Source organism: Hyperolius riggenbachi, chromosome 7, assembly GCF_040937935.1.
Source record: "Hyperolius riggenbachi isolate aHypRig1 chromosome 7, aHypRig1.pri, whole genome shotgun sequence".
Lineage (NCBI taxonomy): Eukaryota > Metazoa > Chordata > Amphibia > Anura > Hyperoliidae > Hyperolius > Hyperolius riggenbachi.
This window is the reverse complement of record NC_090652.1, coordinates 116,257,572-116,329,660: the sequence shown is the minus strand read 5'-3', so window position 1 is coordinate 116,329,660 and position 72,089 is coordinate 116,257,572. Positions and strand designations below refer to the sequence as shown.

Genomic DNA, 72,089 nt, shown 5'->3' with positions numbered 1-72,089 from the left:
GCCATGAGAGGAGGGTGATTCCCTCACAGTGCATCTGTTAACCCTGTGTGTGTGAGAGAGAAAGCTCTGCCTGTCTCTGACTGAGCTCTCTGCAGAGAGCAGAGGAATTGTATCTTTTGTGCAACATAAACATTTGTAATTGTGTATGTGAAACCTGACACCTGACATGCTTTTAATATAACTCTGCTTCAATATTACACTGTTCTTAGCATGTCAGATTGCGGAGTTTCATACCTCTGCAAATTAGACATTCCAAACATAGCTGAAATCTACACACAATTAATTAAAGCTTTTGCCTCTGATATTTAACATGAAAAGTAGGAAAATGTTTACACAGCTACTTAGACGTTATTTGTACATTGTTATTTTAGAACAATTGTTTTGATAGCGTTCCTTTAAAGGAATACTGTGGGGGGGGGGGGGGGGGAGGGGGGAAGGTCATGGGAAAATGAGTTGAACTTACCCGCAGCTTCTAATGGTCCCGCAGACATCCTGTGCCCGCGCAGCCACTCACCGATGCTCCGGTCCCGCCTCCGGTTCACTTCTGGAATTTCAGACTTTAAAGTCTGAAAACCACTGCGCCTGCATTGCCGTGTCCTTGCTCCCGCTGATGTCACCAGGAGCGTATTGCGCAGGCACAGACCATACTGGTCGCAGACATCCTGTGCCCGCACAGCCTATCACTTCTGGCCCTGCCTCCGTTCACTTCTGGAATTTCAGACTTTAAAGTCTGAAAACCACTGCGCCTGCAATGCCGTGTCCTCGCTCCCGCTGATGTCACCAAGGCATACTGCGCAGGCCCAGTATGGTCTGTGCCTGCGCAGTATGCCTTGGTGACATCAGCGGGAGCGAGGACACGGCATTGCAGGCGCAGTGGTTTTCAGACTTTAAAGTCTGAAATTCCAGAAGTGAACGGAGGCAGGGCCAGAGGTGATAGGCTGTGCGGGCACAGGATGTCTGCGGAGGACCATTAGAAGCCCCGGGTAAATTCTACTTATTTTCCCCCGACCGCACCCCCCACCCCCTACAGTATTCCTTTACGTTTATCTCATGAGTCACAAAATTTAAAGACCATCTAAAACTTTGCCTTATTATTCACTCAAATTGCCATTATGAATATGCACAAAATTGTTCACAAATAATATCACTGAGTATTAATTCATGATTCAGCTGTGTCTTTTGCTATAAAAAATAAATATTTGTTAGGCTCTGATTAATTAGATGTTTAAATTAAGATTAGATTAATTGGATGATCAATGAAATGTATACTAATGAAAATGCACAATAGATTTTTGTTGGTGATCATTTCAGGATTGCATACAGGTATCCACTGATGTCTGTGATCTCCCTTTCAGTGGCTTGCCAAGATAGGTAGTACTTGGCCAACCATTAGTTCCCGCTGCCAGCTGCAGCAGGATTGGTACCCATCCCTACCCCTTCTACATAACACAGAATAGACTTCTGTTCAGAGCGCAGAGCAGCTGATCTGTACACTCATCACAGGTAAACTGTCACCTGTAGAGATCACGATCATTTCAGGTAACATTTATCCACCATTTCTGTGTAATTTATGACACTGCTGCAGCTCAATATGGCATCCAACACAGCTGCTGCTAACGTTCTCAAACCTTTTCAACAAACAGCGCCAAATATTTGAGCTTGGGCCTTTTTTGGCTTTGAAACCTCAGCCTTAATTGCCTTGCACTTAAGAGTCCCTGTTAGTGAGAGGCAACATATGTTCATTTCATATTGTTCGGGGCTAAGCTCCGAGTTGTACAATAAATATTGTCCTATAATATAGATCTAGTGTATTGAAACTCAATTAATGAGGGACCTCTGGGAGTCAGCTGCTAGTATGTTGGCCAGCTAGGCAGCTTTCATTACATTGCAAGTAATTATTCTACAAACAATTAGAGACATACTTAGAAATTGATTCGTCCAGACAGCCTGCTGGAAATTGTTTGCTGTTCCATACAAAAGCTGCTAAAAGTCTCCATCTGCACCTTATGCTAAAGAAGGCTACCTAGGAGGAAGGTATTATAACTGCCACTTCTTCCTGCCGAGTATTGCTGCATCACAGTATGTTCTGTGCATGATGAAGCAGATGTTGTTTTTCAGTCACACTTTCCTATTATATATTGTGAGAACCTCTATTAAAGGAGACCTGAAGTGAGAGGGATATGGAGGCTGCCATATTTATTTCCTTTTAAATAATGCCAGTTGCCTGTCTGTCCTGCTGATTATCTGCCTCTAATACTTTTAGCCATATCCCCTGAACAAGCATGCAGATCAGATGTGTCTGACTAAAGTCTGACTGAATAAGTCGCATGTTTGTTTCAGGGGTGTGATCGAGATACTACTGCAGCCAAAGAGACCCGCAGGATGCCAGGCACTGGCGTAGGGATCACCATAGCAGCTGCTATGGGTCCCATAACAAATTGGAGCCCAGGCCCAGGCTGCTCTTGTGTTTTTTTTTGCATTTCTACAAATCCTCTCTCTGGGCCTCTTCCCATTCAAGTCCCCACTCTCCAACAACTAATGCCGCCACAGCCCACACCAAAAACACTGTCTGCAGACTCCCCGCTGCTGCTTAACCCAACTACTGCTGACTTCTGTGTGCCATCTCTCTCCAGCCGGGGTGCCTCACATGTGACTTGCCGGTAACATGCCTGTGCGTCACATGTGACGAATGCTAGCTGCAGGGAGAGAAGCTCAGAGTGGCTGATGGAGGGGCAATGAAAATTCACACTGGAAGCTTGGAGAGGTGTTGAGTCTGCTGCTGCTGCTCCACAGTATGGAGGAGGGGGGGATGGGAAAGGGCACATAAGGCTACCTATACTAAAAGGTGAAGGTGTGGTGCAATGGGGCACACATAGTTACATAGTTACATAGTTATTTTGGTTGAAAAAAGACATACGTCCATCGAGTTCAACCAGTATAAAGTACAACACCAGCCTGCTCCCTATGGCTACCTATATTAAAGGGGGAGTGGGTGGGGGGGGGGGGGGGGAATGGCATAAAAGCTACCGATACTAAAGGGGGGAGGGGGAAACGGCAACTAACAATCTATACTAAAGGGGAAAATCATGTATTTTGTGGGCAAAGGCTGTGCCACCGCATGCGCAGTAATATGTGACATCAGGAAGTGAAAAAACAGAATCGCTCTTCAAAAAGCGATTAGAAAAGTGCTTTATAAAAAATTGCAATGCGCAGGTGAGCAGCGGGAGTGGCTAAAATATTTTTGCGCAATAAATTGCAAAGGCTGGCGTCAGCTATTACGATTTATGATGCGAACAAGGCCTTAAACACAGAACTTTGTTCTTCGGTGGAAGTTCCTTGCTTCACTGGAAAAATTCTGGCTGCATCCGAAGAGGTGATAACATTATCTTTTGCTTACAATCCTTTGTCAAATACATTTAGTAAACGTTAGCAAAACTGCACAAAGTGAGCTGTACTGAGCTGAGAAGCAGAAATAGCAGAAAAGTGATCACTAGATAGATTTTAATATATAAATACAGCAGTTCCTTCAACATCTTCAAGAAGGCCCTCAAAACGCACCTGTTCACTCTGGCCTATCTACCCGTGCTGGTGCTCTAAACCTGCAGCTGAACTCCCCTACCTTTCATGTCCCTACATCTCCCTCTAGATTGTAAGCCTTCGGCAGGGTCCTCCTACTTGTTTCTCCTACTTGTCCACACACCTCCATTACTGTGCACCCATGCTCTGGATTTCAGTGAACTCGACTTACCTAATCTCCATGCTCCCATCCAGTGACTAAGCATTACCTTGTACTCATACTGTGCTGTGTGATCTGGTTTGCATGTATTCCTGTATTGTCTTATTGCTGTATGTCACCCCTAAATATTGTCTGTAACCCTAACAAATGTCCAACACTGCGTTAATATATTTATAAATACTATAAATAAATAAGCTGTGCAATAAACTGTAATGACGGAATTCAGAGCAGATAAACTGTACTTTGGAAATCTGTAAACAGACAATATTTCTTGTGCACAAAAGCAAATATGATAACTGTATGTGTAATAAAACGTAAGAAAACACATTTTTATTGAAGGTTATGTCAGAGTTTTATCCCACTTTAACCAAGTGATAGAGGTGATTCATACTGTTCCCAAAAGTAAAATGTAATCAGCATGGACAGGCTACATCTGTACACACATAAATGTTTCATACTCTATAAATAGTTGAAAGTCTTTTCTAGCTAATAGGAACATGATGAGGAGGCTTCTACTAGCACAGTGGGGAGTGTGACACAAATCCTTGTATCAGTAGAGGTAGAACAAGAAGCAGCTGGTGACAGTGCAACACCTGTTTCTACAACACTTGTAAACCATCAGCTAGTGGCCTTCTTTTCTCATACAACAGGATCGGATCCTTTATTCTGCACCTACAAAAAATGAGAGAAACATCAATATTGCTTCACGCACAGCAATAATATTAAACAACAAAGTTCTGATTCTTCAAAAAATTAATAAAATAAGTACCTTTGCTGGTGGATTTGGCGTTAAGTGTACCCAAGGCAAATCTCAGGTTTAAAGCCACATACTTACCTAAGAAGAGGGAAGCTTCTGGATTCTATAGAACAGGGGTTTCCAAACTTTTTAGACCAAGGGCCATATCACCATTCTTGAGAGTGCTAGGAGGCCAAACTAGCGAAACACAGTTTTTGCTGATTGCCGTTAGGTACTCTATGCCTGTGACATTTTGTCAAATAAAACATTTTCGCAGGAAATTACCCATATACCCAGGGCCGGTTTAAGCAGCAATGGGGCCCCAGGGCAAAATAAACAAAAATCGGCATTAGGGGACCTTTTTTGCAGCTGGTATAGTCAGGGTGTGAAGTCCCAATCGGTCGGAGCTCCACATTCTGGCTATCCCAGCCTGCATGGGGGACAAGGGGTTAAAAAGTTTCAGGAAGGGGGAACCAACATATTTTTTTTTTTTAATTCCCACACTCTAAACATAAAAAAAAATTGGAAGCATATTATGGCTGTATAGCGATCCCTGGCCAAAGCGCTGCGGCTGCGTATAGACCCCCTGGAAACCCCGTCAGGAAATTTATTGCGCTTTCGTTTGATGCATGTAAAATGACACTACCGTTAGGTTTGCTACTAAAAGTGACATTTACCGCATTTAAAAGTATACTTTTTTCCTTCTAAACTTTAAAATCGATTTTCTCAAAAACTATAAGGTCTTTTTGAATAATTGTTTTTTCCTCTTATTCCTAATGATCTCCTTAACATATCCTGCAAATTTAGGGTTTCTAGCATTTAAGGTGGATTTGCTATTAACCATTAAAGTCGGCAGGTTTTTAAATGTATTTTTTTTCCTTTGAAACTTTAAAATCGATTTTCTCAAAAACTATAAGGCCGATTTGCAAAAAAAATTTTTCTTCTTGTAGCCACTGGGGGCCCCTACAAGCTCTGGGGCCCTGGGGCAGCTGCCTCCTTTGCCTTAATGGTAGCGCCGGCCCTGCATATACCATGTGCAGTTAGTATGTTCCTTTCATTATGCAGGTATAGTGCTACTGGCACAGTGGCAGCTGCTAAGGGCTCTTTCACACTAGAGCCCTTTTCCTGCGTTTAACCAAGGTAAAATGAAAGTCCATAGACTTTCATTTTACCTTTCACACTCAACGCTGCGTTTCGGTGCATTGCGGTTCAACGCACTCGGGAGCGTTGCACTGCCGGGAGCCTACGTTTTCCCGACAGGTGAATAATAGCTACCACCGCTGATTGTGTTGCACCGCAGCATCCCGACGACACACCGCAGGCCATTCAACTCGTGCAGGAGAACAGCTCTTGCACACATTGTCTAATGTAAGAGCCCTAATCAATGGATGTTACTGCTGCTGGCATAGTGGTGGCTGATAATCAGTGGCTGATGCTGCTTCAGTGGTGGATGATAACCTACTGACTAAAGGAGGAGGCAGAGCAACAACATAAGGGGGCCCCTGCATGCGGTACAACAGCTTTGGCCTGTGGGCCGCATAGAATTAACAACTGTAGAGAGCTTCGGGGGCCACCAGAACATGCTCGGTGGGCCGCATTTGGCTCCCAGGCTGGACTTTGGACATGCCTACTATAGAGGCTTCCTATGTCATCCTTGTCCAATGAAGATCAGGGCTGTGCTCCTCTTCAGGAATGATGCAGCCCTACTGCGCCTGTGCGAGTATTGCTGGTTGCGCCTGCGCAGTGTGCCGGAGCCACTCATGCACAAGCATCTTCATGCTACTGCGCAGGTTCAGCCATGCTTGCATGGGTGCAACACAGCCATGCTCATACATAAAGAGGAGCGCGGCCTGGATCTGGAGGGTGGTAGTGGTGAGGAGGACACAGCAAGCCTCTACAGAATCCAGAAGCTTTCCTCTTCTTTGGTAAGTATGTGTTTTACAACCTGAGGTTCGCCACAGGTTCTCTTTGACCTCAAGGTCCATGTAGCATGTGTACCAGAGATGTCGGCATTAAAATATTTGATTCTTACTTGGGGCTTCCTCCAGCCCCATTAGCACTAATGCATTCCACGCCATCCTCCCAAGTATCAAATCTTTTAATGCCGGTATCTCTGGTTTCCTTTAGGCCTCTTGCACACTGCATGCATTTCAGATTCCGATTCCGCTTTTTAATCTGTTTTTACATCCGATTCCGATTCAGATTTTTAATCTTAACTGCATGCTGCGTTTTTTGATCCGTTTTTCTGTTGAATGTATTCAAGGAAAATCGGAATCGGAATCGGAAAACGGATTTGCAGTGTGCAGGGAGCCTTAAAGTGACACTGAAGCGGAAAAAAAACGTATGATACAATGAATTGTATGTGTAGTATGGTTAATTAATAGAACAATAGTAGCAAAGAAAAGAGTCTCATATTTTATTTTCCGTTATATAGCTTTTTTTTTATAACATTGCATCATTCTCTAATATTTGCATTTTACACACTACACTCAGCATTTTAAATTATTTCACAGAGCAGAGCTAATGACCCTTTCAGCTTTCCTCTGCAGTAAATCCTTAAACAAACAAGATACAGTGAGAGACAGTTGAGATACAAGCTTCAGAAGACAGAGTTCTCTGTGGCTCAGAGAAGCTCTTTTGCATAGATAACAACTGAAGTTTCTTAACTCTTCCTGTACTGAAAGCAATATGAGACTCACACCTGTGCTACTAATGTATTTCTTAGCTGTACTATACATACAAATCATTGCATCATAAGTTTATTTTCACTTCAGATTCCCTTTTAAGTTCTTCCAAGGTCAAGAATGAAAAAAGTTAAATAACTGCCCACATTATTTATCCATGAATTACGCCATCTGCGCCCTCCATTTCATTCTGCCGCCTTGTCCCCCGCTCTGTTACCGGCCCCCGGTCGCGTCTTGACCCTACCCCATGGATCTGGTTATCCTTCCCCGCGCAATATGGCCGCCAAAGCTTGCCATGGCAGTCCGCATAGACGTGAGTGCGGCTGCACAGCTCTAGGGCCTCCTTCCGATGCGTCCGATGTACTCACAGGAGACAGCCGGGAGTGATGACGTGGTGGGAGGAGGCCCTTTGGTGGCCATATTGTGCAGGGAAGGATAACCTGACCCGTGGGGTAGGGTCGGGACCCCGACCGAGGGCCAGTAACAGAGCGGGAGACCAGGCGGAATGAAACGGAGAACACGGATGGCGTCCGTGTATAAAAAATGAGGGCAGATGTTTAACTTCTTTTCATTTTTGACCTCGGAAGTCATTTAAAGCGGACCTGAACTCTTGCACAGGACACAAGGAAAGCATAACAGAAATGCACATTGTATATATTTAAAGAGTTTAGCCTGTGTAATTACCCCTCATTTGTCACTAGTTTTTGATTTACCCTTGTGTCACATGATTGCCTATGGAAGATAAGCAGATAAGCCCATTTGAAAGCACAGGCTGTAAACAATATGTCTGCTTCCATGAATCAGTAAGTAGAAACTGTGCAGATTTATTTTAGGATTTGTATCAGCTCTAACAAATAAATGTTTTTGTTTAAGGCTAGTTACACACCAGGACGTTGCGTTTAGGGGACGTTATAGGGCACATAACGTGCCCCTAATGCAACGCCTGGTGCTCTCTGATGTGGACGTCAGAGTGAGCCGCGTTGTGCAGCTCACTCTGGCGTCCGTGATGCCGTGATGCGTACTCTTGGACGCATGCGGCATCACGTGGTCCCGCCCGGCCAATCGCCGCACAGAGCGGCCGCTCCAGGAAGTAAACACTGCACGTCACTGAGTGCAGTGAATATTAATTAGCCATGTGCCTGGCCGCTCCCCACTCCTCCCCAACATGACTGAGCATGTGCGCACAGTCTAACGCGGCTTAGCCGCGCATAACGCACAGCATGCAGCACTCTCAACGGATGTGCTGCGTTACAATGTAACGCAACGTGGTGCAGTGTGAATGGGCTGATTGATTTTTCATTACTATGCGGTGGGGCTGCGTTACAGGCTGCACTGACGTGCGCCTGTAACGTCTTAGTGTGTAAGCAGCCTAAGGGCCCTTTTCCACCAACGGTTTGCTTTTTAACATAGGAATCGCGGTAGGTCATTTCCACTACCGCGATTCGTTTTTGACGGGAACGCGAACGCGCGGCGGAGCGATATTTGCCGCGATTTTGCTATGCAGTGCATAGCATAGCAAAATCGCGGCCGCAAACGTCGGGGAATCGCCGGTAATTGCGATTCAGCAATCGCTAACGTTCAGCGTGAACGCTAGCGACTGCTAGTGAAAAAGGGCCCTAAAGGTTATTATGCTGTTGTGTATCTTTTAGAGCAGAGATGAGTTCTGAGTTCAGGTCCACTTTAAGACTGAACTGCATAATGGAAACAGTACAAAACTGTCTTGCATTATGTAGTAACACCATCTAGTGTTATCTAATGAGTACTGCAATCAAAACTGTATATAAACACCAATCCGTGTAATGGACAATATTAATCAGGAAATAAAGTGAGCCTAATGTCATGCTCATGAATGCTACAAAAGAAACAAAAAAACCCCCAGAAAAACAACAAAAACAATCTTTCCATTCATGTTTCCCAAAATCATCAGTCTCTTCCGCTTCAACATAGAAAACCTATATTTGTTATTCAAAGTAACTGTCATGCTGCATAAGCATTTCTTTTAATTGTACAATTTATAGATCTGATTGTGCTATGCAGGGCCGGCCCGCTCATGAGGCGGGGTGAAACTTTTGCCTCAGGCAGCAATTTCCAGGGGCGGCACCCGCCCGTCCGTGGGTGCGGGGAGCCGGCCGCCGAGCTGGAGGGGTAGCTGGCAGGACGGGGGTATTGGGCCAGCGGCAGGGAGGGGGGTCGGACCCCCCCTCCCTCGCCTGGGTCCCCCGTCCTCCGCTCCTCTCCAGCCTTAAATAGAAGCAGCCGCTATGTGTAAGAGGCACGGGCGGGGAGGACTCACCTCTTCCTCGTTCCAAGCGTGCGCTCCACTGACGTCACTTCCTGCAACGCTGCAGGAAGTGACGTCAGTGGAGCGCACGCTGGGAAGAGGTGAGTGTCCTCCCCGCCCGTGCCTCTTACACACATACGGCTGCTTCTATTTAAGGCTGGAGGGGAGCGGAGGACGGGGGGACCCAGGCGAGGGAGGGGGGGGGGATCCGACCCCCCTCCCTGCCGCTGGCCCAATACCCCCGTCCTGCCAGCTACCCCTCCAGCTCGGCGGCCCCCAGAAGGGGGGGGGGGGGGGCGGCGGTGGCAATTTTTAAAAAATTTGCCTCAGGCGGCAAAAAGTCTAGGGCCGGCCCTGGTGCTATGCTGACATGGTTGAGTTGTGCGAAGATTTATTGTTGTGTTAATAATTTTTTTTACTGGATTACGAAATGTTTATGTGGCAGATCTCTGCACAGAAATATGTTAACTGAAATAATTGTGCATAGTTTTATTCGTTATTCTCTTGTAATAATAACAATAATAATCATACCAACATTACAGCAGACTCACAGCGAGAGCTGCAGCTACTAGGGGCACACTCAGTAGGCCACCCTGCAGTGTTAGGGGGTCTTGCCCACGCACTCCTTACCGAATAAGTACTGACTTACTGAATAGGAAGAGCAGGGATTTGCACACTGGCCTTCCTGGTAAAAAAAAAAAAAAAGGTAAAAATGTAATACCTTAGCAATGTAGAGTTTTATGACTGGTTTTGTCATGCAATTATCTCTATCCAGGGGTTCGGGCACGAGGAAGGAGGGAAGATTGGGGCTTTTCTGGTGGCCGCACTTTTCTTTTGTCCTTTTCTTTTTCTCCTTCTTGTTTCTTCTTTTTTTTTTTATACACTCTTGTCTACTTCTCTTCTCTTTTTCTTGCTTTTCCTATTGGGCCCTATGAGCTTCAGGCGATGTAACGATTGTGGAATCGTCTCCGTGGTCAGCGCACCAGACGTGCGCTGACGCGGCGGATTTCCTCCACAAGCGTATAATTGAGGACACCCAGGCTAGGTACTATGCACCCGCAGAGGGCAATTCCCACCGGCAGATGGCGCTGTGGAGTGCAGGCGAACACAGCCGCTGCACAGCCACAGATGCCAAATGGGAATTGTACAAATCCAGGACAAGGTACAATCAGGCAAGGCTGGATAGCCCACAGGGAACAGAGCAAAGGGACAGAACCAATGTGTGCCCACCAAACTAGTCGCCACCCAGCAACGGCGAACACACAACGGCGGAAACGAAGTAGGAAACGCAATCGCAAGAATGGCGATTGCCAATAGCGACACAAGACTGAGCAGGACAGAGCACCAGGGTAGCAAAGGCACAGCAAATCATACAAAGAGAAAGATAAGGAAAATAACAAACTCTAGCTGAACGCGAACACCGCAATCATTCGCAACAGTGCACGCGTTCGTGCGCGTTCTCCGTGTGTTACGCACAACAGGGACAAGCACGCCTAACTAACCAAAGACAGACAAACATGAAACAGAGGACGCGAACACTTGCTTAACGGTTACCTCACCGAGCCTCCAGCAAGCGGTCGTAGCAGACAAGACAGACACACGAAAACAGGGACAAGCGAGAGATAGGATCCACAGCACTAGCGAAAGTGGCTAGCGCGATCTAGGAAGACAGAACAGAAGGATCCACAGCACTAGCGCGAAGCGAGTGCGATCCAGGTACAGAGTAGCAGGACAGAAGGATCCACAGTACTAGCGAAAAGAGGCTAGCACGATCCAGGGAAACAGATCAGAAGGATCCACAGTACTAGCGAAAAGAGGCTAGCACGATCCAGGGAAACAGATCAGAAGGGGCTACCAGCAACAACCGCTGTTCCGGTTAGCACCCAGACACACAGAACGACTTCTTATCGACCACCGCTGGGACAGGACAGTCACAACAGACGAACAAACAGATAAGCAATCCTGACGGCACTAAAGAAACTGCCTAGTGCAGTCCTCAGAATTACTCCAAGATAACTTCAACAAAAAGTAGCATGGCTGACACTCTCTAGGAGTGTTACTACAAACCCTGAAGGAATGACCAGCCAAGGACTGTGGGTAATCCCAACCTTTATACTGCCAGTCATCACAGGAGGCAGGTAGGGGATTTGCATAACGAATGTATGCAAATTCCTCAGCAGCAAGCTGCAGAACTGACAAAAGGTCTCTCTTAAAGAGACCTGCAGAATGCAGACGTGAACAGTGGTGTCTGCACAGGCAGCTGAGCAGATTCTCACAGGCGATAAGCGATTTCAGAAAAGCTAGAAACACTGCATGAATACTTTGCTTTCTGATGTAATGTTCATAAAACATAATGGAGGCTTTGGCTTAACCTGTGAATATTGTTTTCCTATAAAACATAAACTTCTAGGGACCAAATGTGTAATGTCTTTCTGATGTCTTATATTATTATTATGATTTAAAAAAAACAAAAATAAAAAACAGTACCATTCATCTTCTCTTCTGTCCATGTGCTTGTGGAAATCTATTAACTCCCCCTTTATCAGCTTCTGGCTCCTAAAGTGATCCTAAATCAGAGGCGGGGGTTGGGGTTTAGAGTGAAACTACTCTCCCTGCTAAGACACCTCCCTAGTGACTGACAGCCTATCATGTCATGACAAATGAAAAACTGATATAAGAGGATGGTGTTGCCATGGTTGCAAAGTGCAATTTGAACAGAATTGCAATTGAAACTGAATTCTGGAGTGAAGATAATTTAATAAAATTAACTTACAAAAATACTTGTGCAGTGCCAATCTATGATTATAGCAATTTTTAAATAAGTGGGGTATTTCCCTTTAAGGCTGCTTCCACACAGGGACGTTACAGGCGCACGTTAGTGCAGCCTGTAACGCTCCCCAACGCACAGCAATGTAACACAAGTGGGCTGTTCACACTGCTCACATTGCGTTACATGTAACACTGCACGTTGTAGTGAAAGTGCAGCATGCTGTGCATTCTAGCGACTTTAGCCGCGTTAGACTGTTTGCACATGCTCAGTGGGGGGCGGAGAGGAGGCGGGGAGATGCCGCTACAGTAGCCGCGCACATGGCTACTTAACCTCCTTGGAGGTATGGACGAGTATACACGTCCATTACCGCCGGAGGTCGCCGCTCAGGCCCTGCTGGGCCGATTTGCGCCAAATAAAAAGCAGCACACGCAGCCGGCACTTTGCCAGCCGCGTGTGCTGCCTGATCGCCGCCGCTCTGCGGCGATCCGCCACGAGCATAGGCGAAAGAGGGTCCCCCCAGCCGCCCGAGCCCTGCGCAGCCGGAACAAATAGTTCCGGCCAGCGCTAAGGGCTGGATCGGAGGCGGCGGACGTCGGCTGACGTCCATGACGTCACTCCGCTCGTCGCTATGGCGACGAGGGAAGCAAAACAAGGAAGGCCGCTCATTGCGGCCTTCCTTGTTTATTCTGGGCGCCGGAGGCGATCGGAAGAACGCCTCCGGAGCGCAATCTAGTGGGCTTTCATGTTTCAGTTGGCTGCACTTTCAGTTGGCTGCATGAAATAGTTTATTTTTTATCCCGCAGCCTCCCTGGCGATTTTAATAGAACGCCAGGGAGGTTAATATGCACTGCAATGGCGGCTGCTGATTGGCCGGCGGGACCACGTGATGCGGAGTGTCTCGCTCCGCATCACGTGGTCCCGCCGGCCAATCAGCGCCACCCTGGGAGACCTTATGCGGATAGAGCTGCCTAACGCGGCTCACTCTACTGTCCTCTCCCGCACCACCATGCGTTGCGTTAGTGGCACGTTATGCGACCATAACGTCCCCTAAAACGCAACGTCTTGGTGCGTAAGTAGCCTAAAAGGACAACTGAACTGAGAGGGAATGAGGGATATGGTGGGTGCCATATTTTTTTTCTAGTTCTAGGATATGGTGCCTTCCATATTTGTAATACTAGTTGCCTGGCTGTCCTGCTGATCTCTTTAGCTGTAGTAGTGTCTGAGTCAAACCTTAAAGGGGCACTACAGCGAAAAATTTTAAAATTTTAAATATGTGCAAACATACACAAATAAGAAGCATGTTTCTTCCAGAGTAAAATGAGCCATAAATTACTTTTCTCCTATAATGCTGTCACTTACAGTAGGCAGTAGAAATCTGACAGAAGTGACAGGTTTTGGACTAGTCCATCTCTTCACAGGGGATTCTCAGCAAGGCTTTTATTCTTTATAAAGATATTCCCTAAAAAGGATTTAAACAATGATGCTGGCCAGCTTCCCTGCTCGCTACACAGTTTTTTGACAGTTGGGCAGAGCAACTGCCATTCACTAAGTGCTTTTGATAATAAATATATCACAGAGAATCCCCTATAAAGAGATGGACTAGTCCAAAACCTGTCACTTCTGTCAGATTTCTACAACCTACTGTAAGTGACAGCAACATAGGAGAAAAGTAATTTATGGCTCATTTTACTCTGGAAAAAATGTACTTCGTATTTGTATATGTTTGCACATATTTTAAATTTTTACAGTTTTTTTGCTGTAGTGCCCCTTTAAATATGCAGCTAATCCAGTCAGACTTCAGTTGGAATGATCTGATTGCTTGCTCAGAGTCTATGACTAAATGTATTAGAGGCAGAGGATCAGCAGAACATCCAGGCAATGTGCATTGTTTGAAAGGAAATAAATATGGCAGCCTCCATATCCCTCTTGCTTGAAGTGTCCTTTAAGGGTGGTTTTATGCACCTCTTCCTTCTCAGAAGTCAATTTTCAGCATAAAAACTTAAGCCCCCTTTACTGACATATCATATGGTATGTTCTATGCACATTTTTGGAACTACAGGTAGTCCTCGGTTAACAAACGAGATAAGGACTGTAGGTTTGTTCTTAACCCGAATCTGTTCTTAAAGGGAAGGTTCAGGGAGGGTGGGTAAAAAATAAAAATCAATTTCCACTTACTTGGGGCTTCCTCCAGCCCGTGGCAGGCAGGAGGTGCCCTCGCCGCCGCTCCGCAGGCTCCCGGTGGCCGACCCGACCTGGCCAGGCCGGCTGCCAGGTCGGGCTCTTCTGCGCTCCAAGGCCCGGAACTTCTGCGTCCCACGCCGGCGCGCTGACGTCATCGGACGTCCTCCGGGCTGTACTGCGCAGGCGCAGAAAGAGAGAGGTATATGGAGGCTGCCATGTTTATTTCTTTTTAAGCAGTACCAGTTGCCGGGCAGCCCTGCTGATCCTCTGCCTCTAATACTATTAGCCATAGCCCCTGAACAAGCATGCAGCAGATCAGGTGTTTCAGACTTTCAACTCAGATCTGACAAGACTAGCTGCATGCTTGTTTCTGGTGTTATTCAGATACTACTGCAGAGAAATAGACTAGCAGGGCTGCCAGGCAACTGGCATTGATTAAAAGGAAATAAATATGGCAGCCTCCGTATACCTCTTACTTCAGTTCCCCTTTATGTCAGAACACTGTGCCACCTTTGTGCCCTGTACCTCCTCTGTGCCCCCCTGTGCCTCCAGTGTCCCCCCTGTGTCACCTCTGCCCTTTGTACCTATTTATGCAAGTTTAAAAGCCATTTTCTCTTCAAATTTTTAAAATCAATATTCTCAAAAACTACAAGTCTAATTTGGATTTTTTTTTGTCTTGTTCCCATGGAAACAGAGAATCCATGTCATTTGTATCGGCGGGTTGTTCGTAAATCGGGCGTTCGTAAGTCAGGGACTACCTGTAATTCTTGAAGACTATAGCAGAAAATCCTTGGTTACACAACGTTCAGAGTTTTGTCCACTCCCGGTGCCCAGTCTTGCCATGAATACTTTGAAAGGACAATAGCTGCGACCTGAAACCTAGTCATCAACAAAGCTTAGAACTTTAAGCCCATTGAACCTCACTGGAAGTTTTAAACAATCTCCCATTAGGTCACTCTACAATTTTCACTCAGAGCCCTTATTTGAGTGTCTCATGTGCATTCTCCCAGTTTTAAACAGACTTCAGTTCAATGGCCTTCCCCTTCGTCTTAGGTCATTCCAAGGGCGTTCTGAGGCATAATGTGTGACAGTTTCAGTATGCAACTTAATTTCTTCTTCTCAACTGATTTATTTGACTCTTCATCTTAACCAGTTCTTCTAAATGTTTCAAAGAATTTTTAATCTTCAATTCCATCTTGGTAGTAGCCAGTTAAGCATCCGTCGGTGTACTTTTTTGAGTAGGTATGGACAAATTAAGCTGAACTAAGATCAACTGTCCTGTCTCTTCCTCTTGGCTAAGCTTGATGGCTAAACTCAGGATTCTTTGGAAGTTCATGTCAGCCAGAGTTGTTGCTTGTCTTTTGTATTAATTGCTGTATTGGCATACAAAGTTACACCTTATTTTTTATCTTTTAGCCAGACAGGTAACCACTTCAGTTAGTATACTGAGGTATATTTTCTACCTAAGGATTTTTTTTTGGAATGTCCAAATCAGATGGATATCTGTACATTTATTTCAGAACATTGATTATTTTGTCTAAAACTACAGGTGTTCACCATGGTTCTACGGCAACTCCTTCAAGTGCAATGGTGGCAAGGCAACGTTTATGTGCATTCCTACAGAGACCTTATGTTCCTGATGCTTGCAACTGCACAGATAGCACACGGCAATATCACCCTTACGTCTGCCAGCAAGTACAGTGAGTTACGCAATTAGCGTGACCTGCAGTTCTCGAGTAGCGCAATAGCTGCTATGGTAACACGTGTTATGAATGAGTGGCTGGATAGTGTAATGGTTAAGGGTTCTGCCTCTGACACAGGAGACCTGGGTTCGAATCTTGGCTCTGCCTGTTCAGTAAGCCAGCACCTATTCAGTAGGAAACCTTGGGCAAGTCTCCCTAACACTGCCACTGCCTATAGAGCGCGCCTTAGTGGCTGCAGCTCTGGCGCTTTGAGTCCGCCAGGAGAAACATATAACATATATAAACATATAACATATAATAACATATAAATGTTATTTGTCTTGTCTTGGTAACAATTGTTACTATAGCAATGGTCATGATACTCGAGTACCGTGGGTCGCGCTAATAGTGTAACTAACGGTACTTTCCGGCAGAAGTAAGGGTAATATTGCTGTGCGCTGTCTATGCACAGCAAAATTACGGCAGCTATGTGTATCATGCCTTATATGACCTAAGTGGACTCCATCTTTCAGTCCATGTCCATTCCCACACTAGTATATTTGTGACTTTGAATTTCATGAGGTAGGCCACCAACATTCTCATTGGTATCATGGATAAGGTGGTAGAAATCCAGTTGACATTTTTTTCTGCTGCAGGAGAAATGGAGGCAGACGTTGTAAAAAGTAAAACAGATGCACTGATTGTCATCTCTCTGGCTTCCAGCACAGGCTGCACATCCTCCTCACTTGTATCCTGTACTGCGCATGCGTTCCTGCACACAACATATTTCCCTTGACTCCTCCAGCACAGTTGGGCCCATCACTTCTCATGTGAAGAAGGCAATAAGAAGAAAACAAAGAATGTAGTGGATGCACACTTGCTCACATACTTTCAACATGCATTGCTTCAAAAAGGCACCATATTATGAAGCACAGTGTGTGGGTACAATAAGGTGTGACATAAGGAGCAGGGATACTTGCAGCCCAGTATTATGAGGCACGGTGTGTGGGTACAATAAGGTGTGACATAAGGAGCAGGGACACTTGCAGCCCAGTATTATGAGGCACAGTGTATGGGTACAGTAATGTGACATAAGGAGCAGGGACACTTGCGGTGATATGAGGCACAGTGTATGGGAAGAGAGTTTAGCCCGTCTTTGCCCTTATCTGTGTGTAATCACGTTATCATTTTATCCCTTAGCTGTGTCAGCTGACTGCCATGGCAGATAAGCCCATTTGAAAGCAAAGGATGTTAACCTATTTTGGTTCCTGGACGTAGAATCTACGTCCAGGAATCATGCGCGCTACCGCACGCTCCCGCGGCCGATCGCGCGCATGCACGCGCGCTCCCGGCCCGCGGTTCGTTAGCCAGGCAATCAGTGAATCGGGCTATGGTGCCTGATCACTGATTGCTCTCCCCCGCTGAAAAAGCGACAGCTTCTTTCGGAAGCTGTGCTTTTTCTGGCTGTCACCTCCCCCATGCGTCGCTCTAAACGTGTGTTATGCTTAGAGTGACGTCATGTAAACAAACTCATGGACGCCATCTTGTGGCCAAAAAGTAATACTACAACTGAAAGTAAAAAAAAATAAAAATTAACACACATTTACATTATAAATCTATTGTTTACCTCCCACCCTCCCAAACTACCCAAATAAAATGTTTACTATTAAAAAAAACATGTAAATATTTACCTAAGGGTCTAAACTTTTTAAATATCAATGTAAAGATGAAATGTTTCTATATTTTTTTTATTTTAAACTTGTAAATAGTGATAGATGCAAAATGGAAAAAATGCACCTTTATTTCCAAATAAAATATTGTCGCCATACATTGTGATAGGGACATAATTTTAACGGTGTAATAACCGGGACATATGGGCAAATACAATACGTGAGTTTTAATTGTGGAGGCATGTATTATTTTAAAACTATAATGGCTGAAAACTGAGAAATAATGAATTTTTCCATTTTTTTCTTATTCTTCCTGTTAAAATGCATTTACAGTAAAGTGGCTCTTAGCAAAATGTACCCCCCAAAGAAAGCCTAATTGGTGGCGGAAAAAACAAGATATAGATCAGTGCATTGTGATAAGTAGTGATAAAGTTATAGGCTAATGAATGGGAGGTGAACATTTCTCACATGAAAACGACGGAACGCGAATGGGTTAATATGTCTGCTTCTATGAAAGCAGGAAGTAACAAACTGCAGATTTATTGCAGGATCAGTTGTAATAAAGAAATGTTTTTCTTTAAAGGTTATTATGCTGTTGCTAACCTTTTATAGCAGTGGGGATAAGTACAGTGGAATCCTATTGCAGTAAAGCGAACTAAGCAGTTTTGACTTCAGGTTGCTTTAACTACAATAGGATTGTACTTATCCCCACTATTCTCCTTTTAAAGGGGCAGTGCTTCTCAGCTCCTCATGGCCGCAATGTAATGTATGAAGTCAAGTGCATGTATGATACTCCGGAAGTAGTCAGTAAAATGGCCTCCTGTTTGCAGACATGAATACTCGTCTAGCCACGCCTCTAGTGAACGCACCCAGTATAGTTTTACTACGCCCACTATAGACAAACCCACCAAGTCTCCGAGCTAGGCCAACCAATAGGAAAACGTAGGGGCGAGGTCTCCGTTGTGGCGCCTATTCTACTTTGGCGGGAAAGTGTTCTTTTCGCGGGCTTTCGGAGCAAGTGGAGTTGATCACCTTCTGTGTGTGTTTCGTATCAGCCGGTTATCGTCATGTCTGGGTTCGATGAAGGCGGCATCTTCTACAGTGACAGCTTTGGCGGCGAACAGGCGGTTGGAGATGAAGGACAAGCCAAGAAATCTCAGCTGAAGAAGAGGTTTAAAGAGTTCCTTCGGCAGTACCGCTATGGCACCGACCGCACCGGCTTCACGTACAAGTACAGGTGAGTGGCCCAGATCCCAAGCCTGCGCTTTGTTGTGGAGGTCTCTGTTCCACCATCGCTAGCTCTCAGGCATGAGGTCTGTGAGACGGTCCATAGGGACAGATTAACTCACAGCATCATGTTGTGCGAGCCCATGGTTCTGTGTATTCTATAGTCCGATGACAGTAGCAACGCGCACTGCATAAATAACAGCTATATCAACAATCGCTGCGGTTGTTGATATGGCTGTTATTTCTGCAGTGCATGTTCCGTATGGCATATATTATAATATTATTAGACTAGACACAGCAAGCTGGTATCCTTGTTGACAAAGCATTTATGCGGCTGCCCTCCATTGTTTAGCTTTGCAAGCTGGTAGATGCACTAGTCTTAAAGTGGCCATATAAAAGGCGACTTTGTGCCCGCTTTGACCATATGATTCAATTATTATAATTGGATGAGAATCAATGTTGCTAAGTGCATGCTCTACCAACAATGTGACCAATTTTGGGTTGAAAATTGGTTGCGTTGTTTGCGCATGGTGCAAAAGTTGGGCTGACTTGTGCTGCAGAACGGTGTGCAATTTTGATAGGAGTGATGAACGTGGCAAAGCCCCTGGTGTTGTACCCCCTAATCAAAACAATTATGCCCCTCCCCTGGTGCCCAGTGTAAAATGTACCTTACCCTACAGTGGCCTGCGCTTGTCCCTCCACTTCTGCTGTCCATGGACGTGCCCCATGTGGTTTTCAAGTAAGGGCCTATGTGTGGTGTGTATGCAGAGGAGGAATCTCGGAAGCCAGTGGGGGGACATGCGTAGACTGCTGACAGGTTATGTATACTCTTTACACTGGGCAATGAGGGGACAGCTGCAGATGATGGGCACCAGACTGATTCTGGGTCGTTTTCAGCATGACCTTGATCAGGAAACAGCCTGTGGTGTATGGGAAGCTGACAGATCTCTTATCAGATTTGATTAGAGAGAGATTTGTCTCTTGGTTGAATCTGCCCATCATTGCTACATGTATGGCTGCTGTACGCACGCTGGATTATTGGCTGAAGCAGTTATTAGCTGCCTACTTTAAAGGAAAACTTAAGTCAAATAAAAAAAATGACATTTACTCACCTGGGGCATCCCTCAGCACCCCGAAGCTGGATGGTGCCCTCGCAGCCCCACTCCGATCGTCCTGTCCCCGCCGGCGGCTACTTCCGGTTCGGCGACAGCCGCCGACAGGCTGGGAACGCGGCTGATTTTCCGCGTTCCCAGCCGCTGCTATCACCCTCTATGCTGCTATAGCGTATATATATGGGGCTTTTCTCCTCTTCAGAGTTTTGCACCAATGTCGAGGGTAAGGCCTCGTTCTCACTAGTCGCTTTGCCGTCCGGATTTCAGCAACGCGTGCGGGAAGCAGAAACGCACGACATCAGAAGTGCATAGACTGCACTGTCTGATGTTCACTCTGCATGCGTTGCGGACCAGTGCGGTCTGGGAACACATGCTGCGTGCATTTTTTGCTTAAATGCAAATTCACTACAGTGAATGGGATTCAGCAACGCATGCAAACGCATGCAAACGCAGATGGCGTGCGTTCGTACGCGTTGCAGTTCTGACAGCACAGCCATTTGCGTTGGTAATGTGAACGAGGCCTAAAGGTTACCTCTTTTGCTGACCACTTGATGATGCGGTGCAGTGGCTTGTTGTGCGGTCTCATTGTATCCCATCCAAAACACTGCCTGAAGTTTCTATGCTCTTACCATGTTATCAAATATTTGCTTACCCCCTCACCATGCTACATATTGAGATAGTATAACTGTGGGCACAGAGTTCAATCCTAATCTGTGCAGAGTAAACATACTCTCCTCTTTGAGTGAGTTTTTCTTCAGTCCCCAGTCCTCTTATCTATTCAGACCCTTGTTTTCACGGAATGCTGGTGTCCCTGATGTAGAGCTTCAAACTGTCACATCCATGTTGCCTGTTATATTTAGCCCCTTATGGATATCAGAGCTAAAAAAGTTTGGAGAAATTGAGGGAGCAGGCATATACTACCCACCTGTCCTTATGCCCACTGCTTAAAGGACTTACGAGCTGAAGCAAAAAAAAAAGTTAATTACCTTAGCTGAATGTCAGACCTCAGGGCAGACGATCAGTGCCTCCCCTGCTATTTTTAGACCCTCTGTCATGTTAATCCAGCTATCATTAGCGGCCCAGACCCGGGCCATGGTCGCCTTGGCTCATGACGATTAGAATCGCCGCTTTAAAACTCCTCTGCCTGCGCAGTACTGAGGCTGCGCAGGATTACAGCCCTGGGAGCGCACATCGTTGCTCGGTATACTGTTATACGTCATGTGGGCTTCACCACATGACTGACTGCACTTCGAGCCGGCCGCGCCCCCTCAGCACAGAATACCAGCGCTGAGCGAGAAAGGACGTTACCTAGCTACAGGACTTGTTTACTGCAGATTTGAATAAAATAATGTACTCTGCAAATCTGCAGTAAACAAATCCTGTAGCTAGGTAACGTCCTCCCTCGCTCAGCGCTGGTATTCTGTGCTGAGGGGGCGCGGCCGGCTGGAAGTGCAGTCAGTCATGTGAGCTGTCATGTGGTGACGCCCACATGACGTATAACATTATACCGAGCGACGATGTGCGCTCCCAGGGCTGTAATCCAGGCAGAGGAGTTTTAAAGCGGCGATTCTAATCTTCATGAGCTAAGGCGACCCTGGCCTGGGTCGGGGCCACAAATCATAGCTGGATTAACATGACAGAGGGTCTATAAATGGCAAGGGAGGCACGGATCGCCTGCCCTGAGGTCTGACATTCAGCTAAGGTAATTAACTTTTTTTTTGCTTCGGCTCGTAAGTCCTTTAAGCCCCCCCCCCCCGTTCTTCTTTCTGCCCCTGTAGCTCACCTGAAAGCATCCCATTCTCCCCCTCACTGTCATATGCAGACTTGCATGTAGCTTTATGACAAGTGTGCTATCTGTCCCGATCTCAAATTTATAATGGCTCCTTAATTTGATCCCCCTTCTGTTGTAGACATGTGGTTGTGAGCCCTGTGTGGGATAATTGATCATATGAATGGTTTGAAGTTCTCAATAAGTTGCTACAATGGTTTGTGGTGGTCATTTTATTTTATTTTTTTTGCTTCCAGGGATGAGCTTAAGCGTCACTATAACCTGGGGGAATACTGGATTGAAGTGGAGATGGAAGACCTAGCCAGCTTTGATGAGGACCTTGCAGATTACCTCTACAAGCAGCCCACAGAGCATCTTCAGCTGGTAACTGGTTTTCTTATGATTAACAAACTTTAGGCTATGATCAGTGACATGATGCAGGGTGTAGCCTGTAACAGGCTCGCAACGGCAGGGAGAACGCGTCACGGTACAGTACACACAAATTATGCTTCATTGCAACTGTTCAAGTGACACTGAAGTGAAAAAAACTTAAATAATGAATTTTGTGTAGTACGTATAATTAATAGAACATTAGTAACAAAGAAAATAATGTATTTTTATTTTCAGTTATATAGTGTTTTTTATAACATTGCATCATTCTGTAATATTTGCAGTTTACACACTCCACTCAGCATTTTAAATGATTTCACAAAGCAGAGCTAATGACCCTTTCAACTTTCACTGTATCTTACATTTGGTCTATCTTACACATTTTTTTTCTGCTTAGCTGCTCCCGAGGTTTTAAATTTAGGATAGGTCACTTGCCCGGAAGCCTGCCTCACCGTGGCGCAAGTGTCTAGTATAACATACTTTGCATGCAAACCATATTGGAAGCTAAAGTACCTCCTAGTTTAATAAATGTTAGCACTTGTCTTGGATGCAGGGCATGCATTTCTCAGTCTGGCAGAGGCGGTGTATGCCTGTGCGATTAACCATTCAATTGCAGCATGTGTTTAGGGATGCGCAGCTTTCACTGTATCTTGTTTAAGGTTTTACAGCAGAGGAGACAGTTGAGGTAAAGGCTTCAGGCAGGGAACACACTTGTCTTTCAGTTTTCTGCGTGCATTTTCCTGCATACTTTTTCTGCACACCAAGTGTGTTTCTATGCAGGAAAACGCGCACGTTTTTTTACAGCAGCTGATGTAGTTGATAGAAAAAACTGACAAAATGTGCAGAATCAGGATGCAGAATGTCAGTTTTTTTTCTGCGTGCGAACATATAAGTGTGTACTAGCCCATTGATTAACATGAGTTCTCAGTTTTTCTGTGCAGAAAACGCGCACGAAAACCGTCAAATGTGTTCCCTGCCTCAGAAGACAGAGCTCTCTGCCACTTTGCAAGCTGAAGAGCTCAGAGAAGCTCTTTCGCATAGATAACAAGTGAAGTTTCTTACGTCTTCCTGTACTGGAAACAGTGAGACTCATGTGCTGCTAATGTTTAATTTCTTAGCTGGACATACAAATACATTTATTTTCACTTCATATTCCCTTTAAAGTGCACATGTTTAGTATTTATATAGCTCTGACATCTACTGCAGCCCTTTAGAGTGATATACAGTGGGATGCGAAAGTTTGGGCAGCCTTGTTAATCGTCATGATTTTCCTGTATAAATCGTTGGTTGTTAAGATAAAAAATGTCAGTTTAATATACAACATAGGAGACAAACACATGCTATTTGAGAAGTGAAATGAAGTTTATTGGATTTACAGAAAGTGTGCAATAATTCTTTAAACAAAATTAGGCAGGTGCATAAAAAGAAATGAAATCAATATTTAGTAGATCCTCCTTTTGCAGAAATTACAGCCTCTAAATGCTTCCTGTAGGTTCCAATGAGAGTGGATTCTGGTTGAAGGTATTTTGGACCATTCCTCTTTACAAAATATCTCTAGTTCATTCAGGTTTGATGGCTTCCGAGCATGGCAGCTCTAACTCACACCACAGATTTTCAATTCTATTCAGGTCTGGGGACTGAGAGCCATTCCAGAACGTTGTACTTGTTCCTCTGCATGAACGTCTTGTTGAAAGATACAGCCCCGGTGCAGCTTCAGCTTTGTCACTGATTCCTGGACATTGGTCTCCAAAATCAGCTGATGCTGAGTGTAATCCATGCGTCCCTCCCAGTCCCTGCACTGGCCACACAGCCACACAGCCCCACAGCATGATGGAACCACCCCCATATTTTACTGTAGGTAGCAGGTGTTTTTCTTGGAATGCTGTTATTTTTCCTCTATGCATTACACCCCTTGTTATGCCCAAATAACTCCATTTTAGTTTAATCACTCCACAGCACCTTATTCCAAAATGAAGCTGACTTGTCCAAATGTGCTTTAGCATACCTCAAGCGGCTCTGTTTGTGCTGTGGGTGGAGAAAAGGCTTCCTCTGCATCACTCTCGCATACAGCATCTCCTTGTGTAAAGTGCGGTGAATGGTTAAACGATGCGCAGTAACACTCTGCAGCAAGATGATGTTGTAGGTCTTTGGTGCTGGTCTGTGGATTGACTGACTATTCTCACAATTTGTCGCTTCTGTCCGAGATTTTTCTCGGTCTGCCGCTTCGAGCCTTAACTTGAACTGAGCCTGTGGTCTTCCATTTCCTCAATATGTTCCGAACTGTGGAAACAGCTGAAATCTGAGACAGCTTTCTGTATCCTTCCCCTAAACCATGATGGTGAACAATCTTTGTCTTCAGGTCATTTGAGAGTTGTTTTTGAGACCCCCCATGTTGCTACTCTTCGGAGAAAAGTAAGAGGGAAACTTATAATTGACCCCCTTAAATACTTTCTCATAATTGGATTCCCCTGTGTATGTAGGTCAGGGGTTGCTTAGCTTACTAAGCCAATTTGAGTTTCAATAATTCTTAAGGTTTTGTAATCAATAAAATGACAACACTGCCCAAATTTATGCACCTGCCTAATTTTATTTAAACAATTATTGCATACTTTCTGTAAATCCAATAAACTTCATTTCACTTCTCAAATATCACTGCGTGTCTCCTATATATTTGACATTTTTTATCGTAACAACCAGTGACTTATATAGGAAAATCATGACTATTAACAAGGTTGCCCAAATTTTCGCATTCTACTGTAGTACTTTCACTAAACTGCATGCATCATTATCCCGATTGATGCACTCCAATGTGACAGCATTGCTATATAACTGCATCAGGTTATCAGCAGGGCCGTGGAGTCTGAGTCGGAGCAATTTTGGGTACCTGGAGTCGGTGGTTTCATAAACTGAGTAGTCTGAGTCGGAAGATTTTTATACTGACTCCACAGCTCTGGTTATCAGTGCGGTTATATTGTTGTATACACAATCTAGTGTGAATGTAGGATATCCAAAGTGAATTTAAGAACAAAGTCAGTGCGCATGCGCGTGCACCCATCCGCCTGGCTCCCTGGCCCTGTCCTGTCCCAATGGCTATTTGCGCTGTGCACATGCGCAGTAGCAAAAAACACGGACAGATAGACGCAGCGATATTAGGGTTTGATTATATAGGATGCCATGTATTACATGTATACAGTTTATATTCTAGTGCTGCTTTGTAGTGTCTTGTATGTAGCATTAGATTTGGATGTATGAGAATGGTGCATGCAGTCACATGATTGATACTGTTATGGAACTTGCATTACCTTCCTTGGATGTAATTGGAAGGTAACAGTGTGGCAGAGGAGTGGGGTGCATTGTACTTTTCTAAAGTAATGTGTTTTATAAATCTCTCCTTTTGCCTCTGACTGGATATTATAAGTTGCTATATATTTTATATATGTTATACTGCTTTCTGTCTAAAAGGTTGTTAATTTTGTCTCCACTTTTCTAATGCTGTGAATTAAGTGTCGAGAAATCTTGTGATCTCTGTACAGGCACTTCGCTATTATTGCAACAACTTTATTGGCACCAGAAATGCCAGATCAGGGACAGTTCTATTTTGTATTGTATATTCAATGCAAGATTTTATTCCACATTAAGCATGAGAGTTATGGCTGAGGTTTTTTTTTTTTTTTATATTGGTTTATGTTGCTATATTGATAACCTATACTCTTATCTTAGTTTGAGGAAGCTGCACAGGAGGTGGCGGATGAGGTCACACGTCCTCGCCCTGCGGGAGAAGAAACTGTACAAGAAATCCAGGTCATGCTACGTTCCGATGCCAATCCAGCTAATATCAGGAGTCTAAAGGTACATATCATGCTGTGTATCTTTTTATAGTGAGCCTTTTGAGGAAATGCCCCATCACCCTCTGTACCAGTAGGGGTGTAGATAGAAGAAACCATCTGACAAGTTTTATTTCTTTGCTCAAAATAATTTTGGATGTTGACAGTGGTCCAGCACCTGAGAAAGGGTGTGTCGGTCTGAACTCTATAATTATATAATCCAGGAGCCCTAAACCGGGGAGAGGTCAACATGCAAAACTGACTTAAGCAACAAGCCTGGTCCTATGATACTCCCCTCATGAAAAACGCCTAAATGGATCAGAAAAATTATATACGTGTGCTACATAAGTCATTGAATACATCTGACATCTGGAGTACGTGCATATTTTTGTGACAGCGGTTAATAACGATATTTGTCCATGGACCCCCATGAGCAATAATATCAAGAACAGATCCAACAGGATAGATCAATCATTATACCTAAAGCCTAGTACACTGAATACTGTTTGCAGGGATTGGGTCTCGATCCCACAGTTGTTGAGGTCTAATTGCTGTATAAATGTCACGGTCATCCGTTGCTATAGAGAAAGGAAGAGATAACGTATGGCGCATTATGGATTGTTTTTTTTGATGGGATGATGACTTAAAAAACAGTGCGTAGGGGATTGGGAGGATGTTGGTAAAGATCCGGCATCTCAGATCTATAGGAGATGTCGGGATTTTTGTACACAGGCTAAGCTGAGGTGGTCTTTAATGGCCGTCTTGGAAGAGTTTTTAGTTTAGAGTGTAAATGGCTTAAGAACCATTAGTCATCTTTTCACACTCTAGGAGGCTTTAGGCATTCACTGCATTATGTGAGGGTCTGCTAGATAACTGATTATAAGACTCCTTTACTGATCTCACCTGTGTTTAGCTGCATGTGGAGCTCAGAATGCTTTAGAAGAAGCTGGAATTTTGGGGTTTTCTGGGCAGAATGCACTCAGTGTACAGAAAACCACCGATCTGTAGAGCTTTATGCTCCTTCTCATGTGTATTTCTTTTATAATTGTAGTCAGAGCAGATGTCTCACCTTGTGAAAATCCCAGGAATCATCATTGCCGCCACGGCCGTGAGAGCCAAGGCCATCAAAATCTCTATCCAGTGCCGAAGCTGCCGAAACACCATCAGTAACATACCCGTGAGGCCTGGCCTGGAAGGTTACGCCATGCCACGCAAATGCAATGTGTAAGTTTGTAGACCTGCTTAAGGTTGATCTCTGCATGCCACTTCTGTTCATGCACAGTGTTGTATGTATAGGACTATTACTGTTGCATAGTTTCTTTGATTGAGAAGACCTCCATCCACTGAGTTCATATAGAAAATATGGTAACATTAAGGGTTGGGACTCCTAGAGCATTTTTGGCAGTGTTTTGGGATCGACTTCCCAAAATGCTCTGCCAATGTAAGTGGGTGGAGCAGATCCCGCAGGAGTGATTGCGATAAGGGAAATCACAATGGCAGGACATGCAGCGTTTTGGGAGCGTTTCCATTCCAGTGTATTGTATAGGAGCAGGGAAATGGCTTCCAAAAATTGCTTACAAAGCACTGCCACAAATTGCTAGTGTAGCGCTTTATAGTGGGTCCCAGGTCTAACATTATTTTTATTTTTTTTTGTCGTAATTTTTATTAGGTCAGCATAGTAAACATGCAATCATATAAAGATTACAATACAACGGTACAACCACTCCAACATACTAATAGAAAAAGAAGAATCCACTTAGAAACAGCCTTGCATGGAGCTTTCTCATATATCTCTCCTGATTCCATACCCCCCACCCTCCCCCAGGAGGAGAAGATAGAGAAGGAACTATTACGTTACCTTACACATAGGGCCCGTGTCCACCTTTCTCCAGGAAAGCCAATAAACATAGTGGTATATAATACTACAGACCCATTTTTTTAATGAAGACCTAAATCAAGAATAAAAGAGAAAACCGGAGGGGGGAGGGATGCTTGACAAGATGGTATTCTCAGTTAAATACTTAGTGCCCAACCTAAATAATGTCCATCCCAGGTCTAACATTAGCAAGCATCCTTACATAGCCCATTTGATCTAGAGGAAGGCAAAACCCCTTTACGTAGCTTGGATCAGTCGGCTCTAAAAGGGGGGGGGGGGGGGAATATCTATAATATAAGGCCATTTAGTGATTGGGATACATGTTGCATATCTAACACTATAACTGCTTGTTGCCAGCTAGCCATATGTAATTTGTCATATTCTGATTCATTCCAGGGAAGCAGCCGGTCGTCCCAAGTGCCCCCTTGACCCATACTTTATCATACCAGATAAATGCAAGTGTGTGGATTTCCAGACACTAAAACTTCAGGAGTCCCCGGATGCCGTACCCCATGGAGAGATGCCTCGCCACATGCAGCTGTACTGTGACAGGTAATGTCTGCTCTGTGAGTCGCTCTCAGAAGTGTCTTCAAAGGGTTTTAGTGTAATTCTCCTCCACCTCTAAAATGCATGTTTATCTTTTTCTAGGTATCTGTGTGACAAGGTTGTTCCTGGCAACAGAGTTACCATCATGGGCATTTACTCAATCCGTAAGAGTGGCAAGACTTCTAACAAAGGCCGTGACAGAGTGGGTGTTGGAATTCGAAGCTCATATATACGCGTGGTTGGCATTCAGGTGGATACAGAAGGGACAGGTGAGATGTCAACCTAATTAGCCATCTTTGTGCCCTTAGTGTTAGGTAGCATTATTTGCTGGCAATCTGCAAAGCGCTGCAACAGTGAAACGTATGTGGGTGGTTCCATTTGCTGCATTGCCAAATCACAATCACTTTGGGAATCAACTGTGGGGCTCCGGCGTTTCAGGATTGCAAACGTTTTACAATGTCTAGTGCTACCAGTGGGTCCCAGGCCTCAGAGGCAGAGGATCTGCAGGACAGCCAGACAATATGCATTGTGTAGAGAGAATCTGTAATCCTCAACAAAAAATCCCTCTGGGGGATTCTTACCTCTGGAGGGGGAAGCCTCTGGATCCTAACGAGGCTTCCCCCTGTCAAGTGCCAGGGTCCCCCAAGTGCGGCAAGGTAAACATTTACCTACTGCGATCCTGCGCAGGCACACTAGCTGCTCTTTATTCGGGCTGAGGTGGAAATGGTCGAAACCTGATTGTACTGCGCAGACGCAAGTCCTTTTGCGCCTGTGCAGTAGAGCGGATACGATCGGGCTCCGCTATTTCCGCCTAGCCTGAAGAGTCGCTACTGCGATCCCAGAGGGGTAAAAATCAAGCTTGTCGGGGAGCCAGCGCTAGATTCCCTGAAGCTACAGGGGAGGAGGAAGCCTCATTGGGACCCTGAGGCTTCCCCCTCTGGAGGTAAGTTCCCCCAGAGGGTTTTTTGTTTTTTCTTTTGACTCTCTTTAACCTCCCTGGCGTTTAATTTCCCCAGGATTTCTGTACAAAAAGTGATCCAACTAATTTTCCTAACTTTTTTTCCTGTAACTTGCCAAAATGTGTCAAGCATGCGTCTAGTATGCGTCTAGTATACAGTGCAGGGGTGTATTAACGTATTTGGACGTGAATAACAGTCAATAGCGCTAGGGAGGTTAAAGGAAACCTTAAGGCCTCGTTCACATCTGCTGCGCTTAGAAAAGTGTGAGCGCGTGGCAAAGAGGCATGCGCTTGTGCGCGTTTCTGTGCATTGCGCTGCACTACTTTAAGGCACGTTTTGCTTAACGATTTCAGCCCTCGGATTTTTCACCTTATGCATCAGAGCAATTTTCATCTTCCATTCATTCGCTATTAACTTTATCACTACTTATCACAATTTATTGATCTATATCTTGTTTTTTCTGCGACTAAATAGGCTTTCTTTGGGTGGTACATTTTGCTAAGAATTATTTTTATAAATGCATTTTAACAGGAATATTAAGAAAATTTTAAACCTCATTTATATCTCATTTTTCGGCCATTATAGCTTTAACCACTTAAGGACTGGGCTGTGTGTTAGAGATCTGTGCTGCGTGGGCTCTGCAGCCCGCAGCACAGATCGTGAATACAGCAGGGCGATCAGACTTCCCCCCCCCCCCCCCTTTTTCCCCACTAGGGGGATGATCTGCTGGGGGGGGGGGGGGGGGTCTGATCGCCGCCGCTCTGTGTGGCCGAGCGGGGGGGCTCCTCAAAGCCCCCCCCTCCGCAGCGTTTTCCTCCCTACCTCTTCCGCGCTCTGGCTGTGCTGTGTGCAGGACGGATATCCGTCCTGCGCATTGTAGGATAGGCTTCAGCCTATCAAATGACGGCGATCCCCGGCCAATCAGAGGCCGGGGATCGCTAATCTGCCCTACGGTGCTGCTGCGCAGCAGCGCCGTATGATGTAAACAGCGGGGATTTCTTCCCCTGGTGTTTACATTTTGCCGGCGAGCCGCGATCGGCTGCTCTCCGGCTGTTCAGAGACGCCCTCCGTGAACTGACATGGAAAGGCCGCTCGATCGAGCGGCCGTTTCCATGGTAACCCACTTAAGACCTGCTGACGCCTATGGGCGTTAGCTGGTCGTTAAGTGGTTAAAATGCATGCTACCATAATTAAAACCTATGTATTTTATTTGCCCATTTGTCTCGGTTATTACACCATTTTAAATTTTGTCCCTATCACAGTGTATGGCACCAATATTTTATTTGGAAATAAAGGTGCATTTTTTTCAGTTTTGCGTCCATCACTATTTACAAGCTTATAATTTAAAAATTTTTTTGTAGTATACCACCTTCACATGCATATTTAAAAAGTTCAGACCCTTAGGTAACTATTTTTTAATGGGGAAAAAAAAGTTTGGGTAATTTTTTGGTGTTGGGAAATAAACAGTTAATTTTTAATGTTCTAATATGTGTAAAATGTTTGTAGATGTAGTTTTACTATTTGGCCCACAAGATGGCCACCTTGAGGTTTTTTTTTTTCTCCTTGAGCTTCTCGCTAACCGAAAGCGCAAGAACGGGGAAACTTTTTTTTTTTTTTTTTTGCAGAAAGACTGAAGCCTCTAGTAAGGCCCCGTTCACACTGCACGTTTCCAGCCGCGTTTTGGGAATGCGTGCAGGAGGCCGACACGCACGAGTGCACTGTCTGATGTTCACACTGCATGCGTTCCGGACCAGTGCAGTCTGGGAACGCATGCTTTTCAGTGATGGGATCATCCACGCAACGCATACAAACGCGGTTGGCGTGCGTTCCGCACGCATGGCCTGTCCGCGTTTGTGATGTGAACGGGGCCTTAGAGAGCTTCTGGTTTTTCTGCTGATGACACGGATCGGTGATCAGGAACCATGTTCCCATTCACTGATCCCAGGGCTACCAGGGGACAGCACGGGGGCGCGCCGAAGCAGAGCAGCTGCCTGATCACGTCCGGGCGGCTGAAATGGTTAATGTAGCAGTTGTCTAAGCTTTGTTTTTCTATGTAAATGTATTTTTTTTCCAAATAAGGGTAAAAAATGCGCTTGTACATTATGCGCTTAAAAAGCGCACCCATTCACTTGCATTGATGTACACTTTACAGCTCAATGCACAGAAATGCATGCAACCCTACGTTTTTGGTAAAGCTGCTCAGCGCAGCGCATAGATGTTAACCAGCTACATTTAACTACATGGGAAAATCAATACCTTGCTGAACGCGCAGGGCAGTGCGCTGTAAAAAGCGCACAGAAATGGCTTTGATGTGAACGAGCCCTAACTGAGAGGGATATGGATGTTTCCTTTTAAATAATACCAGTTGCTTGGCAGTCCTGCTGATCTTTCACATCAGAAGTGGTTGAATTACAACCTGAAACAAGCATGCAGCTAATCCAGTCTGACCTCAGTCAAAACACCTGATCTGCGTGCTTGTTCAGGGGCTGTGGCTAAAAGTAGTAGATACAGGAGCAGCAGAAGTCAGGCAACTGGAATTATTTAAAAATCCACATCCTTCTCAGTTTAGGTTACCTTTAACCACTTGCCGACCGCACGCTTATACCGTGCGTCGGCAAAGTGGCAGCTGCAGGACCGTCGCCAGCTGCAGGCTGATTAATTAGAAAGCAGCCGCTCGCGCGAGCGGCTGCTTCCTGTCAAATCACGGCGGGGGGCTCCGTGAATAGCCTGCGGGCCGCCGATGGCGGCTCGCAGGCTAAATGTAAACACAAGCGGAAATAATCCGCTTTGTTTACATTGTACGGCGCTGCTGCGCAGTGACGGAAACGTCCCGTCACTGGCTGCACAGGATGGATAGCGTCCTGTGCAGCCTCGATCGCCGGGGGGGCCAGGTAGGAGAGGGAGGGGGAGGATTTCGCCGCGGAGGGGGGCTTTGAGGTGCCCCCCCCCCCCCCCCCGCAACACCCAGGCAGGCAGGAGAGATCAGACCCCCCCCCCCCCTGCACATCATCCCCATAGGGGGGAAAAAAGGGGGGCAATCTGATCTCTCTGCCTGCAACCTGATCTGTGCTGGGGGCTGCACAGCCCACCCAGCACAGATCACTCAAAACAGCGCTGGTCCTTAAGGGGGGGGTAAAGGGTGGGTCATCAAGTGGTTAAAAGGAAATGTCATCCTCCATATACCTCTCACTTCTTGTGTGCTTAGTGTCTGTGTTTGTAAACCTGAACAATATAAAATTATTTTTCCAGTAACACTCCAGGACAGGTACACATTGAGACTTGGCTCCTCCCAGGAACAGGAAATATCCCTCAGCCTCTCTATAAATTAAACATGGACCAAGGGTCAGGCAGTATTGGATATTTCCTGGTCCAGGAACCAGGTCTCTCTATGTGCTCGCTGTCCCGGAGAGCCTGGGTGGCTAGGGAATGTGTTGGCACAGAGCAGCATGCTCTCTGGATACAGAGTATCTGCTGTCCCTGGAAGTACCTGTGGGGTTGCCTTAAGGTAGCTGCTTTCAGCGGGATATTGCGCCCTGTTGGTCGGCCTGGATGATGGATAGGCATCGCTTCAGGAGGGGTCGCTCTGAGGACACACCAAGCGGAGGCAGCGGCACGATAGTGGCGTCCGACAGATACGCATGGCGGAGGCGGTTTGCGGAAGTCTCTCGGCCGCGACCTCGGGGAGAACTCCCGGGTCGCGTGACGCCACTACCGGTTTGCCGGGTGGAGAGGAGTGGCCGTCCGGAGTCCCAGCGTCTGGCACATCGTGGAAGGATGTCGGAGATAGAGCAGGAGCCAGGACGGGTAAGATTGCTCTGCTGGGACCCGGGCTGCGGTGGTGACTCTTGTGGGAGCGCTTTTTCCGCATGCAGCAATTTGTTTGGTGGTATGTTGTGCTGCACAAAGGCATTGCTTTGTGAAACAGATTATGCATCATCTTGTTTAAGCAATGTGCTCACACTTTTCTGCTGTGTTAAAGAGTAATATGATAAGTTGTGAGGATTTAATTTAAGGACTTTTTTGTGTGCTCATTTAAAGTCTGCAAATGAATTACATTTTCCATGCATTTTTTTGTGGAGGAAAGCTGAAAGTGTTTATACTACTTGATTAACAGATATAAGCATATAAGCCTTAAGCAGATATAACTATTTGTTTGTGCATTGGGCTTTAAAGCTGTTATGTGGAACTAAATATTGTTTTGTGTTTTTTGCAGGGCACTTCGACTAAAGTACCTGACCTTGCTAAACTAATTAAACAGTGCCCTGTGTGTAATTCAAAAAGTCAATCCTGCATTAACAAAACTGCTATGCAGAGATTGCACTTACAAAGTAATGAGGCAGGAATCTGCATCTCAAAGAGACATACATGTTTTGAGATGAGATTTAAAAGATACTGTAAAGATATTTAAAGCTACTACTACACCTTCTACCTGACACACCAGCTAATACTCAAGCTGATAAGGCGACTCTGCCTCAGGTGTCGGAAGTCATTAAGCATAAAAAAGCTACTAGGAAGACTAATAAATCAATTAATGTTCTGATGAAGAGGAAATGAGTGATAATGGTGATTCTGCAAACTCTAATGAGGGGCAAGAAATAGAAAATAAACCGTCAAAGTTTAAATTCCCTGTGGCGGAAACTGACATTTTATTAACGGCCATATATGAAAATTTAAATTTAAGTAAAACAGTTACTGAACCTGCTTCAATGCATGATGAATTATATGAAGGTATGGAAATCCACAAGAGCTGTGTTTTCCAGTTCATCAATCAACCTTATTACAAGTAAATGGAAGAACCCCATTAGAAAGTTATTCATGTCTAGGGGGTTTAAAAGACTGTTTCCGGTTTCTGAGAAAGATTGCAAAAGGTGGGACAAGAATCCTAAACTATATGCAACTTTTTCTCAAGGCAATAAGGATGATGAATTGGCCTTTGAGGATCTTGGACACTTATAGGACCAATCAGATAAAAATGAATATGTATTTAAAATACTGTGGCCTGCTATCTGTGCTAACTTCAGGCCTTCAGCTGCTACAACCTGTGTAGCAAGTGTGATAGCACTGTGGTTGCAGCAATTGGAAGATATTAATAAGGATACACCTAAAGATCAATTAATAAACTCCATGACAGCAATGCATAAGGCAATTGCTTATATAATTGACGCAGCTTCAGAGTCAATAAGGTTAACAGCAAAAGCAGCGGGTATTTCTAATGTAGCAAGAAGACATTTATGGATTAAAACATTGCATAGAAGTATGACATATAAAGATAGTCTGTTCCATTCCAGTAGTGGGTGATACTTTTTTCGACCCAGAATTAGAAGTTCTTGAAAGAACTGCTAATAGAAAAAAATTGTTCCCTAAAAAGAGACAATTTAAACAGGGGAAGAGGTGTTTTTTTCGTCAAAACAGACAAACCTAAAAACCAGGGAGAAAAAAAAAAAAAAAAAAAAAAAAGTTTAATTTCACTAAAGAGTTAACTTGGCCTCAACATCAGGAAATGTTACAAGAGATTATCACAGACATGCTAGATAGAAAAGTGGTATCAGTGGTGCCTGTGGATCAGAGAGGCGAGGGCTTCTATTCAGAAGAATTTCTGATCCAAAAGCCGTAAGGAAAATACAGAATACTATTGCATTTAGAATTTAAAACCAATCAACCCATACATAAAATACGAAAAGTTTCGTATGGAGTCGATTTACTCAATAAGAAATCTTCTGATGCCAAACGGCTTTATGGCAAGCATAGATCTTCAGGATGCTTATTGACATATACCAATCGAGTTAAAATCTCAAGCGTTCCTAAGATTTGCAGTACAAATGGAAAAAGGGGTTCAGCACTTTCAGTTTTGCTGCCTCCCATTTGGCATAACATCAGCTTCAAAATTACTAATGTTATGGTAGAATTGATTGCTGCAATGTACAGAATACGCCTTATCATAATACCTTACCTGGACGATCTTCTGATAGTGGCAAAAAAAAAAAAAAAAAAAAAAAAAATTAAAAGAACTAGAGGAACACAGACTGTATTACATCAACTGCAGGAGGCAAGCTGGATAGTGAGCAAAGAGAAATCGCAGCTTGTTCCAACACAGAGTATTTTGTTTCTGGGGTTTATAATAGATTCAGTACAACAAAAGATATTTCTTCCACAGGAAAAGATACAGATGATTGTAAACAAAGTTCAATGCATGTCAGTCAGTAACACTCAGACAAATCATGCAGCTTCTGGGTCTTCTGACTTCAGTTGTGCCAGGAGCTCAGTGGGCTCTGAAGCATACCAGTATTCTACAATATTGGATGTTACCAATTGGAACAAACAGGATACACTAGACAATATGGTGGCAGTGGATCCCCAAGTGAAAAAAAAAAAAAAAAAAAAGTTTACGATGGTGGCAAGTAGTTCAAAACCTCACACAAGGCAACAGATGCAAGTTTGTCAGGATGTGGGGCACATGTGGCCACCTTTCAGGTTCAGGGTGTCTGGAATCAGTCAATGATGGAACACTCATCGAACTTCAGGGAACTGATGGCGGCAAAAATGGCACTAATCAGCACATTTTATATTCTGAAAGCGTGTCATGTTCAAGTACAATTAGACAATGCAACTGTGGTAGCATATCTGAATCGCAAGGGGGGAACCAGGTCATTATTTTTGACCTTGGAGATCCTTGACATAGCAGACCAAAACTTGCTATAACTAACAGCAGGGCACCTGAAGGGGTCGCTCAATGTTCTGGCAGATCAGATAAGCAGACTCCAGATAACGAACACATAGTGGTCTCGGAATCAGAGTTTATGCAAAATAATTGTGAGAAAATGGGGCCAGCCCAACTGGACTTATTCGCAAACAAATCCAACAGGAAGTGCAAACAGTTACATTCCCTTAATATAATGGACAATCCTGTAGCAATTGATGCCTGACTCTGATATGGAATCAGACTGTCACATGATTCTCATTGCTACTAACTGGCCCAAGAGGGCAGGGTATCCGCTTCTCCTATCAATGTTAATAGACCAACCATGGGAAATACCAGTGTCAGAGAACATGATACAGGTACAAGACCAGGCTGTAGTAAACCTAGAAAAGTGAAAACTTACAGCGTAGTTTCTGAAAGGGCAGTGCTTGAAGTCAAGGGATTGTCCTCAAGAGTAGTTAATACTCTCTTGAAAAGTAGAAAAGACAATACTCTTCTAATATACCAAAAGGATTGGGAAACTCTTATTTTGTGGTTAGAAAACTCTAATTTTTAGTTAACAGAAATGGCTACAATTTTAGAATTTCTGCAGGAGGGCGTAGGAAAAAGGTTGGCCTTAAGTACAATTAAGGTCCAAATTTCTGCCCTATCAGTTTTTTTGTGTGGATAAAAAGATAGCTTTAGACCCTTTTTATAATCAGATTTGTAAAATCAAGAGACCAGTTATGGTTAAACCATTCCCGAAATGGGATTTATCTTTAGTGTCGCAAGCATTGACATCTGAGTTTAATGAAGATTCATTAAAAATGTGTACTCTTAAAACAGTATTTTTGGCAGCGATCACTTCAGCTGGGCGCATTAGTGAACTCCAAGCTCTCTCATACAAAGAACCATATTGTTCCTCCTTTAATGATCGAGTAGTTCGCCGGACAAGCCCAGAATTCCTACCAAAGGTTGGTGACATGTTCCACAGAACACAGGTGATCGTATTGCCATCTTTCTGTATTAATCCAAAATCAGAAAAAGATAACCTTATAACTTACCTGGAGAAAGTTAGAGTTCAGAAAATCAGAATCACTGTTCATAAATGATGCAGGAAAATCCAAAGGATTAAAAACCGCTACAAAAACAATTGCCAAAAGGATTAAAGATTGTATTCTGGAGGCATACAAATTATGGGTAAGGATCCTCCAGGGAACCTTAAAGGCCCATTACACCAGGGCAGCCGCAACAACGTGGGCTTACAGGGCAGGTGCTTCACCGCTGAACATCTGCAAGGCTGCGACCTGGAAGAGTTTGGGAACCTTCAGGAAGCACTATCGATTGGACCGGATAACGGAGACCGATCAAGGCTTCAGAAGAACTGTCTTAAAGGCAGTTAGCCCACCCTAAGGTTGGTGATTGATTTCTTGCTGATCATCTCAATGTGTACCTGTCCTGGAGTGTTACTGGAAAAACCAGGAGTTAGCTTACCTGGTAACGACATTTTAAGTAACACTCCAGGACAGGTGGGGGTACCCACCCCCATATATATCATATATTGCATGATATACATGTTATATTATATGTATTTTAATGTAATATAGTAGGGTTATGTTAATGTATATTGTTCCTGTTCCTTGATGATATACTGCCTGACCCTTGGTCCATGTTTAATTTATAGAGAGGCTGAGGGATATTTCCTGTTCCTGGGAGGAGCCAAGTCTCAATGTGTACCTGTCCTGGAGTGTTACTTAAAATGTCGTTACCAGGTAAGCTAACTCCTGGTTTTAGGAAATCTATCAATTTGGTTACTGACAGGACACTGGCTGTCCCGTTGCTTATATTCTATAATTCTGCACAATCCGTTCCCTTTCAGTATTGTCATTAACTGACTTGTAGGGCTTTGACGGTTCTCTGAATCTTAAGTATATCATCCCTTTTCCTAAGAAAATAGAATGGTAAAACTAATATGCATGTGTTTTTTCCCTGTTCAATTTAAAAGGCCGAAGTGCAGCCGGAGCTATAACTCCTCAGGAAGAGGAAGAGTTCAGGCGGCTGGCTTCCAGACCTGACATCTATGAGACCATTGCTAAAAGCATTGCTCCGTCTATTTATGGCAGCACTGACATCAAGAAGGCCATCGCCTGTCTGCTGTTTGGTGGTTCCCGCAAAAGGTGGGCCTCTTTATATTATGTAATTCAGAAGAATGGCAAGTTTACATTTAAACTCCATAATGTATTGCTTTTCAAGCTAAATACTGCATTACTTGTTATGGGGCTGAAGATGTATTAAGGTTCCTGTTTAAAATTTTTGTTAAGCATTTTTGTTTGGCAGAACAGTGCTACCAACTTTCAGTCTGCACTTGTAGCATTTCCATATTCATTCTATATAATAAAACCCCTCTATCCCCGCGCTATCCTCCTGTCTGTGTGTTTTAGCTACTGCACATGTGTAGCAAATAGGACGGGGGAAGGGAGGGGGGCGTATACGTGTGGGCATGCGGAAGGGGGTTGTGAGGGACTAGAGCCCCTTATATTAACTGGCTTAGGTCCACCTAGTAATTTTATAAACCCTTAGCTCATGTGAGCCAATATATTACCTAGTACATCCTGACTTGCATATGTTTTGGGAGCACTGGTGACAGCACTATATGGGATTTGTCTTTGAGTTGTTTAGTGTGTTTAGACCAGTGTTTAGAAGTTGTCCTAATTTGTATGTGTTTATTTTTAAACCTCTTGATATCGCTACGTCCAGGTATGCTTTCACCTCTGACACTGGCGCTTTGTATGTTTTTTTTAGACTTCCTGATGGTCTGACTCGTAGAGGAGACATTAACCTGCTAATGTTGGGAGACCCCGGTACTGCCAAGTCCCAGCTGCTGAAGTTTGTGGAGAGGTGCTCTCCTATTGGGGTAAGTGGTTTGGTTTTGTTTTTTATACCTCTAATACAGAATATGCAGTGTTGAGAGGATGAACATTTCTCCATGTTGTGCGCTAACTTAATGTTCTTTGTTTAACAGGTTTACACATCTGGGAAAGGTAGCAGTGCTGCAGGTTTAACAGCTTCTGTGATGAGGGATCCAGTGTCGCGTAACTTCATTATGGAGGGCGGTGCCATGGTGCTGGCTGATGGGGGCGTAGTTTGCATTGATGAGTTTGATAAGGTGAGACCTATAATAATATCACCCTTTACAATGTGCTAGTGATATAACATGAAAACCTCTGATAATGCTGCAGTTTGAGTATTAGGGCTGGTTCACACGGGCGTCTGCTGAGCTTTTGCTTGGCATTGCGTTCAAACGCCAGCGTTTAAAAGCTAGCTTTTGAAAAGCGTTCAAGGCTAGCAGTTCTGGTCTCTGCTATTGTTTGCTCGCGTTTACTGCCTCTGAAAGCAGCATGTTGCTTTTGAGACTAGACGCAACGCTGGGATCTACCGCCAGACTTTCATGAAAGCCTGCAAAAGCCAGCTCTAAACGCTCCCATTCACTTGCATGGGATGGCAGTAGATCCCAAAAAAACGCTGCGTTAAACGCCACAAAAACGCCCGTCTGAACCAGCCCTTAGCTGGGTTTTTGATGCTAAAAAATATACCTGTTTCTGTCCTAACACAGCTCCTGTGTTCTCCTTCACACTGCTTGATGCGCCGCTAGAACACACCACAGGGGTTCTCTTGCCCTGGCCAACTTGATTGGTGCAGTTTATACAAACTCCAGTTGATATTATACAATAAAACCTGAACCATGTTGGCAAATTCCTTAAAGAGATTCTGAAGTGAGAATAAATCTCGCTTCAGAGCTCATAGTTAGCAGGGTGCATGTGTGCCCCTGCTAAACCGCCGCTATCCCGCAGCTAAACGGGGGTCCCTTCACCCTCGAACCCACCCCCGCAAACCTTGGTCGCAAACTTGGGCGTGAAATTTTTGCTTCCTGGAGGCAGGGCTAACGGCCGCAGCCCTGCCTCTAGTCGCGTCTATCAAACGCGCATCGCCGCCTCTCCCCCGCCCCTCTCAGTGAAGGAAGACAGAGGGGCGGGGGAGAGGTGGAGATACGTGTCTGACAGACGCGCGTGGGCAGGGCTGCGGCGGTTAGCCCTGCCCCAATGCGGAAGTGCTCCCCCGCTGTACGGAGGGGATTTGGGGGTGAAGGGACCCCCGTTAAGCCACGGGATAGCGGCGGTTTAGCAGGGGCACACATGTCCCTGCTATCTATGAGGTCTGAAGCGAGATTTATTCTCGCTTCAGACTCTAAGAGTAAAAGTGGTTTGGTAAGTTTTTAGAGCTCTAAATCTAGCGACACACTGTACAGCAGGGCTGGGTAAACTATGGTCTGTGGGCTATATCCAGAATGTTAGTGTTTTGAATCTTGCCCGCCGGTAAAGGGCCGCAGTAATCTCCCTGCAGAGTTACAAGTAGTGCATAACGACAGGTTTAACTTGCCCAATCGCGGCTTCCAGCGCAGATCCCCATTGCCAAAGCAGCGTCATGCCACCTGCCGTCAGTACGTGCCAGTGTCACATGATGCCGCTGTGGCCATGGAGATCTGCACTGGAACTTATAATTGGGTGAGTTAAACCTGTTTATGCACAGCTTGCAACTCAGCAGAGAGAGGAGAAGAATGTGGCCTACAAAAAAACGTTGCCCACGCTGGTATACAGCAACAGGATCACTAGCCCTTCTTACAAACAAGGCTAAGTTTCCTTGACCGCCTGCTGTTAGCACAGATTGCCACAGGGTCACTATTTTCATTTTTTTTTTTTTTTTTTTTTTCTGATGGGAAGTGTAGAAGTCCATACTAGAAATGTCTGGTCACTAGTTGGGGAACTTTTAGTTCTGCAGAGGGACAGTTGGAATGGAGTTGTTCAGCACGCTCCGTAATGCACTGTGGAATGCATACAGTAATAAACTGAAGAGGGCTTATTAGCCGGAACCCGATTAAAGCGGACCCAAACCAAATTTTTTTTTTTTTTTTTTAATTAAAAATATTTAGTTTCACCACTCTGACACATACAAAGATAAACACTCCTTCAAACCTATAAGCATTTCAGTGCATGCTTTTCACCCTTTCATTTTCACCCTTCTCTTTACACCACCTACTTCTCCAGTTTGCTGGATTCTGTCCCGGAAATATGAACAGAAGGGAGGGGTTCCTCCAATAAATGTAAAATATTTTATATTTGTCATCATGCAGCTGAAAAAAGCTATTTATTATTATAATTTAGAAAATAGATTTTTATTTCTGAAATCTTGTATTTTTAATTTGGGTCCACTTTAATAACTTCCTGAAGGATAACCTAGTTAAATACTGTACTACTATTTAGATAAATACAACATAATAGTTATCTCCCCAGAGCTCATGTTTCAGAGATTTACTTTCATCTTTTCAGATGCGTGAGGATGACAGAGTTGCGATCCATGAAGCTATGGAGCAGCAAACCATTTCCATTGCCAAAGCCGGCATCACCACCACCCTGAACTCTCGCTGCTCCGTGCTTGCTGCAGCTAACTCTGTGTATGGCCGGTGGGATGACACTAAAGGCGAAGAGAACATTGACTTTATGCCCACCATTCTCTCAAGATTCGACATGATCTTCATTGTCAAGGATGAACACAATGAACAGAGGGATATGGTAAGAATTAGAATGGGAGTAAAGCTTTTGGTCACATGACCAGATGGATAGTCAGAGAATCAGTTTTTGGGCTTTGTGAGTGTGGTTTTCCAGCTGCTTTGATTACCTCTTCCCACTGTTCAGACTGCAAGGAACAGACTCAATCTGTTTGATCAGACTGCAGACTAAAGCACAGTCAGTGCAGGAAGTGACTAGCATTTAATGGCTTCTGACCATTTACTATACAGGGGATTTGACATTAACCAAGCAAGAAGCTTAGAGACAAAAACAAGCCCTGCAGTAGAGATCCTACACAGATCTAGGAGAATATTGAGAGAAATAAATTGTGTACTTTACTAGGAAAGCTGTTTTTTTTGTATGGTTTTGATGTTTTTAGCTTCAATAGATGTGTTGTTTCACTTGGAATAAGCATACAACTAGTGTAGTTCAGGCATAACAGCTGATCTGCATACTTGTTCTGGGTCAGACTGCATTGGATCAGCACTGGATACAGAATTCAGTAGGGGCTTTTGATCAGTGCATTTAAACCACATCTGGAGGGGGGGGGGGCGGAAGTTCTCCAGGAATGAGCATGTCTGCTTCCATATCTCCATCTGCACAGTTCTACTATCCAGCAATCACATTAATCCTAGAGATGACCTCTTTGAATATTGCAATGCCAACCTTTTTTCCATGTATCTTGACTTTTTTATTCTGCATTTGAGCAGCTTCAATGTGGATAAACTGTGATGCAGCTTTTCTTGTTTCTCTGCAGACATTGGCCAAGCATGTGATGAACGTCCATCTCAGCGCACGGACACAGACTCAGGCTGTGGATGGGGAAGTAGAGCTTAATACCCTGAAGAAGTTAATTGCTTATTGCAGAGTGTAAGTGATCTACAGATTACATCTGCACAGTGGTGGCATAATTCACTGTAGGGTATAATGTGCAAAGAAATGTATGTGTTGGCAGAAATGTGAATCTGACAGTACTTTTCATGTATTGTTTTAGTAAGTGTGGTCCGCGGTTATCAGTGGAAGCTGCAGAGAAGCTGAAGAACCGCTATGTTCTGATGCGCAGTGGTGCCCGAGAGCATGAGAGGGAGAGTGAGAAGAGGTCCAGCATCCCTATCACTGTCAGGTAACACAAGGCATATCTCCCTTAACTAGGATATCAAAATGTAGCTCCACAATATTGGGTACTTTTTAATTCTAAATGTTTGTGATGCATGCAATTTACGTGCGCGTTGTACTGAACATCAGTAATTTATGCTGATGTGTAATCTTATATTTTACTTGCAGTCTGTTTCACTACATTCTTAGAGAACCCAATGTGGTTCCTTGGGGGGGGGGGGGGGGGGGAGAGAACATGTTCTCTGCCTCTGCTTCCCCCCCCCCCCCCCCAAAAAAAAAAAAAAGATTAGCGACAAGATTTGTCACCATCTCCGAGGGTGAATAGAGGGATTCCCTGTGCAAAATGCCCACTACAGGCATTCCTGCAGGCTTTCCAGAGTTGCCATTGGGCAGCACTCTCTCCCTGGCCACGCCCCTGCCTCCCTGCATGCTGCTGTGAGAGACCTCGGTCCTACCAGCGTTGTGACCGGGAGGTCACGTAAGTAAAAGTTTTTGGCGGCTACCGGATCTGCCCAGCCCCACAGATCAGGTAGCATAATTTTATTTTTTGTCAGACTTAACATACAGATGAAAAGATCTAAATTAGAATTGTTAGGGTATTGATTGTGTGTGTGAGATTTGGGGCGGTGACTTTTTATCAATGCACTTAGTGTACCTGAGCTGAAGCTCTGGTACAAGTTAGAGGGGGATGCCTCAGGATCCTATTGTGGCTTCCCTCGGTGCTCTGATGCTCCCAGTCACTGTGGCCTCCGTCTCCCCCCCTCCCCCCCGAACATTAGCGATGATACATTGTCACTAATACTATCAAGGCCGCGCAAGCCCGCCTATGCACAGTAAGCTGGAGCCGTGTGTTCCATGCATGCTACTGTGCATGCATGGCCGTGCTCGTGACCACTAAGGGAAGCTTCAATAGGATCATGAGGCATCCCTCTCTTCAGGTTACTTGATTTTGATTACAGGAATTGCTTTAAAGCATACCTGAATTGGGGGCGGGGGGAGATTTACTTACCAGAGGTTTCTTCCAGCCCTCTTAGTCTTTTTTTTTTTTTTTTTTTTTTTTTTTTCATTGACCTATGAGGTACCTCTGTTGTGCCGCTGTCCCTCAAAGATCTGCAACTAAAAACTTCAGTCGCAGCTACTGCGCATGCGTTGTCCTACCTGCTTGCCTCCTAGATCACACTCCAGTCAGTGGGAGCATTTTGTGCATGCGTGGTACAATTCTTTTGAAAACTGCAAGCACAGAATGCTCCAGGTGACAGGGATGTGATTGAAAAATGCAGGTAGGACCACACAGTAGCCCACACCTGGAGCTCCAACAGCAGGGGGGCAGCTCCACAACTTCGGGAAGCTGAAGGAAACAGAGGGACCAGAATGACGGGATGGAAGAAGCCCCAGGTAAGTAGTGTAGTTTTGGTATATTAAATATCCCCAGTTAGTGCCCAATATAAAATGTTTGTGGGTTTTCTTCTCCTTTTTATAGGGATTGTCATCCACCTGGTAAGATCAATACTGTGTACACAACTTGGATAATTCTGTAGCATTTTTGCCTGCTCTGGAGTACTGCTTATGATTATCAGCTGAAGTAATTACTTTTGTTTTGTTTTACTTAAAATGGTAATGTTACATTTTTTGCAGACAACTTGAGGCCATTGTCCGGATTTCAGAATCTCTCAGTAAGATGAAGTTACAGCCATTTGCTACAGAAAATGATGTGGAAGAGGCACTGCGATTGTTCCAGGTGTCCACATTGGACGCTGCTTTGTCTGGCAGTCTGTCTGGTGAGTACATGACTTGAAGTTGTAGCTAAGAGTCTAGCACTTGTGCAATTCTCTATAAGCTGTGATGTGCTTCTCTGCAGGTGTGGAGGGATTCACCACACAGGAGGACCAGGAAATGCTGTCTCGCATTGAGAAGCAGCTAAAGAGAAGATTTGCCATAGGTTCTCAAGTTTCCGAACACAGCATCATACAAGATTTTCTTAAACAGGTGAGTGCAAAAACCTAAATGCCTTAAACCGACTCTGTAACATCAAAAACCTCCCCTGGGGGGTACTTACCTCGGGTGGGGGAAGCCTCCGGATCCTAATGAGGCTTCCCACGCCGTCCTCTGTCCCATGGGGGTCTCGCTGCAGCCCTCCGAACAGCCGGCGACAGACCCGACTAGCTCCAATATTTACCTTTGCTGGCTCCAGCGGGGGGGCGCTGTGGCTGCTTTTGGCACGGAAATAGACGGAAATACCCAATCTCCGTCGGGTCATCTCTACTGCGCAGGCGCCGGAAACTTGCGCCTGCGCAGTAGAGCAGACCCGACGGCGATCGGGTATTTCCGCCTACTTCGGAGCCGACAGCCGTCAGAGCGCCTGCGCGGGAGCCGGGAAGGGAAATATTGACGTCACCGCTGCACGGAGGGCTGCAGCGAGACCCCTGAGGGATGGAGGACGGCGTGGGAAGCCTCATTAGGATCCGGAGGCTTCCCCCACCCGAGGTGAGTACCCCCAGGGGACGTTTTGTCGTTACAGTTCCTCTTTAAATTTCATAGAAACTGCAGCTAACAGGGTAACCTGTTCTGTAGTCTTCATTTTTAGAGCTATACATAGTTATGTCCATAAATATTTGGCCGTTTTTTTTTTTCCCCCTAATTTTTGGATCTGTACTTTACCACAATGAATTTTTTAAATTAAACATCTCAGATGCAGTTGAAGTGCAGACTTTCAGCTTTAATTCAGTGGTGTGAACAAAAGGATTGCATAAAAAATTTGAGGCAACTGAAGTAATTGGACAATTGACTCATGAGCAGGTTTGGACAAGTCAGTCATGCCCTTATCAATTAAAGGGGTTCTGTGGAGTGGTTTTAAAGAAAAAAAAAACTACACTTACCTGGGGCTTCTATCTGCCCCCTGCAGCTGTTAAGTCCCGCTCCGTTGGCATTTGATCCTTCGTTCCCCGCCGCTGGTCACGGGCTAACTATTCATCTAATACACGTGTTGATCTCCAGGCCTCCATGGCAGATCCATGCCAGTGTTTAGGGTGGACTGAGAAAGAAATGAATGTTCTACCTGATGGACCGCACCTTTCCTGATTCAAACACATCAATTCATTTGAGCTGTATCAAGTGTGAGGATCTCGGCCCTTGTAGGACCTATTTCACATACCTGATCTCATACAACTGCAGCTGTACGGGAGCTTACTGCGCAGGACGATGTTTTCACCACAGGCAGTTCCCAGACGCCAGCAGGAGCAAGCAGTATTTGTCTAGCTAGATAATTTTAGACCGAGAACGGAGGTATGGAACGGAGAATTGTAGGTGGACGGTGCGGGACATGACAGCTACAGGGGGCCGATAGAAGCCCCAGGTAAGTGTTAGATTTTTTGTTTTTTTTTAAAACCCTCCACAGAACCCCTTTAAGCAGATAAAAGGCCTGGAGTTTCATTTAAAAATTAATTGCGATAATGTACAAGACCAAAATAAGTAAAAAGTTGTCTTTGTCCAAATATTTATGGACCCTGACTATGTATCTCAGCTGTGCAATATTAACCTGTGGTTTTAAGTTATGTACATGCGTTCGATTGCACTCATTGGCTGTTATGGCCAAGAATCTAGTCGCATCTAGCGTTTGTACGATGCTAGACATGCTAGGATTTAAAAGGGTTATTAGGATTTTGCGTTTCCGCTTCCATTTTGAATGAAGCCTGTAAGGGATATTACATTGTTGAAATTACTGCAACCAGTGTAGAATAGCTTTTTGATTTATGTGCACTTATTGCCTAAGTGATCTTCAGGTGGACAAGGAGACAGTGGATTACAGAGGTCGCCCACCAGACTTGATGTGCAGAAAACAGATCTGTAATATGTAACCAATAAGCAACCAGGAAAGCTCTGTAATGTTGAAGAAGGGAACTTTGATTTGGCATTTATAGTTTTATATCTACGGGTTACACATGGTGTTTATAGTTGCACCTTATAATTTGTCTGTAAACCTTTTTTTTTATTTGCAGAAATACCCAGAACACGCCATTCACAAAGTCTTGCACCTGATGATGAGACGAGGGGAAATCCAGCATCGTCTCCAGCGCAAAGTCCTTTTCCGGATCAAGTAATGTTGGACTTAATACTGCTACTTGCTATGCGGTGTGCAGATGAGGACTGGACATCTCCGCTGGCTTGCAGTCAGTGTATAAGGCTGTTTGTCGTCTTCCAAGCTAGAAGGAAGTGGACAACTTTTGTCATGTACATAATGGGCTAAAGACGCAACCAAGCCATTGCTTCTGCTAATACAGTTAACATGCAGCTGTAGCCTTACTGGCAAGAATTGAATCGCCATGACATTGAAGCAGACACTGAATGCTGAGAGTTCAGGCAGTGTGAGAATCTTTACGTCTGCTGCTTGGATGTTTAATGGCTTGGCTGGCTGCTACAATATCTTGCTTCACTTACTTCCATTTAGTGGTTAATGTTGTTAAATAAATTGATCATAAAAATTAAAAGTGCACTTGTTTTGCCAATGTGGGTGGAGGAGTCAGTGGTGTAACTTAATTTTTATTGGCATTTCTTCTTAGTGTACCCAAGCCAAAGCTCTGATACAGAATCTGATACCTTGAGAGGGAAGCGTCAGGATCCTATTGATGCTTCCCTTGCTACTTGGTTGTCACCCATCACTGAGTGCAGATTCCAAGCGAGCTGGGTGACACGGCATTGTATCTATTCCCATCAGGGCCACACCTCTTCTCTTCCTGGATCATGTGCGCGCAATATCCTGCATGTGCATTAGGGCTTGAGCTGCTATTGTGCACACATGAACCAGCATAACCTGATGTGTAGGAGGCTGCGCTTAGCAATGGGGGTTTGGGACAACCGAGGGAAGCCTCAATAGGATCCGGAGGCTTCCCTCTCTTCATAATAAGCAGATTTTTGAACCAGAGCTTCAGCTTGGGTTCACTTTAATGAAAAACTTTCTAACAGAAGATGACAGATGCCCATTCACAGGGCCACATTGCAGAGACTGGGGTGACAGTTGGAATACTTCCTCTATGGAGTAACATTACAGGTTTCTGGCCAATCCAACACTGGACATGTGATTTCTGATGACAATCTTGTAGGGTAGACGTAAGAGCTTATGAAGATGACTGGAACCCTTATTGGCATGTGCAGATGATTAATCACGATATGGCACTGACCAATAATGCAACTAAATTGGTGAATAGATGTTGGATGCACCATCAGGGTGATGGCAACTCTTACCCTTAGTATCAGTTTAGTGTTTTATAACATTCAATTACAAGTTATAGGGGAAACAACGCCACCCTCATGAGCTGACAATCTTATCTGAGTTGCAGCATATCCTAGATAGGAAGTTCCAATTAGTAGTTACCAGCAAAGCGCTATAGATAATTGTACTTTGAAGGTAGGCTCACTCTTAAAGAGAACCCGAGGTGTGTTTAAAGAATGTTATCTGCATACAGAGGCTGGATCTGCCTATACAGCCCAGCCTCTGTTGCTATCCCAAACCCCACTAAGGTCACCCTGAACTCTGCAATCCCTCATAAATCACAGCCATGCTGTGAGGCTGTTTTTACATCTGTAGTATCAGTCTCAGCTGCTCCCCCGCCTCCTGCATAGCTCCGGTCCCTGCCCCCGTCCCTTCCCTCCAATCAGCAGGGAGGGAAGGGATGCAGGCAGGGACCGGAGATCTGCAGGAGGCGGGGAGAGCAGCAGATTGACACTATAGAGATAAACACAGCCAGCTCTGACAAGCTGTTTGTCAGCAGCATGGCTGTGATTTATGAGGGATTGCAGAGTGCAGGGGGACCTTAGGGGGGTTTGGGATAGCAACAGAGGCTGGGCTGTATAGGCAGATCCAGCCGCTGTATGCAGATAAAATTCTTCAAACCCACCTCGGGTTCTCTTTAAAGAGAACCTGATGCGGCATAAAAAAAACGTATATGAGAAGTAGGGCTAAAGCTCTGGTTCAGAAACATTTACCTAAGCAGACTTAAGGCCCGTACACACGCCGGACTGGAGGCAACGACTGGTCCGTCGTCGCCTCCCGCTGGGTGGGCGTTCCAACGACAGTCCGGCGTGTGTACGCGCTGTCGGCGGACTGATACGGCTGTTTCTGAGCAATCCGCCGGGCGGATCGCTCAGAAACAGCCGTATCAGTCCGCCGACAGCGCGTACACACGCCAGACTATCGTTGGAACGCCCACCCAGCGGGAGGTGACGGACCCGTCGTTGCCTTCAGTCCGGCATGTGTACGGGCCTTAAAGCTTCTGAGGCCTTTTCCCTGTTGTCCTTTGCTTTGTAATCTTTGAAGGGTCCGCACTCTGCAACAGGGACCAGAGGACAGCAAGGGAAGCCTATGGTACAATAAAACGTTCAATTTTCCAGTTTATTCAACTAAAACGATCAAATGAATATAAAAATATATTTTCCAATAAAGAAATATTAACGATTATCCTGTTTTTCAAGAAAAATCTGATCGGACATGTTAGAAAAATCTATGTTCAATCTAACTGAACAAAATCAAACAAATTGTATCGTGTATGAGCACTATTAGGCAAGTACGTGATTTTGTACCCAAGTTTTGGCTCGGGTATGCTTTGAAGAGGGAAGCCTCTGAGTTCTGAACTGCATACAAAAGTATGCTCAAACCAGGTATCACATGACTTGTATACTAGCTGGGAAATTGCCTATTGACTAACATGGGACAACAAATGCATGTTGTATCCGCTTGTCAGAATGTGCAGGTTCTAAAACTCACTGCTATTCTGTGCAGGAGTTGACCCATGCAAAATTATTTGCATCTCAACAGGGGCGTTGCATGTATGCCTCAAACGGGGGTCAGACCCGACACCCCAAGCACTCTTGCTGCTCAGGAGCACAGCGACTGCACCCCATGGGGTGGCACAGAGGCTTCCTCCAGACCACCACTGCAGCCAGGAACCCTCTAGAACAGTGATGGCTAACCTTGGCACTCCAGCTGTGTAAAAACTACAAATCCCATCATGCTTCTGCTTCCCTGAGTTATGCTTAGAGCTGTTCGAGTATTGCAATGCCTCATGGGACTTGTAGTTCTACCACAGCTAGAGTGCCAAGGTTAGCCATCACAGTTCTAGAAGTTTGTGTCTGTGGTCCTCACGTACGAGCGAAGCTGTCCAGCACTGTCCTCGGACAGGCACAGTAGTCCGTGCTTGTGCATGAAGAGCTGCATGGCCATGATTATATATCTGACAAGTTGTGGTCCTGGGGTCTGTTTGGCAACTGATCAGGATGATGTGGGAAAGCCTCTGCAGGATCCTATTTCTCTGTTTGCTTTGGCTACACTTTTTTTTTTTTGTTACACCTTCTGAATATTATTATTTATTGTATTTATAAAGCGCCAACATATTACGGAATAGGACTGATTACTATTTTTGAGGTAGTAATGATAGACACACACAGAACATTTATATTGTGCTTTTCTCCTGGGGTACTCAAAGCACCAGAGCTGCAGCCACTCGCTTGCTCTACAGGCAGTAGCAGTGTTAAGGAGTCTTGCCCATGGTCTCCTACTGAATAGTTGCTGGCTTACTGAACAGGCAGAGCTGACATTCGAACCCAGGCCTCCTGTGTCAGAGGCTGAGCCCTTAACTATTCCACTATTCAGCCACCACATGAGAAGGGATAAGGAGAATTGGAAAGAGCTGAGAATTCTCCTAGGGAAGCCGTATTAAACAAAGTCTACAAACTAAAAGTTTTTTTTTTAGGGGAGAGTATGGATGGAAAACCTTTTATAATGCTGTCTACATGCTTTTCAAATAGGCAGGGAACACACTGCAGAATCTCATGCATTTTCCACTATATGGTATGAGGAAAATGCGTGCGATTTTGCGAAGTGTGTTCTCTGCCTTAGGGCTGGCGCACACCGGAGCGGTTCTGAAGTGTTTTATAAAACGCTTGCAGGGGCAAAACCGCTTGGCTAATGAAAGTGAATAGGATGGTGCACACCAGAGCAGGTAGTTTTTCCACAAATGCAAACTCAGGGACTACTGCAGCATTTTTAGATTTCTGAGGTGTTTCTGCCTCAATGTTAAAGTATAGGAAAGTGGGGGGGCGTGTCTGGATGTAAGAGGAAGAAGACGTGCACTCCTGAGGCTCTGTAACTATCCTGCAAATATCCTATAAAAAAAGGCAACCTTCCCACACCTAATACCTCCGACTGGCTTCTTGAGTGCGCTGGGAGTTGAACGAGGTGCCATGCCCCCAAAAAAGGTGATAACAAAAAAGCTGGCAGCAAAAACTCCGCAGACGCATGTAACACATGCACACAGTGCTGTCACGTGACCAGCAGCCGCCATAACGCAGTCACCATGGCGGAGGCTGGAGAGGAGCCGCATTCGTCCGCTAACACAGCAATTATCCTGGAAGCAATCACTGCCTACCGAGTTGCACTCACCACCAAGCTGGACAAGGTCGAGGCAGACATCCAGCTAATCCGCCAGGATATGGATAAACTCAGGGCGTGAACAGTGGAGGTCGAACGCCGAATCTCAGACAATAAGGATACAACTGCCACGCACACCACCGACATCAAATCCCTCAAGCAGCAGGTGAAACAGCTTATGGACCGCTCGGTGGATGCAGAGAACAGGCTCCGGCGAAATAATGTAAGGGTCCTGGGGCTGCCGGAAGGAATCGAAGGGGACAACCCAGCTGAGTTCGGAGGTATTTTTCAAATCCCTTTTGGGCCTAACGAATCTCCCAGCTACATACGTAGTGGAAAGGGCTCACAGAGTCCCCTCTCGCCCACTCCCCCCTGGCTCTCTCCCGTGCCCATTCCTGGCGCGGCTTCTAAATTACAAAGACCGGGACTTAATCTTAACAGAAGCTAGAAAGCAGCAAGAGCTTGTGTATGAAAATGCGAAAGTTATGCTCTTCCCGGATTTCTCTGCTGAAATCCAAAAGCAGCGCAAATCATTTATGGAGGTCAAGAAGCGTCTGCGGGGGAAAAGAATTAAAATACAGCATGCTCTTCCCCTCAAAGCTCCGAGTGGTACATGGGGGCTCCACCAGATTCTTTGACCACCCTCAGGATGTCAGTGACTGGCTTGACACCATCTGATCGGGTATAGTGCCTCACCTTTTCAGGACTGGGTTGATATGCACAGTATTGCCGTTTTAAATACTGTTTATAATATACGCTATACCATACATTCATGTGTTCAATGTTAGGTTGCCTTTTACTGTTAACAAATAGATGTTACGGGTCTTGGGTTCGCCTAAGGACACTAATACCTACCCGTTTGGGCACCCAGGGTCTTAATATAATATCCAGGTGCTAGTTTTAGTGTTTGTTGGGATACAGGGCTGCGTACTTCCTTTCTTAGGTATTGCAGCAGGGGTTATGCTATACATACGCCTGTTGCGTATGGGGTTAATGTATGTAATGTCTATGTTGACCATCGCCGTCTCTCTTCCCTCCCCCCATCTGCCCTGGTCTTGCCGCCCCTCTCTCCTCACGTGGCCTCCCGCCAGGTTCTACCTCTTTATACGCCCATCCACGCACTTTGCTGAGTCGGAATGGAGACCCCCCTGAGAGTAATTTCGTGGAATGTTAGGGGCCTCGGCTCCACATTCAGACGTTCTTTAATGTTCCAGTATGTTGAAAAATATAAACCGCACATCCTCATTTTACTCGAGACCCACATGATTGGTGATCGTCTCCGATCGCTACGTCGCTCATGGATCCAGAAGGTTTTCCACTCCACCTTTTCCACTTTCTCGAGGAACGTCTCCATCCTGATCAGCAAGGCCATAGCTTGCAAAGTTCTTTCCTCGAAGGTTGATAAGGACGGCAGATATGTTTTCCTAAAGCTACAAATTCACAATGAAACCTATTGCCTCATAGGTATATATCCACCTCCATTGTTTATGGAAATTAGCGCTAAACTCTCTAAGCTTCTCCCTGCCAAACTAATCCTTATAGGAGACTATAATGCAATCCTAGACCCCGCACGAGACACCTCTAATCCCACTAGAGCTGCAAACCCGGAGCTCATTAACTGGGCCTCTGCCCTCTCCCTAACTGAGATTTGGAGGTGGAAGAACTCTTCCAAAACCTCATACTCACACTTCTCCACAGCGCATAAATCTGCCTCTCGGATCGATCTGGCGTTTGGAAATGCAGATCTGCTGACTAGTGTCATCTCTGCCCAATATCTTCCAAGTAGCCTTTCAGACCATGCCCCACTTGAAATCACCATATCCCTTATACACTGCTAACAAAGGTATTTGGAGGCTCGATCCAAAGTGGATCTCAGATGAAAATATAAGTAAACATATGTTACCTATTATTCAGTCATACTGGGAGATCAATGAAGGGTCTACAAGCAATACAATGGTATGGGATGCATTTAAAGCCACTCTGCGAGGTCAATACATCTCCCAAATTAGCACACATAGGAAAGCCTTTAATCAAAAAATGTTGAACATACAGACTAAGGAGTCGGAGGCTTCACAAAGCTTTGCCGATTCTGGCTCTTCTGATGACTTCACGCAGTTAATGCAAGTAAAACGCAACCTAAATCTTCACATGACAGATATCACTAAAGCTTCCCTCACAGAGTGGCGTCAGGAAATATTTGAAAAAGGGGATAAAAATGGCAGGCTGCTGGCGAATATTTCTAGAGATCAGGCTGCTTAATCAGCTATCCCAGAAATTAAACTTCCCTCAGGCGGCACCACCTCTGTCCCCGGCCTCATAGTAGAGTGTTTCCAAAATTATTATGCTGACCTTTATAAATCCCACTTCACGAGCACCCAAGCTACCATGAACGACCACCTGCACCAAATACAACTCCCTATGTTATCACCTGAACAAGCACACCTCCTTGAAACAGACATCCAAGAGGATGAAATAATAGACGCCATTGCCTTTTTTCCCTGCAACAAATCCCCCGGCCCGGATGGCATCCCCATTGAATTCTATAAAAGATATTCCCGAATTATTGCCCCTAAACTTAAGATTATATATAATTCTTCCCTCAAAGACGGCTCTCTCCCTCCCTCATTCTACCAGGTCCACCTAATACTCATCCCCAAGCCCGAAAAAGACCCCCTTGAATGCCAATCCTATAGACCAATTTCCCTACTCAATAACGATCTCAAGGTGCTAACCAAAATTATTACTTTAAGATTAAATCAAATCATCACAATGCTCATAAGCCCAGACCAGACAGGCTTCATCCCCAATAAGACGACTGACATTAACCTCAGAAGGCTTTTCACCCACATACAGCTCAATGTAGACTCTCCAACCCCTAAGGCTCTGGCCTTTATTGATATCCAGAAGGCCTTTGACTCCGTAGAGTGGAGTTACCTATGGGCCACCCTTGCCAGATTTGGCTTTGGACAAAAGCTGATATCTTGGATCCAGACCATATATAAATCCCCCTCAACTAATATTAAAATGGGTAATACCCTGTCAGATAAAATACTGCTACACCGGGGAACGCGGCAGGGATGCCCCCTCTCTCCAGCCCTCTTTGCCCTAGCAATGGAACCAATAGCAGCTTCCCTTAGGCAATGTCCTGATATTTCCGGATTCCGGATCGGGGGGCTGGAGGAGAGGATATCCCTATATGCTGATGACCTCGTCATCTATCTCGAAAACCCAGATAGATCCATTACTGGAGTCCTACATGTTTTTGAAAAATTTCTGCCCTTCACAGGACTTGGAGTCAACTGGAAGAAGTCTACACTCCTTCCACTTACAACAACACCTCTCTCACTTTCTACCCTTGAAGTAGTCTCCAAAACCAAATACCTTGGCATCCAGATTACCAACAACATAGCTGATTTCTATAAACACAATCTCCTCCCTTTAAATTCCCACGCCAAGGACTGGTTAAACAAATGGCAAATCCTCCCTTTATCCCTAATTGGGAAAATAAATCTAATTAAAATGAAAATACTACCCCGCCTATTATATGTCTTTAGAAACTGCCCTATTTAGATCCCTAAAAAGTTTTTTGCTCAATTTAAAGAGAGTCTGAAGCGAGAATAAATCTCGCTTCAGACCTCATAAATAGCAGGGGCACGTGTGCCCCTACTAAAACGCCGCTATAGCGCGGCTTAACAGGGGTCCCTTCACCCCCAAATCCCCCTCGATACACCCAGGAAGCACTTCCTGGTTGGGGCAGGGCTAGCCGCCCCACGCGCGTCTGTCAGCGCGTATCTCCGCCTCTCCCCCGCCCCTCTGTCTTCCTTCACTGAGAGGGGCGGGGGAGAGGCGGCGATGCGCCGCTGACAGACGCGACTGGAGGCAGGGCTGCAGCCGTTAGCCCTGCCTCCAGGAAGCAATAAATCACGACCAAATCTGCGACCAAGTGTCGCAGTGGTCGTTTTGGGGGTGAAGGGACCCCCGTTAAGCTGCGCTATAGCGGCGGTTTAGCAGGTGCACACGTGCCCCTGCTATTTATGAGCTCTGAAGCGAGATTTATTCTCGCTTCAGAGTCTCTTTAACTCTATCTTTCTCAGCTTTATATGGAACAAAAAGTCCCCCAGAATAAGCCTTAAAAAACTCCAGAGGCCGTGGACAGAGGGGGGGCTTGCCTTTCCCCACCTCCAGAAATATTATATTGCTAGTATTCTTGTAACAGCTCACTGGTGGCTTTGCCCGGACGAATCTAACGCAGCAACGGTTTTGGAAGCCGCCCAGCTCGGCTCTTATGAAGCCCTATCCCAACTCCTCTATTGGGGCCTCCAAGCTCCATACTCTATATCTATGAAAACAGTACTTAAAGCCTGGAACTTAGTACATGCATGGGACTCTCCCAACTCCAAATCCTTTTCACCCAAAACCCCCCTATGGAATAATTCCTCTCTCAAGAACTTCTACACTATACCCAATCCCATCATATGGATCTCCAAAGATGTCAGCCTCATCTCACACATTACTTCTGCCAGATCCCTCGCAACAATTGATCATCTGAAAGAAACATACAATCTTCCTAACTCCTACTTCTTCAGGTTTCTACAAGTGCGACATGCTTTTCAGGCCCAGTTTGGCACATCCCCTCCGCGCGTCAGATCGTCTGAAGTCGAAGATACCCTTACCAATGCCAACCTTACTAAAGCACTATCCTCAATTTACAAAAATGTTATTCTTATAACTGAGCCCCACATCTCAGTCTTCAAAGCCCCATGGACGGACATAACTCCACATATCGATGATGACTGGGAGGACGCATGGATTATACCATTTCAGCACCTAATAGCGAACAGAGACAGACTTATCCAGTTCAAAATACTACACAGAGCTTACCTAACGCCTGCCAGATTGGCCAAGATGAGTGGGTCACACAACAGCACTTGCTGGCACTGCAACTCTCCACAAGCGAACTTTGCCCATATCTTCTGGAGCTGCCCCAGGCTTGTGCCTCTATGGACACAGGTATGTGACTTTGTATCCCAAATCTCTCATATTACACTTCAACCAGACCCTACTTGGTGTCTTCTGGGCCTGACCTCCTCGCTTGCTCCAAGTAGAGCTCAAAGAACACTACTTGGTCTTACTCTTTCTACTACCATCGTTCTAAACTGGAAAGCGGCGCACCCCCCATCCATACAACAGTGGAAATCACTTATAAACAACTCCCTACCTCTGTATAAGGAAGCATATATAGCCAGAGGATGTCCACAAAAGTTCACAAAAATTTGGAAGCCATGGACAGATAAAATAGAATCCAACTGACTTACTGTACCTGGATGGGGGAGGGAGGTGGCGGCGGGATGGGGTGGGTAGTTGAGGGAAATGATGGTCTCTATATGTGTTTGAACAGATTCCCTCTCGCCTGTGTGCGAAGAAGCGGTGTCTGAGTTTGTATGTTGTACCTAAAACAAATAAAAAAAATAAAAAAAAAAAAAAAAAAAGTATAGGAAAGTGGAAAACCTCTCTGAAAACGCTAGACTGGAGCTGTTTTGTTACAGAAGCTGTTCAGTAACAGCTTTTACTGTAACAATATTTGTAATCTGCTACACAAACTATAGGCATGTTTCGAAAAAATGCCTAGAATCACTCTGAAATCTGCTTCAAAAAGCTCTAGCGTTTTTGCAGATCTGCTAGAGGTTTTTGGTGTGCACTGGGCCTTAGTCAAATACTAAAACTGTTTTACCCTAAATCCACTGAACATAGAATGGACCACAGTTGTTGAACACTGATTACAGAACCAAGACCATTCAATAACATTCATTCAGATTTTTCAAAACTGGTCTGAATAGTTTGTTTTTTTTAATAATTTTTAAATCTATTTTGGAGCATCCATACAACCATTTCAAGGGCTGAGTGGGAACAATACCTCCCTACAAGCGAATACACCCTGGTTAGATGTTTAGGCAACCAGAAGGTGTGAGTATACATGTTACTGCCTACTGACATCCTAACTATCTATCATTAATACTACACTAGATTGGGTGTGTGACCCCACACCAGTTTGTATTTTTTTAATTTCTACATAACATTTCAAAAATCTGTTTCTACATCCAAAATTGCATGTGCAAACCGGCTAAGATTTAGGTTTGAGGAAATGAGGTCTTACCTTATAGATCTGAATGTGTTTTGATGATACTAATCAAGCTTTTAGAACTATGGTGTAAAGAAGTGAAAAACAAATATTGCTACAAGTCAAAAAGCTGTCCTGAAATTGGAATATTTAAAGAAAACCTGAGACGGGGGAATTTTTTAATGTGCTTGGGGGGGAGGGGGTGTCAGGTGGGCACGGGCTTCCTCCACCCCCTATTCAGGCCATTGACACCCTCGCCATCCTCCCAGGCTGCTCTGATCCCCTACTGTACATCCTGGTATATCTGAGAAGTTGCACTCCAGTAGCCAGGAGTATTTTGAGCACAAGGCTCCGGGTGACGGGAGCAAGACGGAAGTGTGCACATGGCTGGACTGTGCAGCCGAAGCAGACTTGTGGATTTACTAGGATGGTGACGGAGTCAATGGCCTGAAGGAAGCACTGGGTACTTTTTTTTTTAACCCATCTTGGGTACATTTTAATTATTTGACAGAAGGCTAGGAATTGGGGATGGTCATTGAGAAGCAAATAAGTATGAAGCTCTGTCCACATCACAGCAGATGCACAACGTTCATAGCGTATCCTGAGTGGTTACACGCTGTGCCCCATTGCAGTATCTGTTGACCTATTCACACTCACAGTTCCGCTGGTCTACCATTATTCAGGTCCTGTTGCTCAGCTACACGTCACAGAACAAACACCAGTATATACATCAGAGCCTCTGGCAGAAACCTCAAGCTTTCATTGCATTACAAACAGCCAATGGAAAGTCTCCCTCAAAGTAGGGAGCATTCTCGCTGATCCACCGCCCAGTAAAATGAGACTCCTCCCTGGGGAGGGAGGATTTTCATTGGTCTGTTGTAGTGCAATGGAATTCCCATAGGCTTGCACTGATTCATTGGGCATCCACAACATGCAGGTTAGAATTGTGCATCTCTGCTTCCATTTTAAAAGGAACCTAAACTAAGTATATGGATTTTTCCTTTTAAAATAATACCAGTTGCCGGACTCTCCTGCTGATCCTGTGTCTAATACTTTTAGCCACAGCCCCTAAACAAGCATGCAGATCACGTGCACTGAATGAAGTCAGACTGGATGAGCTGCATGCTTGTTTCAGAGGTGTGTGATTCAGCCACTATTGCAGCCAAAGAGATCAGCAGGATTTCTGGATATTAGTATTGTTTAAAAGGAAACATCCATAGCCCTCTGTTAAGGTTCCCTTTAAGTAGGAAGTGTAAATTGATCCTATGCATAAAGGTAACCTGAAGTAAAAGATTTGGAAGCTGACATTTAATTTTAAACAATACTGGTTGCATGGCAATCCTGCTGATCATGTGACTCAAGCCTAGTACACACATCCAATTTTTATTGGCTGGTCACTGACCAATTTTACAGGCTGTCCCCTGTCACATGGCGGCGATCCCCAGCCGCTGATTGGCCGGGGATCGCCGATCTGCCTTACGGCGCTGCTGCGCAGCAGCGCCGTACAATGTAAACAAAGCGGATTATTTCCGCTTGTGTTTACATTTAGCCTGCGAGCCGCGATCGGCGGCCCGCAGGCTATTCACGGAGCCCCCCCACTGTGAATTGGCAGGAAGCAGCCGCTCGCGCGAGCGGCTGCTTCCTGATTAATCAGCCTGCAGCTGGCGACGCAGTACTGCGTCGCTGGTCCTGCAGCTGCCACTTTGCCGACGCGCGGTCGGCAAGTGGTTAAATCAAGCTTTGTTCCTCCTCTGTCTCCTTCGTGCTCCCTATGTGTCTCCACTGTTCTCACCAGTGTCTCTGTACCCCATGCTGCAGCAGTGCTGGGCATACCTTCCAGCAAGAGGCCAGCGATGCCTGTCTATCCACTTCTCCTCCTGCAGACTCAGATGCACAGCATACTTCCTGTATGGCGTGACATACAGGAACCAGGAAGTATGCCGTGCACAAGAGCCGATAGAGTACAGACAGCGTTTGCCTCGTGCGGAAGGTATCTCCAACACTGCCAATGCTCGCGACAGGACCTGGGGGAAGTTGGAAGCAGTTTCTCCAAACTTTCCCCATGCGGAAATGTCATTGCAGAAATTGCCACTTTGACGATTCTGAAATTGTGATATTGCTGATCGCGATTTCGGCTTTAATTCGATTTAGCTTTCAGGCCTACCTAACACTAAACTCCTTTATAACCTATGCTTAATAATAGTACCCTCCCCTCAGACTAAGAAAGACTGTTAGGGCCCATTCACACATGCAAACGCAAAACATTCGCATTTTAAGTCGACAGTTCTTCCATGATTTGACACGGAAAAGTCACTAAACAGCGTGTTTAGCAATCAGCGCTAATCGTGAATTGCCAGCAATCTCAGCAGTGAGATCACTGCCATACAGCGAATATTGCGCTAACACTTTAAAAAGCGCTTGCGATCACTGGTGATTATCGGTAATCGCCCCCATGTGAATGGGCCCTTAACCACAGCAGAAGGACTATTTGGACACCCTGACAAGTAATAACAGGGCATAGGCCAGAATGATGACATTATGCCACACACCTCACCATACAGTCATGTGGAAAAAAGAACCTTACCCACTGTGCTAAGTTTTTAAGAAAGTACAATTTATTTGATGATGTAAACTTTCTTTTTAAGTTTAGAGAACAGCATTCAAAATAATGTTAGGCTGGTAACCATATACAGCCGAAGATTCTATTACCATCCAAGACCCTTAAAGGATACCTGAAGTGACATGATGCATGATGAGGTGTATTATATATGGTAACAATATAACCTACAACTTGCCTGTGTTCCTTTTTTCTTATTTTTTTTTTTTGCTGTAAGGTTTAATAACTCAATTCCAGACCCAGACTATCCACAGTCACTGACTGCAGCACAATTCTCCGATAGATAATTAGGGTCTTTTTACACTCGTGCAATACGATTTCTGCACAACAAAATGACCACCACACCATTACACACACTTTAGTATATTGGCAGACAGCGTTGACAGGGAAATTGGGGGCAACCTGCCTTAAAATAAAAAAAACATACCCTTCAGTCACATTTATGCTGCCGGAGAGGAGGCAGATCATCTGAAAACTTGCATCTGCACCGGGAACTCAACAAAAATTCACTACCACTGGCTTCCATTGCTTCTGCTGCCATGCACGACAACACACTGCTACTTCTGCCCCTGCTGAAGCACTTCAGTCACAATGCAGCAAGTCATGTTCCATTGACTTTAATGGCCATAGCGATGAGGTCTAAAAGAGGCCTAAGGGGTCACATAAAATGTACATTGACAGAAAAAGAGGAAAGACCTTCATTACTCTATACTGGAGTTGAGTAAACAAAACAGCACCAGTGGCTGTCTGAGAGACCATTTATGATCAAGACTAGGATTTTATCCTTTAAAACCAAGAATATGGCATTGAAGAGAAGTCACAATTAGCATGATTTCACAATTTCATAATTATTCACATCAGGCATTTTTTTCACTTCAGGTTTACTTTAACAAAGGGTTCCCGGATATCAAAAGGGCCACCTGATTAAAACCAGAACTTCTCATCTTGAGTTTGAAGGACATGAACTTGTCCTACTATAGAATCAAAAGTGACATTTTCAGTTACCCAAGAACCTTATCACACTGTCTGCAGCTGTGACAAATAGGGCGGCACGTCAGGCACATTGGCTTAAAGCTTCCTCCTTCCCCACATAGGAAAAAAAAAAAAAGGCACATCCTGTAATCGCTGTAACATTCACCGACCTAAACTGTCAACCTTCTAAGGTGAAAACAGAAATGTAAATATTAAAGTGTACCCTAGCCACAGGGTACAAAATCTGATGCTTACCTTAAGAGAGGAAAGCCTCAGGATCCTAATGAGGCTTCCCTCGGTTGTGTCAAGCCCCCCGTTGCAGAGTGCAGCCCCCTGGAAGATTAGCAACAATGCATTGTCGTTAATCACATCAGGGCCACGCGCCTCCTCTTCCTGGATCAAGTGCGCGCAATAGCCGACTGAGCTTGCTCATCCTACTGCACATGGGTGAGCTTGTCCAGCCATTGCACGCACTTGATCCAGGAAGGGGAGCTGCGCAGCCCCGATGCGATTAGCGACAATCCATTGTTGCTAATCTTCTGTGGGGCTGCGCTCAGCAACGGGAGCCTTGCTACAACCGAGGGAAGCCTCATTAGGATCCTGAGGCTTCCCTCTCTAAATAGTAAGTATCAGAGTTTGAACGCTCGGGTTCGCTTTAAGGCCTCTTTTCCATGGACTGTTGATACGCAGTGAAATGCCTCTTAAACTCTTACTACTGCTGCCTGGTAACTGCTCACTGCTGCCTGGTAACTGCTTGCAGAACACACAGCTCGACAGTTCATGGAAAAGAGGCCTAAATCAGCACTCAAGCTGCTAATTCAGCTTATGCCTTCAAATTCTGCTACTGCAACCAGACGAGGGTCCAGGATCCTGTGGCAGTGAGATGACTGATCGGCCTTGGTGCACCGTAAAACATAAGGTAATAGATTTCACAATAAAAACACCAAGTGAGGGGAATGTTCATCTTGGCTGTTACCTGAGAAGAAGGTAACTGTGCAGTGGGTGGCATCTTAACAATGATGGCAGCTCCCTTACACTGGTTTTCTCCACAGAGTCTTTTTTTCACGCATGAATTAAAAAACAAAACAAAAAGTAAGCAGTACAGCAATATCTCATTATAGTAAACATCTGGCTATTGTACATTCAGTCCGACTTGACCAGGTCCCTTGACATTTGCTATAAAGGGATTCTAATGTATTGGGTGAAGCAGATCGCCCATGCCAAATAAATACTGTCCTAATACACGAAAATATCGAGTATTCAGTCCGCAACTGCCAGAAAATAAAATCCTAACCATAGCAATTCATTAGCAAACTAAAACGGTTGTACATGCAGAACAAGTTTCAGATTTAGCACATTACAAAAAAATAAAAAATGGATTCCTTGAAGAACCAATTTCATAAATATGAAATAGGAATAGCCTCCATTGTCAACAGCAACCAGCTGGATGTTTCCCTTAGGACATGTTCACAGTGGGATGTGACACGTTTCCTGTATAACAGGAAGTTATACCGCATGTTATGGGCGAGTTGCACCGCATACAGTGAAGAGTGCAGTCAATGAAAAGCATGTTGTTTCACTGTACCTGTTCATGCATACATTTAGCAGTAATGCAGTGCTTTACCATACTGCAACCCATTTTACCATAAAGCCACCGCCGCACTGATAGGTGGTACATTGCAGTGCGGTAAGTGGCGTTACACCGCCCTGCAACACTGGGAACAAGGCCTTTCTCAGAAATCTGCCATTCAGATCTCCATCCAATGATTTGCTGTGGGCTCCCTTTCTTCCTTTTATCCAGTTAACCCCACAAACTTTTGTCATTTTATGACATATTTCCAATTCACTAGCAAGAACACATTAAAATAAAGCTAAAATTATATCACATTATTTGTATTGCATTAATATTCTGAGGAGACTCCCAATTGTTATTTGATGATCCACATTTTGGGGGAGGGTTCTTCAGCTTTTTAACAGCTTCCTGACCTTGGTAATTGAAATCTACGCCCTATTTGGGAGCGGTTACCCCCGACAGGACGTAGATTTCAATCATCCCTGCCGCGCATGCCACTTGCTGTTGTCATTCCCAGCAGAACCTCCATACATATAGGGCAGGAGCCAATTTAATGGGCTCCTAACCCCATAATTGCTGTGAGCCAATCACAGCAATCATTGCACTTAAAAGGGCACGGATGGCTCTAGTCTTAAAGCAGCCAGAGCCACCTGGTCCGGAAAAGGTTAATAAAAAGTAGTAATCTTACTCGAGTATCAAAGACATAGAGAAAGTTCCCACAAGGAAACAGAATCTGTGAGATCGTATGGTAAACAATGATGACTAAAACAAGTCCATGAGAAGAATGCGCCTATTAGCATAATAAAACAGTCTAAAACATTTTGAAAATGGTCTAAATGTTGGCTTGTCCGTAAGGAACAACCCCTACAATTCCTGGGTGCAGAAAGAAATCGGTTTAAATTGCATATCCTGAGCGTTGGTGGTGTGTTTTCCTTATGAGGTCGGGTAAAATGAGAATCAGATGAACAGGACAAAGGCAGGAGCGTTTCCAGCACGTTATCATCCACACATTGCCTTGTGCCATCTTCTTCATCTTGAAAACAACCAACCGAATCTTCTTCGCTGCATGATGAGCTACCAGTCCAAAGCTCATCCATTTTAGTGCATTCAGATTTTTGGAAGGGACTAATCGACTTTTGCAGCAGACATCTGTTTCTTAATGGATTTCGATATGAACCTGAAAGAGATTGGGCAGATTTCAGATAGCGATTTGTATGCAAGATTGCACACATTCAAATACCCAATTTTACCATGATTTATAGTACTGACTTGTAGGGATGGTCCTGATTAGGAGAACTCATGGAGAAGCATGTGATCAATTTGATCAGATTTTGTAAGGTCCTGATTTGCAGTGATGACTTCCTGGTTTAACACATGATCAGGACCAGCAAATCAGAACCTTACAAATCTATCAGCTGATCAAACTAAGCACAACAGGAATAAAGAGGCGCCCTGGTTGAAATAAAAGCGTCTAAAAACAGCTTAAAACAAAAAAGGATATGAAGTGGCTTACCTCAATGACGAAACCTTTGTATATCACAAAAGATTTTTATTTAGCACAAGCAACACGTTTCGCGGGTCTGAGCCTGCTTCATCAGGCCAATAAACAGTGCCAAATGAATAGGTAGATACAGCATAGAGTGGCTCCCTATGCTGTATCTACCTATTCATTTGGCACTTTTTATTGGCCTGATGAAGCGGGCTCAGACCCTCGAAACGCGTTGCCTGTGCTAAATAAAAATCTTTTGTGATATACAAAGGTTTCGTCATTGAGGTAAGTCACCTCATATCCTTCTTTGTTTTAAGCTGTTTTTAGATGCTTTTATTTCAACCAGGGCGCCTCTTTATTCCTGTTGTGCTTAGTTTACCCCCACTCAAGCAGGGTTTGAGGGGTGGTGACAGACCACTAGTGGTTCCTACCACAGTGGACGACTGTCCCTTCTTTTTCCAAGGAGAGCGACCACATCCAGGTCCCGGCTGGGACTACCCTGAGTGGAGTCGGGTTTATGGTCTCCACCTGCTTCATATGGTCGGTTGCCCTTGCAACCCCCTTTTGTTAGTAGTAATTTTTCATTCTTCATTATCCATTTTCACATTGACATACTGCACTATTGGGCTCCCGTATTATCTCCTATATTCTTTTCCACAGGGTGCTGAGACACCCCCACCCCATTACATAAAGCTGATCAAACTGATCACATGCTTCTCCATGAGTTCTAAGCAGGGCCATCCCTACTAACTTGTGTCCCTCTTTTGAAGATACAGACCTCGCCAGGTCGGGATCTTCTGCACCTGAGTGAGCGCATCGCTTGCGATTGCGTGGCCTGGAGTGTTCTGCACAGGAGCAGTGCCTGCGCAGAACACTCCTGGTCACACGAGCACACTCGCAAGCGGTGCAGAAGATCCCGACCTGGCGAGGTCAGCATCTCCATCTTTTGATTTCCTCGGATGTATCATTTAAGGGGAATTAGGCCCCATGAACTTCCTGCCTCAACCAGGGCTGTGAAGTTTGAACATATGTTGGGTACCTGGAGTCAAAGTTGGGAAAAAAAATGCACTGACTCCGACTCCTGATGAATTAAAACTGTAATTAAGAGAAAATATAATAAAATGTTCTATTTATCAGATAATAGTCATCATAAATAACATATATACAGTAATAGCTCTGTTTAGCCCACAAAAATTAAATGAACCAATAACGTGTGTGTGTGTGTGCGTGTACGTGTGTGCACGTGTGTGTGTGTGTGTGTGTGTGTGTGTGTGTGTGTGTGTGTCTACACGTGTGTGTGTGTGTGTCTACACGTGTGTGTGTGTGTGTGTGTCTACACGTGTGTGTGTGTGTGTGTGTGTCTACACGTGTGTGTGTGTGTGTGTGTGTCTACACGTGTGTGTGTGTGTGTGTGTGTCTACACGTGTGTGTGTGTGTGTGTGTGTGTGTGTGTGTGTGTGTGTGTGTGTGTGTGTGTGTGTGTGTGTGTGTGTGTGTGTGTGTGTGTGTGTGTGTGTGTGTGTGTGTGTGTGTGTGTGTGTGTGTGTGTGTGTGTGTGTGTGTGTGTGTGTGTGTGTGTGTGTGTGTGTGTGTGTGTGTGTGTGTGTCTACACGTGTGTGTGTGTCTACACGTGTGTGTGTGTCTACACGTGTGTGTGTGTCTACACGTGTGTGTGTGTCTACACGTGTGTGTGTGTCTACACGTGTGTGTGTGTGTGTGTGTCTACACGTGTGTGTGTCTACACGTGTGTGTACGTGCGTGTGTGTGTACGTGCGTGTGTGTGTACGTGCGTGTGTGTACGTGCGTGCGTGTGTGTACGTGCGTGTGCGTGCGTGCGTGTACGTGCGTGCGTGTGTTTTCCACAGAAATCTTTTATATAATAAATAATATATCTGCAGGTTAATGCAAATTTCTTATGCGAAATTAATGCACACCGTTTGCCCATGAAATCAATTAATTTGACATGTTGTTAAAATTGGATTTGGGGACTACGAAATTCAGTTACACATTAGTACATATGCATATCCCTGCAGAGCTGTAGTGAATCCATTGAGAATGTTGTGCACGCTGATCGCAGAGGTGTGGTCTATCAACCATATACCTGGTTAAGATCGTGCATGAAGAATGTGTAATAGAGGAAGAATCCCCTCATTCTCCTAAAGAGTACAGTCACATTGAACAGGGCCTGATTGATGTTCCTGTCTGTACCATCTAAAAGTACTCTTACCAAGGATTAGTTTTCTTCTCTAACACCTACTCTACAGCGATATCCTGAATTTGGTTGAAATTAGGGCCAGATTACCCATGAGGCACTGTGGGCATTTAGGTGTTGAAGGAGGAAGCGTGGTGGTGACTTAACACTACCTGGAACACAGCATGGGACGGATTAAAGACGGCTGCTGGGTAAGTTTAACCCTCCCCCACCCACCCAGCTGCACTAATTATCTAGATAAAATCCGAATCAAACCCATTTGGATTTCATCTGGAGCTCATCCCTGCCCTTGGTTAGTGTCTACCAACCCCCTGAACTTACTTCCTAGTTGGGTGGGTCGCCGCTTACTGCGCAGGCGCTGCCTGGTGACACGCATCCTTAATCGCTCACCTGGAGCACTCTGTGCATGCGCACTGTCACAATTACATAGTGCGCATGCTCCTAGCCGCTGGGCGTGCGTTGCCAGGCAGCACCTGCACAGTAAGCAGCGACCCTCCCGACCAGTAAGTTCAGGGGGTCGGTAGACACTAACGGAGGGGGATGGAGAATGGGGTAGAGGTGGGCATGAGGAGAGCTCCCACTGGTTGTTTTTGTTGTTGTTTTTTATTTTGCACTAAAGTATGAAAAACTCAAAAGTTTGACACCAGCTGTGGTTTTAAAGGATCCTTGGCTACTTGGCTCCTGGGAACTGAGAAGAGCAAAACAGCATTCTCCTGTGTAATAGCTGGAAACTGTTTCATGTGCCAAAATCAAAACGATAGATGGAGAGGGTAGTTGCTATAAAATGTGAGTAGTCTGTACAAATAAGAAGTTCTGTAGCCTTTACTATACACCCAGCTACTTAGGCAGGGGGCATACAGGCCAGCGGTTCATCTGGGGACATGGACCCCAGGACAGTGCCAGTCAGACTCTCACCTGCAGCCTTACATTCAGCATCATGGAGGCGATGACATACAGGTAGGGGAACTTGATTCTCAGTCTCCAGGCCAGATTGAAGAAGATAAGCAGAGTGCGGGTCAAGCCTTTGGAGAAGACTCCATAGGAGCGAGCAGCGGCTGATCGGGAGAGCCAGACTGCCAACTCAGACAAGGACGCCATATACACCCCACCAACCCACAGGGAAGGGGGACACCGCCGAGCACACACTGACGGCTGTTACCACGGCTATAGGCAACTAAATCCCAGGGAAACCATTTACCCCACTGACCCGGAAGATCCTCACCGAGCGCCGCCTCCGACAGATACAACAACCTGATCAGCTGATGCAGGAGGAGCTGCTGTGCTATGCCGCGCTGTAGTGCGCAGGCCCGGGCAGGGGCGCCGCTGTGTGCTGTGCTAGGCCGGGCCAGGCTGGGGCGCTGCTGTGCTGTGCGGGGGCGCCGCTGGAGTGCACTGTGCTGTGCTATGCCACGCTGTAGTTCGCAGGCCCGGGCAGGGGCGCCGCTGATGTGCTGTGCTTTGCTGGTGTGTTCTAACATTTCAGCATACATTGACAAAGTAGCATACATTTAAAGTGATATTCTCCTTTTAGTAGTATTGGTGTCCCCTTGCTTCACTCGCTGGGCTGTAGGCTTGGTCCTCGTTTCGCTCCCTGGACTGCGGGCTCCGTCCTCGCTTCATTCAGACAACTTTTTATTCTAACTACGTCCACTTGGATAGTGGATATTGCACACCAGGACCAGGGCCAGATTTACCATAAGGCACTGTAGGCATGTGCCTACAAGTGCCTGCTGATGCAAAGGCGGCTCACTCTCCTCCCCTAGTGCCTCCCTTCATCTTTCCTTATACAGAGTCCCCAAAGCAAAGCGTAAATGAGAGGTTACTCACCCTGTTCTCGGTATTCAACTAACAAGATCTCCTTTTAGTTGAGGGCACCTCTAGCTACTTAATACTGAAGGTACCTCTGGCCTAATGCTAAGAGACACCTGTAGCTACCTATGAGATGCAAGGGAAGTAGGGGAGAAGTGACAGCTGGGCTAGCCAGCACACTTGCGGTGCAGTTTGGTGGGGGTTTGTAGGTTCATGGAGAGGGGAGTCTAGGGTGCCAGGGCATCTGTGCCTACAGGCTACTGTGTTGTAAATCCGGGCCTGACCAGGACCAAGGCTGCTAACTTGGGTTGCAAGGTTAATGCTGCTGATGGTCATTATGGGGTTAATTTAAGATCTGCATGACACCGGACTGGAGCGCTGCTGTGCTGGGCTGTCATACCTGTTATGAAAACAAAGCACCAGGCGGGGGCGCTGCTGTGCCGGGCTGGGCTGGGGCGTTGCTGTGCTGGGTTATGGTGGCTTATTTGAAATACAGAAGTGGTGTATCAACATTTGAGCATACATGTGGAAACATCATACATGCAGAGAGGGAGGTTAATGTAAAGGTGGCCACACACCATACAATAAAATGATCCGATTTTATGGCAATTTGATAAATATGATCAGATTTCCCCCAAAAAATCGAAAGCTTTTTTTCATTCAACTGAAAAATCCGATCGGGTTTCCTGTTTTTTTTTCTTCAATTTTTTTCGATTCGGAATGCTGGAAATTTTTCTTCAATTTTTCTAAAGATTGTATGGTGTGTGTTAGATTGTCAGTTTATTAATATACACACCCTAGCAATTTTCTCAGAGTTTCCAATCATTTTTATCATAATTGGGAAAAAATATGTGTGTGGTACATCGGTTATATTTTTGAAATGTTACAATCAGTCAGAAAAATTTATTGCAATTCTTGAATTGAGAATAAAAATTATTATGATAAGCGCTACAGATGGAGCGACACTCTGTTAGAAGTGTTTCAAATTATAAGTTTAAAAGTTAGTAAAATATGGATAGAAAAGATAATAAAAAGACCCTGCGGTCTATGTAACACAAGTCCAGTGTTTATGCACAGTATCAGTCTCTCGAATTGTATGCGCTCTATGTAGGTTTCAGCTTCACCTGGATCAGACTGTAATGCTGGGGATGCACGGTACGGTTCTTTTTTATCAATCGAGCCGCTGATGGCTCGATTGATAATTTCCGACGTGTCCGATACCCCGCCGGATCGATTCCACGCTCGATACCGGCGGGCAGAACAAAAGAATAAACGAGCGGAAGATAAGAAGCTGCCCGTGGAGACGAGCGGGGAATTGATCCCGGGCGCCCGCGGGGACGCGCCAGAATCTATCGTGTGGCTCGATTACACGGTACAAACGTACCGTGTATTCCCAGCATTAGGGCTCTTTCACACTAGAGGCAGCGGTAGAAAAGGCCAAAACGCTGCCTTTGGCTGTCAGCGTTTTGGTGCGTTTTGAAGGCATTTTAACGCCAATACATGATTATCAATGAAATGAGAAACGCCGCGGTAGGCCCTGAAAAAGCGCCTGGGAGCGTTGAAATGCAACTCCCAAAAACGCGGCGTTAAGTGTGAAAGGTAAAATGAAAGTCTATGGACTTTCATTTTACCATGGTGGCGGTAAAATGCCGAAAAAGGCCTCTAGTGTGAAAGAGCCCTTAGAAGTGATAGATAGCGCTCCACAATATGAACACAGCCAGCATTGCGGTCCAATGAACTACTGATCGCATGACCGGGAGAAGGAGGAAAGAGAAGGAACAAGGGCACAGACGGTGCGGGATATCACATGAGCGATATTTGACCAATCTAACAGTGGTCAAACGGACTGGGTGAGTGAAATACCATATGAGATGTGAAATGCTGGCTGTGTTCATATTGTGGAGCGCTATCTATCACTTCTAAAATTCTTGAATTGAACAGATATTTAAAACATTTTATGGTGTGTGGCCACCTTTAGGCAGAGGAGAGAGGAGGTTAGTGTTATGCCTAGAGGTGCGTACACACGCACTACCAAATGCAACGACGGGTCCGCCGGACCCTCCCGCTGGGCGGTCTTTAGGGGACAGCGCATATCAGTCTGCCGACAGCGCGTACACACGCGCATACTGTCGGCTAAAGACCGTCCAGCGGGAGGGTCCGGAGGACCCGTCATTGCATTTGGTAGTGCGTGTACGCACCTTAGTACACACCATACAATTTTCTGTAAGATGTGCTGTTATGCTGGGGATACACGGCCGGGATCGACTCCCGCCGCATCCCCGCGTACGGCTGGATCGATTCCCGCTCGTCCCCGCGGGCGCTCCTTATTTTCCGCTCGATTCCTCACTATTGTCCGCCCACGGGGATCGAGCGGGGAATCTATCCGGCGGGCTATCGGACCTGTCGGATTTTATCAATCGAGCCATCAGCGGCTCGATTAATAAGGACATTCTCGAACCGTGTATGTTTAGCATTAGGTAGGGGAGGTTAGTGTCAGGTAGGGGAGAGAGGAGGTTAGTGTTAGGTAGAGGAGAGGGGAGGTTAGGGTTAAGCAGAGAAGAGGCTAGGTTAGTGTTAGGCACAGGAGAAGAGAGGGTAGTGTTAGGTTCAGGAGGTTAGTATTAGGTATAGGAGAGGATAGTTTAGTGTTAGGCAAAAGACAAGGGGCTGCCGTGCTGGGGTACTGCTGATGCAGTAGGAGGTGGGCTGAGGCATTGCTGATGCAGGAGGAGCTGCTGTGCTGTGCCGGGCTGGGGTGCTGCTGATGCAGGAGGAGCTGCTATGCTGTGCCTGGCTGGGGTGCTGCTGATGCAAGAGGAACTGCTGTGCTGTGCCAGGCTGGGGTGCTGCTGATGCAGGAGGAGCTGCTGTGCTGTGCCGGGCTGGGGTGCTGCTGATGCAGGAGGAACTGCTGTGCTGTGCTGGGATGGAATGCTGCTGATGCAGGAGGAGCTGCTGTGCTGTGCTGCTGCTGATGCAGGAGGAGCTGCTGTGCTGTTCTGTGCCGGGCTGGGGTGCTACTGATGCAGGAGGAGCTGCTGTGCTGTGCCGGGCTGCTGCTGATGCAGGAGGAGCTGCTGTGCTGTGCCGGGCTGGGGTGCTGCTGATGCAGGAGGAGCTGCTGTGTTGTGCTGGGGTGCTGCTGATGCAGGAGGAGCTGCTGTGCTGTTCTGTGCCGGGCTGGGGTGCTGCTGATGCAGGAGGAGCTGCTGTGCTGTGCCGGGCTGGGGTGCTGCTGATGCAGGAGGAGCTGCTGTGCTATGCTGTGCTGGGGTGCTGCTGATGCAGGAGGAACTGCTGTGCTGTGCCGGGCTGGGGTGCTGCTGATGCAGGAGGAGCTGCTGTGCTGTTCTGTGCCGGGCTGGGGTGCTGCTGATGCAGGAGGAGCTGCTGTGCTGTGCTGGGATGGGGTACTGCTGATGCAGGAGGAGCTGCTGTGTTGAGCTTCATATGAGCCCATTATAGCTGCCTCAGTCACCACACCTGAATTATGTTCATTTCTAGAAAAGCACCACCATACAGTAACTAGTATTGATGCTAGGAAGTAGTAAAAAAAAGTTAGGCATAGCTAAATCTCCCTCTGACGTTGGTAGCTCTAAGGTTTTTTGCGACATACGGGGGAGATTGTTAGACCAAATAAAGGGAATTAGAATGCTATTGATTTCAGTGAAGAATTTTTTAGATATCCAGACCGGCGAATTCCAAAATATATAGGTGAACTTAGGGAGCAACATCATTTCGATTGCGTTGACTCTACCCACGAGGGTTAAAGGTAGCTCCTCACTGGTTCACTTATGATGATCAACCTCAATAAAAATAGCACACATAGCATGATACTGCCAAAAAGTTTTATTACAATAAAATTGTTTTGCACGCATGTCCCAAATCGTATATAAGGCGTAGAGTTTTACAGAACGGGCTCTCCCCCATATGTTGGCCGGCTGGCAGGTTTCCGTATTCACGCTCAATCACGTCACCTCCGCCGCGTGCTCGGTCCGTGTGTGTACTCCCGTGTAGTGTC

The 72,089-nt window shown here is 45.4% G+C and overlaps 2 protein-coding genes across 2 annotated transcripts; one reads left to right on the top strand and one right to left on the bottom strand.

Annotated features, from left to right (window-relative positions):
• The first annotated feature begins 18,669 nt into the window (after nucleotides 1-18,669).
• MCM5 (minichromosome maintenance complex component 5) lies at nucleotides 18,670-47,360 on the top strand. The gene is made up of 15 exons (XM_068244557.1): nucleotides 18,670-18,977; nucleotides 22,105-22,231; nucleotides 25,958-26,086; nucleotides 27,113-27,285; nucleotides 28,334-28,489; nucleotides 28,586-28,752; nucleotides 38,124-38,295; nucleotides 38,921-39,032; nucleotides 39,141-39,284; nucleotides 41,503-41,745; nucleotides 42,500-42,612; nucleotides 42,737-42,865; nucleotides 44,494-44,636; nucleotides 44,717-44,844; nucleotides 46,854-47,360. Exons 1-15 carry the CDS (start codon nucleotides 18,808-18,810, stop codon nucleotides 46,953-46,955), a joined length of 2,208 nt encoding a protein of 735 aa, XP_068100658.1. The 5' UTR covers nucleotides 18,670-18,807; the 3' UTR covers nucleotides 46,956-47,360.
• A 16,014-nt stretch (nucleotides 47,361-63,374) lies between these two features.
• Nucleotides 63,375-67,486, bottom strand: SMIM10L3 (small integral membrane protein 10 like 3). The gene is made up of 2 exons (XM_068246786.1): nucleotides 67,175-67,486; nucleotides 63,375-63,734 (listed from the first exon to the last, which is right to left on the bottom strand). Exons 1-2 carry the CDS (start codon nucleotides 67,355-67,357, stop codon nucleotides 63,714-63,716), a joined length of 204 nt encoding a protein of 67 aa, XP_068102887.1. The 5' UTR covers nucleotides 67,358-67,486; the 3' UTR covers nucleotides 63,375-63,713.
• Nucleotides 67,487-72,089: the final 4,603 nt, after the last annotated feature.

Bases quoted from the DNA above. Each gene is read 5' to 3' on its own strand.
- MCM5 (XM_068244557.1), top strand. From the start codon at position 18,808: ATGTCTGGGTTCGATGAAGGCGGCATCTTCTACAGTGACAGCTTTGGC. The intron at 28,490-28,585 runs GTAATGTCTGCT...ATCTTTTTCTAG, and splicing joins ATGCAGCTGTACTGTGACAG to GTATCTGTGTGACAAGGTTG. The intron at 44,845-46,853 runs GTGAGTGCAAAA...TTTTATTTGCAG, and splicing joins TACAAGATTTTCTTAAACAG to AAATACCCAGAACACGCCAT.
- SMIM10L3 (XM_068246786.1), bottom strand. From the start codon at position 67,357: ATGGCGTCCTTGTCTGAGTTGGCAGTCTGGCTCTCCCGATCAGCCGCT. The intron at 63,735-67,174 runs GTGAGAGTCTGA...AATCTCTTTCAG, and splicing joins TGCTGAATGTAAGGCTGCAG to GTTCATATCGAAATCCATTA.